This window comes from Molossus molossus, unplaced genomic scaffold (assembly GCF_014108415.1).
Source record: "Molossus molossus isolate mMolMol1 unplaced genomic scaffold, mMolMol1.p scaffold_m16_p_2, whole genome shotgun sequence".
In the NCBI taxonomy this organism is placed as follows: Eukaryota; Metazoa; Chordata; class Mammalia; order Chiroptera; family Molossidae; genus Molossus; species Molossus molossus.
Window position 1 is genome coordinate 119,146,824 of NW_023425355.1, and position 72,089 is coordinate 119,218,912.

General features: G+C 38.6%; 1 protein-coding gene and 3 pseudogenes across 1 annotated transcript in view; 3 read left to right on the forward strand and 1 right to left on the reverse strand.

Annotated features, from left to right (window-relative positions):
- LOC118635479 overlaps positions 1–1,235 on the forward strand; it is a 1,366-nt pseudogene extending 131 nt beyond the window's left edge.
- A 14,981-nt stretch (positions 1,236–16,216) lies between these two features.
- On the forward strand, positions 16,217–16,735 carry LOC118636353 (annotated as a pseudogene).
- A 24,397-nt stretch (positions 16,736–41,132) lies between these two features.
- Positions 41,133–42,213, forward strand: LOC118636579 (annotated as a pseudogene).
- A 29,459-nt stretch (positions 42,214–71,672) lies between these two features.
- LOC118635480 (zinc finger protein OZF-like) overlaps positions 71,673–72,089 on the reverse strand; it is a 1,557-nt gene continuing 1,140 nt past the window's right edge. The window contains exon 1 of the mRNA XM_036270145.1: positions 71,673–72,089. This exon is cut by the window's right edge and continues 1,140 nt beyond it. Within this exon, the coding sequence (XP_036126038.1) occupies positions 71,673–72,089 (417 nt within the window).

Here is a 72,089-nt window from a genome sequence, read left to right on the forward strand (position 1 = left end):
GGGAAGGTCTACAAGACATTTTCCCCTGTCCTGTCTGCCTCCACCACTGCCCTGACAGGAACTTCAAGAGGAACACCCAATTATGTCATATGACTGATATTGTTAAGCAAATACTGACCACAGGGAGTCAGAGGAAACTGCAGGAGGAAAAATCCCTATGTGAGAAGCATAAAGAGGATCTGATCCTGTTCTGTGAAAAGGACCTGGAGCTGTTGTGTCCCCAGTGCAAAGTCTGGTCTGACCACCCAGATCAGCCCCTGAAACCAATAGAGGAAGCTGCAGCTAGTCACAGGAGGAAGTTCAAAAACTGCATTGAGTCCCTGAGATCAATGTTGAAGATGCTGAAATGGTTATGAGAACCAAGCTGCAAAAGTTTTTAAAGCAAAGAGAAAGATGAAAAAGGAGAGAATTGCACTATGAATGTAAGAAATTAAGCATCACTTGGAAGTAGAGCACGATGAAATTAATGCCAGCCTACTTATAGAAGAGAAGGATGCTGAAGAAAAACTAACTGAAAATGGAAGACAAATTTCAAACCACATGTTCATGCTAAACAATCTGTTAAGTGTAATAGCAGAGAAGTGTTTGCAGACAGACCTGGATTTACTCACAGGTATTGAAAGTATCCACAACTGGTATGCAAACCTAGAGACCACAGCAATCTTCTTATATGAATTAAAGTAGGAAAGTTTCACTCTCCCCCACATTATTTTGGCTTACATAAAATGATCAGCACATTTCAGGTAGATTTGACACTGGATCCTGAAACTGCCCATTCAAGTTTCATTATGTCAAGAGATAGAAAAGGTGTGACATCTAGCATGGCAGATGGTCTTCATAATCCCCAGGCATTTACTCTTTACCCCGCTGTCCTGAGTTCTGAAGGATTTGATGCTGGCAGGCAGTTCTGGCAGGTGGAAATAGGAGGCTCAGGTGAGTGTTTCCTAGATTTGTGTAAAGAATCTTTCCCCCAAAATACTCTCATAGCACCATCCCCAAGCAATGGATACTTGCACCCTCAGCTTTGCACTAGTACATGCAGTCTGTGCCATACAGGGCTACTGTAGATTGTCATTTTTATGGACTATGAGTTGGGAGAAGTTTTATCTTATAATTTAAAAAACAGGTCATATTTGTGCAGATTCACTGATTGGTTTACAGAAAAAACTATGCCTAATTTCTCTTGTGCACATTCTTCAGAATCTCTGACGATCAGTATCATGAGAGAAAGCTGATTAACAACTTGGAGGAAATTTTGTTTGTGGTTAATTTTGTGGATGTAAAGGGGCCACATGCTAACCTGACAAGCTCCGGGAAGGCCTGCCTGGTGGCCTTGCAAACTCAAAGACCTAAAGTAACCACAAAGGATGGTCTGAAATTAAAACTTTTTAACTAAAAGCAGTTTATGACACGTAATCATGACCCAGGCAGTCATCTTCCCTGACAAAGGTCAATCTTTACTTTAACTGAGCCTGTCTATTGACATTTTACATCTAATATAACATATCTTTGGAATGTCTAAGTAATTTTCCTCTTCCTGGACCCCTCAAAGCACAGGCACCACTCTGCTGAAACCACAAATCCCCTCATTGTTATTGAGATCATTGTTGACTGTCATCTATTCTGTACCCACCTATGTAAAAGATGTATGTGTCTATCATTTTACTTTTCATCCAATCCCAGAGGTTTCCCCACTTTGCTTTCTCCAACCTCCCTAATCTATCACCAGTGAATCTCATGTAAACCACTTGCATCTTCTCTTTTGATTGTAGTGTATAAAATAAGGTGCAAAACTGCCATTCTCTGGAGCATTATCTCAATTCATTGACATTTTGCTTCCTGGCTATTGTCGTCAGTTTGGCTCAAATAAAATCACAAAAATTCTTCACACACAAAAAGAGAAAGCATGACTCATTCATATGTTGTTTACAATAGACCCACCTCACAACAAAAGACCCACATAAGTTGAAAGTGAAGGGATGGAAAAGATTTTTCCAAGCAAATGGAAAGGAAAAAAAGGCTGGGGTAGCAATACTCATATCTAGTAAAAAAAATTAAAAAAAAGACTTTAAAATGAGACAAAGAAGGCCACTACATAATATTGAAAGCAACTATCCAACAGGAGGATGTGACCTTGATAAACATACATGCCCCTAACATAGGAGCCACAAAATACATTAAAAAACTTCTGGAGGACCTCAAAGGAGAAATTGACAGCAATACAATCATAGCAGGAGATTTCAACACCCCTCTGATATCACTGGATAGATCCTCTAGACAAAAAATGAACAAGGAAACAGAGACTATAAAAGATGCACTAGATCACATGGATTTAGTGAATATCTACAGAGAATTACACCCTAAAACTATAGAATTCACATTCATCTCAACTGCACATAAGACATGCTCAAAGCTAGACCACACTTTAGGACACAAACTCTCTACAAGTTCAAGAAGATTGAAATCATATCAAGCATTTTCTCAGATCACAATGGCATGAAACTAGAAATCACATGCAAAAAACATTCAAACACATGGAAGTTAAATAGCATGTTCTTAAACAATGAATGGGTTACCAAGGAGATCAAGGAAGAAATTAAAAACTGCCTGGAAACCAATGAAAATGAACACACAAAATATAAAAATCTATGGTATGCATCTAAAGCAGTCCTGAGAGGGAAGTTCATAGCACTACAGGCCTACCTTAAGAAATAAGAAAAATTTCAAATTGACTTTCTAACGCTACAACTTAAAGAACTAGAAAGTAAACAAAAAGAAAAACCCAGAGCAAGTAGAAGGAAAGAAATAGTAAAGGTCAGAGCAGAAATAAACGACATAGAGATAAAAACAAACAAAAAAACCCACAAAATATCAATGAAACAAAGATCTGGTTCTTTGAAAAGATAAACAAGATTGATGGACCCTTAGCCAGACTTACCAAGAAACAAAAAGAGAGAACCCAAATAAACAAAATCAGAAATGAAACAGGAGAACTAACAATTGACACCACAAAAATACAAAGGATAATTTAAAAATACTATGAACCATTATACACCAACAAATTGGACAATCTTAGCAAAATGGACAAATTTCTAGAAACACACAGTCTCCCAATAATAAACTGGGAATAGACAGAAAACTTGAACAAACCAATAACAACTAAGGAAATTGAAGATATAATCAAGAATCTCCCAGCAAACAAAAACCAGGTTCAGATGGTTTCACTGGGGAGTTTTATGGAACATTCAAAGAAGAACTAGCTTTTTGGAAGACGGCGATGGGCGGGACCCGAAGGAGGGTGAGTGTGTGAGAGAGTGAGCGAGTGTGTGAGAGAGTGTGAGTGGACGTGAAGGTGGATGACCAAACTCGTGCAGTGCAGAGACGCAGAGCACAAGATACCTGTGCTGTGGACGGGAGCAGCTGGCTACCACAGTAAGCAGCCCTTCAGGCCCTTCTCCCTGCTCCTCGGGGAGATCCCACCATTTTGGAAGATCCCAGGTCTTCCCTGGGAGGAGGCAGTGGGAGCGGCTAGGGCCCAGCAACCTGAGCCCACCAGTGCACCTGGCACCATCAGACCAGTGGACACTCTGTGTCAACACAGACCAGTGCACAGTAGTGGAACTCCCAAGGTGCTGGTCACGGAAGCCGCACACAGCCCAGAGCCCAGCACCATCCCCCATAGTAGCAGCCCAATGAGAGTCAAGATATACCCCCAGCAACAGAGGCTGGGGAGCAGACATCCATCCACAGGCAACAGAAGCACAGACCAGCAGCTGAGACCAAACCCCAAAAACTACAGCAAAATCTGAACAGGCGCTGAGCCCCATGGGGCAGTAGCACTCCCCAGCTGCCAGCAGCAGGACTTGGGGCTCCACAGAGCCCTGTTGGGTCCAGTAGCCCACAAGAGCAGTGGGAAGCCAGAGCACCAGAGAGACTGGTGAGATCCAGTGGCCTGCCCTCGGGAACTGCAGAGTACCGGGCACCAGAGAGGTCTGTGAGACCCAACAGGGACTGCACGATTCAGTTACCCACAGGATCTACGGAGTGCTAAAGCACCAGACAGGGCTGTGCGACCCAGCAGGTACTGTGCAATCTAGTTACCCATGGGGCCTGCAGGGAGCTGAAGCACCAGAGAAGCCTGCGTAACCCAGGAGGGACAGTGCCATCCAGTTACCCGCGGGACCTGCAGGGTGCTGAAGCACCAGAGAGGCCTGTGCGACCCAGCGGCCCATAACATAGGCATAGAGCTGGGTCCCCAAAGGGACTGTGCAATCCAGTTACCCGTGGGACCTGCAGGGTGCGGGGGCACTAGAAAGGCCTGTGCCACCCAGCTGCACACAAGATAGGCATAGAGGATGTGAAAATGGAGGCAGAGTGAATAGAAGCTACCCAGAGGATCTCTCAGGACCAAATGGGAATTAAAACTAAAACAAAGACAAATCTTCAAAAGAATGCAACAGAAAAGCATCAGGACAGGACCATATAACCAGGGACACTGGTAGGATCTGCGGAGGCGTGAGAGGGTGGCAGGCTGGGAGCCCAAGGACAGCAGTACTCTTAGCTATGAGCAGCGCCCTTGAGGAATAAAGACCAAGCCGACTCCATAGTGCAGAGAGCCCAGACAAGGCACGAAAATAGCAACAGCCACTCACCTGTGGGCTACAACATAGGGAGGACAGACTGGGCTCCCTTTGGGAACACCCAGGATCTGGAGGGCATTCAGAGTTTTTGCTGAGTTGAGACCACAAAGGACGGTGGCCAGTGTGCTCCTTCCCCGAGCTGTGGAGAAAAGCAGCAGCCTCGCCCCCCCTCAGAGATTCAGCATTCACCAGGTGAGGAAAAGAAATGCAAATTGAGGCTCATTAACAACCAGCATCTATCCCACCCTCGGGAAATTCTCTTATGCAGAACACCAGGGCTACATTCCAAGGCACTGAGTAACTGAAACTACTACCCACCTGGAGAAAGCTAGAGGATAATTGAACCATTCCTGGGCTTCCAAATCTACCCAGGAAAGTAAGATTGACAGTGGTGTTTAACTAAGCCCTCAAAGGCTCATCCAAACCCAGTAGAGGGAGCCACAAACAGCAGAATACCAACACCCACAGGGAAAATTTGGCAGGCTCTAAAACCCACTGAAATAGCCAAAATGGTGAAACAAAGAAACAAATACCAAATGAAAGAACAAGAGAACTCTATCAAAGATGAGATCAATGAAATGCAGCTAAGCAAATTATCAGAGGTAGAGTTCAGAGCCATGATCTTGAGGAAGCTCAACATCATGAGTAAGGACATCAGCAACATGAGTAAAGATATAGACACATTGAAAACCAACCAAGCCCTGGCCGGTTTGGCTCAGCGGTTAGAGCGTCGGCCTGCGGTCCTGAGAGACCCGGGTTCGGTTCCCACTAAGGGCGCGTGGCTCGGTTGCAGTTTGTCCCCGGCCCTGGTCGGTTGTGCGGGTGGCAGCCACTCGATGTGTTCCTTTCACATCGATGTTTCTCTGTTCCTCTCTCTCCCTCCCACTCTACCTGAACAAAAAAAGGGAAAAAAAAAAAAAAAAGAAAACCAACCAAGTGGGCCCTGGCCAGTTATGCTCAGTGGTTAGAGCATCAGCCTGTGTTCCAGAGAGACCTGAGTTTGGTTCCCACTAAGGGCACGTACCTTGGTTGCAGTTTGTCCCTGGCCCTGATTGGTCGTGCTGGTGGCAGTCACTCGATGTGTCCCTTTCAGGTTGATGTTTCTCTCTTTCTCTTCCTCTCTCTCCCTCCCACTATATCTGAACAAAAAATGGAAAAATGTCCTTGAGTGCGGATAAAAAAAAAACAAAAACCAACCAAGTGGAAATAAAGAATGACATATTTGAAATTAAAAACACATTGGAAGGACGAACCAGCAGAGCAGAGGAAGCTGAGGAGTGGATCAGTGAATTAGAAGACAGAGTAGAAAAAATCAACCAATCAGAATTTCAAAAGGAAAAAAAAAACACAGTTAAAAAACAGGAAGACAGCTTAAGAGAACTGTGGGATAACTGGAAACGTAATAACATTCGCATCATAGAAGTCCCCAAAGAGGAAGAAAATAGGCAAGGGATAGAGAATATATTTGAAGAAATAGTGACAGAAAACTTTCCTAACTTGGTGAAGGAAGAAGGCATTCAAGTTCAAGAAGCACAGAGAGCCCCAAGGAAGAAGAACCCAAACAGACCCACACCAAGACACATAGTAATTAAAATGCCCAAAATTAAAGACAAAGAGAAAATCCTAAAGGCAGCAAGAGACAAGCAACAGGTTGCCTACAAAGGAAACCCCATAAGGCTCTCAGCTGACTTCTCAACAGAAACACTACAGGCCAGAAGGGAATGGCATGAAGTAATCAAGGTCATGAAAAACAAGGATCTGAATCCAAGACTACTCTATCCAGCAAGGCTATCATTCAAAATAGAAGGTCAAATAAAGAGCTTCCCAGACCAAAAAAAAAAAAAAATAAAAATAAAAAAGGCTAAAGGAATATATTAACCCCAAACCAGTACTGCAAGATGTGCTACAAGGACTGCCGTAATTAGTAGAAGAAAAATACAACCACACTAAATAAAAATGGCAATAAATAAGTATATGTCAATTATCACCTTAAATGTGAATGGTTTGAATGCTCTGATAAAAAGACACAGAGTAACTAACTGGATAAGAAAACATGACTCACATATATGTTGTTTACAAGAAAACCACCTCACAACAAAGGACTCACATAAGTTGAAAGTGAAGGAATGGAAAAAAATTCTTCAAGCAAATGGAAAGCAAAAAAAAAAGCTGGGGTAGCAATACTTATATCTGATAAAGTAGATTTCGAAATGAAAGCCATAACTGGAGACAAAGAAGGCCACAACATAATATTGAAAGGATCTATCCAACAGGAAGATATAACCTTGGTAAACATAAATGAACCAATTTAGGAGCACCAACATATATTAAAAATCTTCTGGAGGACTTCAATGGAGAAATCACAGCAATACAATCATAGCAGGGGACTTCCACATCCCGCTGACATCACTGGATAGATCTTCTAGACAAAAAAAAAAAAAAAATTAACAAATAAATACAGACTCTAAATGAGGCGCTAGATCAAATGAATTTAATAGATAACTACAGAGAATTATACCCCAAAACTATAAAATTCACATTCTTCTCAAGTGCACATGGGACATTCTCAAAGACAGACCACATGTTAGGGCACAAACTAAGTCTCTACAAGTTCAAGAAGACTGAAATCATATCAAGCATCTTCTCAGATCACAATGGCATGAAACTGGAAATAAGCTGCAACGAGAACATGCAAGGACATTTGAAAACATGGAGGATAAATAGCAGGTTATTGAACAATGAATGGGTTACCATGGAGATTAAGGAAGAAATTAAAACTTCCTGGAAACCAATGGAAATGAACCGACAACAACACAAAATCTATGGGATGCAGCAAAAGCAGTTCTGAAAGGGAAGTTCATAGCACTACAGGCCTACCTCAAGAAGCAAGAAAAATTTCCAATAGACTATCTAACCTCAAAACTTAAAGAACTAGAAAGCAAACAAAAAGAAAACCCCAGAGCAGGTAGAAGAAGGGAAATAGTAAAGATCAGGGCATATATAAATGACATGGAGACCAAAAAAAAACAATTCAAGGGAACAATGAAATAAAGAGCTGGTTCTTTGAAAAGATAAACCAGATTGATGGACCCTTAGCTAGAGTCACCAAGAAACAAAGAGAGAGAACCGAAATACACAAAATCAGAAATGAAAGAGGAGAAATAATAACTAACACCACAGAAATACAAAGGATTGTGAACAAACATTATGAACAAGTATATGGCAACAAATTCAACAATCTAAGCAAAATGGACAAATTTCTAGAAACACATAGTCCCCCAAAATTGGACCGGGAAGAGATATAAAACTTGAACAGACCAATAACAACAAAAGAAACTGAAGATCTACTCAAAACTCTCTCAGCAAAGAAAGGCCTAGGCCTGAGCAGCTTCACAGGGGAATTTTACCGAACATTCAAAGAAAAACTAATGCCCATTCTCCTCAAACTATTTCAAAAAATTCAAGAAGGAAAACTTCCAAACTCGTTTTATGAGGCCAGCATAATTCTAACTCCAAAACCAGAAAAAGGCACTACAAAGAAAGAAAACTACACACCACTATCCCTGATGAACATAGATGCCAAAATCCTGAACAAAATACTAGCAAATCAAATCTAGCAATACATCAAAAAAAATTATTCACCATGACCAAGTGGGATTCATCCCAGGGATGCAAGGCTGGTACAATATTTGCAAATCAATAAATGTGATACACCATATAAACAAAATGAAAGATAAAAATCATATGATCATATCAATAGACTCTGAAAAAGCATTTGACAAAATCCAGCACCCATTTCTGATAAAAACGCTCAGCAATCTGGGAACAGAGGGATCATATCTCGACATAATAAAGGACATATATGAAAGACCTACAGCCAACATCATACTCAATGGGCAGAAACTAAAAGCATTTCCCTTAAGAACAGGACTAGATAGGGATGCCCATTTTCGCCATTCTTATTTAACATAGTACTGGAAGTCTTAGCCACAGCTATCAGATTGGAAGAAAAAATAAAAGGGATCCAAATTGGAAAGGAGAAAGTAAAACTGTCATTATTTGCAAATGAAATGATACTATACGTAGAAACCCCAAAGATCCCATCAAAAATTTATTAGACTTAATAAATAAATTTGCCAAAGTAGCAGGATACAAAATTAACATCCATAAATCAATGGCATTCTTATACACCAATAATGAACTCGCAGAAAGAGAAACTAAAAAAACAATCTTATTTACCATTGTAGTAAAAAAATTGAGATACCTAGGAATAAACTTAACCACAGAAGTAAAGGACCTGTTCTCAGAAAAGTACTGAACACTGAAAAAAGAAATCAAGGAAGATATAAAAATGTGGAAGCATATACCTTGTTCATGGATTGGAAGAATTAACATCATTAAAATGTCCATACTACCCAAAGCAATCTATAGATTCAATGCAATCTTTATCAAAATACCAACAACATATTTCACATAACTAGAACAAATACATCAGAAGTTCACATGGAACCAAAAAAAGACCCCGAATAGCCAGAGCAATCTTGAAAAAGAAGAACAAAGTAGAAGAGGTCACAATACTGGATATTGGGTTATACTACAAAGCCATTGTAATTAAAACAGCCTGATACTGGCACAAGAACAGGCATATAGATCAATGGAACAGAACAGAGAACCCAGAAATTGCCACAAAACATTATGCTCAATTAATATTTGACAAAGGTGGCAAGAGCATACAGTGGACATACAGTAAAGACAGCCTCTTTAATTAATGGCGTTGGGAAAACTGGAAACCTACCTGCAAAGAAATGAAACTAGACCATCAACTTACACCATACACAAAAATAAACTCAAAATGAATAAAATACTTAAGTGTGATTCATAAGTCATAGGCAACCAAATTTCAGACATCGTACACAGCAGAATTTTCATTGATACAGGGCCTAAGGCAAGAGAAACAAAGGAAAAAAAAATACATGGGACTACATCAAACTAAAAAACTTCTGCATAGCAAAAAAACAACTATCAAAATCTAAGGGGAAGCCACTATATGGGAGAACATAATTGCCAATGATACATCAAATAAGAGGTTAATTTCCAAAATATATAGAGTATTCATACAACTCAACAAAAGGAAGACAAAGAATCCAATTTAAAAAAAAATGGGCACAGGACTCAAATAGACACCTGTCCAAATAGGACATACAAACAGCCAAGAGACATATGACAAAATGCTCAACGTCACTAATTATCAGAGAGATGCGAATTAAAATAACTATGAGGTATCACCTCACACCTGCCAGAATAGCTGACATCAAGAAATAATCAAACAACAAGTGCTGGTGAAGATGTGGAAAAAAAGCGGACTCTAGTACACTGCCGGTGGGAATGCAGACTGGTGCAGCCACTATAGGCAAGCGATAAACCACAGAACTTATATGCATGTATGTGTAGCCAATGCACACAGACAATAATGCTGGCGGGGAGGGGGCATTAGGAGGAGAGTACCAATAAAGGAAAAAGGAGAAACATCTGTACCAAAAATAAATTAATAAAAATTGAAAACAACAAAACAAGAAATGTTAAAGGAAGGTCTTCAAGGTGAAATCAAAGGACGCTAAATGGCAATACGATAACATAAAAATATATGAAATTCACTGGTAAAAGTGAATATACTGACAAAAAGAATACTATATTCCTATAATTTTAATGTACAAATTACTTTTAATTCTAGTATAAAAGTTAAAACACAGCCCTGGCCATTTTGGCTCAACGGTTAGAGCATCAGCCTGCGGTCCAGAGAGACCCGGGTTCGGTTCCCTCTAAGGGCACGTACCTCGGTTGCAGTTTGTCCCAGGCCCTGGTTGGTCTCTTCCTCTCCCTCCCTCCCACGCTATCTGACCAAAAAATGGAAAAATGTCCTCGGGTGAGGATTAAAAATAAAGTTAAAACACAAAAGTATTAAATATTAGTATAACTGAAATATGTTAAAAGATAAACCTTATAAATAGTTGTAAATTGTGACAGTGACATAAAGTGTCAATGGTAGAGAAGTTAAATGTACAATTTTTGTACATGTTTGAACTTGAGCTTAAGTTTATTTTAGCCTAATAACTAAGATATTTTATGTAAGCCCCAAGGTAACCACACACACAAAAGTACCTATAGAATTTACAAAAAATCAACACAGAATGGTATGAAAACATATCAATGCAAAAATGAACAAAATAAGAAAAGACAGTGAGATAGGAAAAGACAGACAAAAGAAATACAACACTAACAGAACACAATAAACAAGATGGCAATAGTAAATATTTTTCTATGAATAATTACTTTGTAAATTAATTATCTCACAATTCAAAAGACAGATAGGTTGAATAGATAAAAATATAAAATTCATTTGTATACTGTCAACAACAAACTCACTTTAGATTTAAGGACACACATAGCTGAAAGTGAAAGGATAGAAAAGATATTCCATGCAAATGGTAACCAAAAGAGTGTAGGGGTAGTTATAGTTATTTCAGACAATATACACTTCAAATAAAAAATTGTCACAAGAGACAAAGGTGGATAATATATAATGGTAAAATGTTCAATACACCAGCAAGACATAATATTAAGAAATATTGGTGAACAGCCCTGGCCGATTTGGCTCAGCGGTTAGAGCATTGACCTGCGGTCCAGAGAGACCCGGGTTCGGTTCCCGCTAAGGGCACGTACCTCGGTTGCAGTTAGTCCCCGGCCCTGGTTGGTTGTGTGGGTGGCAGCCACCCTATGTGTCCCTTTCACGTCGATGTTTCTCTCTCTCTCTCTTCCTCTCTCTTCCTCTCTCTCCCTCCTACTCTATCTGAACAAAAAATGGAAAAAATGTCCTCAGGTGAGGATACAAAAAAAAAAAAAAAAGAAAAGAAATATTGGTGAACACAACATCAGAGTACCTAAATATATAAAGCAAGTATTGACAGAACTAATGATAGAAATAAAGTGCAAAAACCCTGGCCAGTTTGGCTCAGCCGTTAGAGCGTCAGCCCGCAAACCAGAGAGTCCCGGGTTTGGTTTCCGCTAAGAGCACAAGAAATAAACAGCAACACAATAATAGTAGGATATTTCAAGATCTCATTTTCAATAAAAGATAGAATATGCAGACATAAGATCAATAAGGAAACACATTTGGTCTATAATATTATTCATGTCCAAGGTGATCTACAGATTCAATGCAATCACTATCAAAATTCCAGTGGCTGTTTTTACAGAAACAGAAAAAACAATTCTAAAATTCATATGAAACTGCAAAAGACTAGGGATAGCCAAATTAATCATAAGAATGAATGACAAAGCTGAAGGCATCCCAATTTCTGACTTCAAAATATATTACAGAGATACAGTAATCAAAACATGGTACTGGTATGAAGACAGACATAGAGATCAACTGGAACAGAACACAAAGCTAAGAAAAAAAAAAATCATGCATATACGGTCAACTCATTTTGGCCAAGAATGCACAATAAGGAAAGTATAGTCTCATCAATAAATGGTCTTGAGAAAACTGAATATTCATATGCAAAAGAATGAAACTGGACCCTTACATCGTACACAAAAATCAACTCAAATTGGATTATAGACTTAGACATAAAACCTGAAATAATAAAACTCCTAGAAGAAAACACAGGAGAAAAACGTCATGGCACTAGTCTTGGCAATGATTTTGTGGATATGACATCAAAAGCATCAACAAAACCAAAAATAAGTAAGTGGGACTACATCAAACTAAAACCTCTGTACAGCAAAGGAAACAACAAATGAAAAAAAAACAAAACAAAATGAGAGAAAGTAAATAATTCCTATCTGATAAGGAGTTAATCTCCATAATATATATGGAACAACTCCATCTCAACAATTAAAAAACTAATAACCAGATTTAATTTTTTTCATAATAAAAAGATGAAACAAGTTTTTTACATCATATTTGCCTTGATAAGCAGTCCATGCTTACTTATTGAAACATTTTTTGGTAATCATCAATATTTAAATACTTTCTTATGTAAACATAAATACTATGCAATGAAAGAAAAGACTAGAGTTATATAACTATAACCATAACTATATATTTTTCTTTTTATTATCTTTACCATTAATGTCAACATTCCCGCTTATTTGTTCTATCAAATAGAATAGCATCATTTCTCACAAATAGCTTTATTTTCTACTTGTTTCCTAGTACTGGAGTAGACTGCATATATTAGGTATTCAATAATGCTTGGTTAATTTATAAAAGAATGAAGAGACTAGAAAGCTACAGTTAGGAATGCTAAAACACACTCCATATTCTTAATTATCTCATGTAAGGTGTCATCTACTATATATTGCATTTGTTTTCCTCTGGAACCCAGATGACTCTTCTTTAAAAGTAATAATATAAAAGGTATGACAACATTGCCCTCTAATGATGAATTTCAGTTATAAGTAAAGTATGTCCTAAAATAATCATGCTTCATATAATTCAGGAAAATATTGTGTCTAAATACCTGCATGTAAAGTAAGTCCTCACTTAATGTTGATAGGTTCTTGGAACTATGGCAAAATGATGTATAATAAAACTAATTTTACCACAGGTAAATTGATATAACCAGGAGTTAAGTTCCTATGGCATCTCATCAACATTATAATGAAAGGATGTTGAACCAAATGATCTGCTATATGTACATTTTAATATAATTTTTATATTGTAGAAATATATACACCAATTTTAGCAATATAATGTTTAGCAATTTCTAATTTCATATATTATGGTAGTTGGGAGCTGATATCACATCATGATATTATTTGTTGGCAACCAGTCGGGTGTTGAAAAGATATAAATAAATTAGATTGTAGATTTGTTAAAATAATTAAATGAAAAATGATAAAAGTATTTAAGTACCACATCTATTTAGTAGGACTTCAAAATTTACTACAAGAATCTCGGATGAAAATAATCTAGTGCAATTATTATTTTGATGTTTACCCTACAGTATGTGGTTTTGAATATTCACTGCAAATATTTGATAACATATGCTTTGCAAGCATAGGTAGTCATGCTAAATTTTCAGAGCTTGTTTACTTATGCAGAGAAGGAGAAAAGTGACTGAGGTAGATTGACTGACTCTAGTGTCTGTCAGGGACCAAGGAATGAGAGAACAGGGCAGAGAAAAGAGGAGAGAGAGTCAAAGCTATCAGCACTATCTAGTACGGTGGAATATGGGCAGGAAATCAAGAAAGGCAAGAAAAAACTAGTCTCCTTTGACCCTGGACTTAAGATAATGACTCTTGAGTCAAAACCAAATGACTTGAAGACTATTGCAACTACTAATTACTAATATGACCAGAAATAACATATGTCCTGTTTATTTGGAACTCAGCTATGATCATGACTAGTATTTATATTTTCATGAGTTTGTATTTCATATTTTAAAGGAAAACTACGTAAGAGATACTTCAAATTATTTTTAAATTTTAGAAACTTACCAACTTGTTAATAATTCAAATGATAATACACTGAGGTGACCCAAATTCTTAAGTGATAAATATTCTAGTAGCGGCAAGTTACTTGGATTTTTTAATGTACTTACTGGTAATTCCTTATTAAAACTCAGGACAAAATTTCCAGGATTACTATTGATTTCTCATAATTCTAAGATTTCAGGTATAAAATTAACCAAGAGAATGACTTAAGTATCTAAGAGAAAAAGCAAATCTAGGTAACTTGCTCACTCAATGATAATTCTTTCAACTTGGTGACTTTTGTGAGTGTTAAAATAAAAATAATCATGTATGAACTAAAGACATTTTGCTCAATTCAGTAATCCCTGATTCTCTATTTTTGGGGCCAAATGTTATTCAAATTGGATATTGGAAAATATATCAGTTTTAAGAACAGTATTTACCCATATGTTTTATAACTGTTAAATGCAGCCTAAAAAGCTAACATAGCCTAGAAATAATAACAGAATAGTAAATATATAAAGTTTTCATCCATAACATTAACAGAACCAAATTAAAAATAAGTAAATGGTAAAAATATGTCTGGTATTTATACTCAAAGTAAAGAACAGGCAAAGGGATTCATAATTTTCAATCAGTCATAATTTCCTATGCCTTTTATATACAACAAATTGTCATCTTGCATTATCTTTCCAAAAGCTTGAACTATATAATATTATGACAACATTAATTTATCTATGTGTACTTTTGCTTCTCCCTCTCTTTACTGTCTCTTGCTCACAACCCACAGTGATCACAATTAATATACTGAGGTACCAAATCTATAATAAAAATAATCACCACCTGATTATTGTTAATTTTGCAATAGTCTGTCCTTTTGACAGAAGAAAATTAGTGTTAAATGTATAATTCAGTTTCTTTGTTTAAATTGTATAATTCAATTTAAGGTCCATTTTCTTCATTATTATACAAAATATAGGTATACAGTTATTCACCTTATAATAAAAAGAACATTGGTATCTCCATGTTGAGCTTTTGGAGTAAAATATTTAACTACTCTCAGTAAATCATAAATTTGTTTTTCACTAGGGACATATATATTTTACTAAAAATGTTAATGAAAGTAACCCAAATTTTATTAATTGTACTAAAAAGAAAACATTAAATCATGATATCTTTTTGGGGTAAGCATCTGCCTGGTATATCATACAGAAAGCCAATTTCCTAAATTTTCTCACAGGTGATACAAAAGAAAAATATTAATAAACTATCACCCAACTAGGTTTTTATGATACTGTGAGGGAAAATACTCAAACACCACTGAGAAGCAAATGTGATGCAAAATTCTGTAGGTTTTTAACTGTACTTAGTGATTTACATTTCAACTCAGCACCCCAAGATTTCAACTTTTTCTCTTGCCTAAATCAATTTCAAACATTACCATGTAATTAATTGAAATGAGAAGTCAGACATAAATGTGACAAGCTTATGTTTGTTTTAAAATATTCTGTTGCAGACACATGCCTTGGATTTGATTATGAGTAAATAACACAGAAAATACATTAATATTTAAATCCATTCCCCTATTTCTATTTAGTATGATGATGACATGTGATACACTTTATTACTATAGAATATTTTAAAGGAAGAAAAGGAAGTTGGTCATAATTTCCTAATCAATTTGAGCATTTCTCTAAATTTTTATGTATACACATTATATTTACTTCAACTATACCCAACATTTGAATTTTAGGCTGAGGCAGGTTAATTATTTCACATGGTGTGGGGCTACCTCCATTTATGTTTGCTTTTCCCTCGTAAGTTTTTCATATATCTACGATTTGGCATATTGTGTTTTTTTAAAATAAAGTTTCTCTCTCTCGTTCTTTCTTCCTTCTTCCCTCCCTCCCTTTTACTTTTGCTCTGACTCTCCATCTCTCTTTATGCTGATTAATCATCCAGACTCTCTTGTCATGTAAAAATAAAGTCAAATTAGGTTTCAAGTGACAGCAACACACAAATTGAGAAAATTAACACATTTACTTAGTAACTTAAAAACTAATTTCTATCCGGCCTCGGATGCAGCAGCCATTGCGATGTTGATGCCCAAGAAGAACCGGATCACCATTTATGAACTCCTTTTCAAGGAGGGGGTGATGGTGGCCAAGAAGGACTTGCACATGCTTAAACACCCGATCTGGCAGACAAGAACGTGCCTAATCTTCACGTCATGAAGGCCATGCAGTCTCTCAAATCCCGAGGCTACGTGAAGGAACAGTTTGCCTGGAGACACTTCTACTGGTACCTTACCAACGAGGGCATCCAGTATGTCCGAGATGACCTCCACCTGCCCCCTGAGATCGTGCCTGCCACTTTGCGCCGCAGCCGGCCTGAGACTGGCAGGCCAAGGCCCAAAGGTCTGGAGGGCTAGCGACCTGCAAGACTCACAGAAGGGGAAGCTGACAGACACCTACAGGCGGAGCGCTGTGCCCCCTGGTGCCGACAAGAAAGCCGAGGCTGGGGCTGGGTCAGCAACTGAATTCGTTTAGAGGCGGATTTGGTCGTGGACGTGGTCAACCACCTCAGTAAAATTGGAGGGATTATTTTGTGTTGAATAAACTTGTGATCAGAAATTTAAACAAACAAACAAAACCTAATTTCTAAAATTGTCCAAAATTTTGACATGCTCGCTCTTGGGTATTAAAACCCAAAGTAGTCAAAAACAGAATTTCGGGTTAACCTTCTATATAATTCTTATTGCCTTAGTGTTCTTACAATTAGTACTTTGACTTTTATCTCCACCAGGTTTCCTGGTATTGGATCTTACACAGCAATTAGAAAAAACAAAAACAAACACACAAAAACCAATCAGAACAACACTGAGCGGCAATCAGTCTATACTTATTTTCTAATACAATTGGAAGAAAACACTGAGTGTTGAGTTTTCTCCCAAAGTGGATCCATATCTAGTTATAATGAAATAATCATAGTTGCTCTTAATAATAAGAACTAAGCTCCATACCCACTAGTCTCATTTCATTGATGTGTGAGGTGGTTTTAATGTGTGAGAAAATATTTGGCTTCAAATTAGTACTAATTGGGGCTTACTAAATAGGTGGTTTTCCACCCTCTGGGCTTGGAAAGATAAATACTGCATACTATCTGTTCTAGTGGTGGCTACAATGAAGCTGAACAACTGAGTAGGGGACCGAATAGGAAAGGCATCACATAACCATGCTAAAGCACTTTTATTTTTCTTTGAGGGCAGGAAAATAGACGAGTTTTTTGTTTGTTTTTCTGTTTGTTTGTTCTTTAGTTTTTAAACAGGAGAGTGACATGCTCAGATAGATCTACGCCAGAAAATTCTTTCCGGCAGATAATTGGAAATAAACTGCACTGAGAAGGAAGTGTAGGCACAGAGACTAGTTATAATTCTTCTGGTATGATAATCCAGGTGACAGATAAGAAGAGCCTGAGCTAAGGCAGTGACGGTAGGAATGGAGAGGAAGTAAGAACTTCCAGAGGTATTGAACAGGGAGGATAGATGCAAAGTGACAAAAGTCTGCATTTGAAAGTGTAAGTGACAAGGGGAAGGAGGTGCTATATGTGGTCCGCAGGGTATGTAGGTGGCCCATTGGTGAACCTTGGCTCCTCTGAACATGTGCTTACCTCCCCTTTATTGTTCTATCCCTTCCCCCAGTGATCTTCAGAGAATGGATCGGTGGTTCCCTGGGGAGCGTGTGAAGATGTAACTCCCTGGTGAAGCAAGCAGGCTTCTGCTCCCTAGTTTATTATGCTTAATAATACCTAATTCCCTTTGCTCTCTTCCTTTATTAATAACTAGCTACGTATGCTAACACAACCACTACCTCTATCAAGTTCTAAATCATTTCTATCACCACAGCAGGAAACCCTATACCCATTATACTACAAATTGCCACTAACTTCATTTCCTGGCAATCACTAATAGTTCTGTCTCTATGGATTTACCTATTCTAGATATTTCATGTTGGAATCATACAAATGTGACCTTTTGTACCTGTCTTCTTTTTAAAAATATTTTACTGACTGCTGCTTACCAAATTAACTTGACAGTTCACCATAGACGCCTGTCAGCCTAGCCTAGGAAAAAGATCAGATTGGATAAGAGACACAACCCTGGGATATCTAGGAAGTAGATCAATTAAAGAGTGGACTCCTCAGAAGCCCACAAAAGCTTGGGAAGTCGATGGGTTAGCTTGAAAAGAGTGCCTGGTCCTTCTCAAACCCCAGGTAATAGAATCCCAGTTTAACAAAGATGTCTCTCTTTCCCAGTAACACACACTTGCCCCGCACACTCTTGTGTTTTGTAGCAGCCATGTGGATCTAGCAGCTGCCTGGGGCCCGTGGCCAACCATGTGGACCCCAAAGGACTAAGCTTTAATATAGCATAGAACCTCTGGACATTGGCCCTAATTCTGGCCCCGATGAAAACAAGATTGGACTTTCTCCATGGTGGGATGGGCAGTGATGGGACTGTCAGAAACCCAGAGGCACTCCTTTGCTTCTGCATCGAGAGCAACAAATAAATTTTACCATGCCACAATCTCCCGTACGTGAATCCCTGGAATGCTTTCATTGTGATTGCGTGAAAAAACACGATTTCCACTGGCAAGAGTTGCAAAATGTTTTGAATGTACTAAAGGTGTGTGTACACAAATAAATGGTTGATTTCATGTTATGTGAAGTTTTTCTCAAAAAATAAAATCATACAGGGAAAAATGGAATAGGATAGATAATATTGGAGGTTGCCACACATGGTTTAGGTATGTATTGTTTATGGGCACCCATTTCAAGTGTATGTGTGTGTTTTCCAGGTTACAGCATAAAATAGATTTCTTAATGTGGGCCACAGTCAGAAAAGTCTGAAAGTCATGGCTTGCATGGCAGACTGATTGGAAAGGGAGCTAAATGAAATAAAATAGAGGAAGAAATTTTGCTGAGAGATAATTGTTGTAACCCAGGAGATCGACCACACTCAGACTCAATTTTTCAGTTTTTTGGGGATGCTTTATTACCTGCGCAGGGACTGCAGCCAACCTACACAGAGGAGAACTGCAGCCCTGAGCTCAGGGGGAGGGTTGCTTATACAGGGCAGGGGTCATTCAAGAGTTTAGCAGAGCAAGCAAGCTGCTTGTACAGAAGCAGAGGCAGTTAGCGATAAGCAGGAGGGAACGGAGGTGGGAGGGAGCTGAGGCAAAAGGGAACTGGGTGAACTGGGTCAGCATACATCTATCCTGCTATTCATTCCATTATCCAAGTTTTAAAAACTAACAAATTCGAGACAGATATCAGCGGTCAGTCAGGTGCAATGCACACATGTTTAACAGTTACAGTTTTATGGGGTGAAGGGAGCTTCAGTTTCTCCCTATCAGTTTCTTTACAGAGCATGCAGGACACTCTGGCCTTGGGGCCGTTTCTGTCCTCCCTTTTCCTGAAGGATGTTGCTTTTCAAATTCCCAGTGAAGGTCAAACTCTGGTTAATTTTTATGGGGCTAAAGCCGTCTATAACATTCCCCATTGTTCATCTTGCTGTCTCTGAGGTGGTTAATTAGGGCAGCTCAAAGACAAGTTGGATTCTAAGGACAGTGAGCTACAACAATAATGAGTCAGTAGTACATTTAGTTGAATGTCTACCATGTAGATGGAGGCATGAATCTGAAGTTCAAGAGGGGTTCCAGCTTGAGCTACAGTCTCAATACAAAATAAAACACACTTGGTCCAAAATATTTACTTAAAACACTCATAGTTGTAACTCAGTTATAATCCTATTTATATTTTCATGATAAATTAAAAAAATGGCCTTGCAATATAAAAAGAAATGGCAATTTAAGTTTTTTTCAACATGTATTGAATTTGTGAAATAAAATGAACTATATTTCAGAGTTTTGGTCTAAAATTGCAACATAGGAGGCTTCTGAGATCACCTCCCCCCATGAACACGCAGAGTTTTACAGCTAGAATGGAGCAATTCCCTCTGAAAGAAATCCAGAAATTAGCTGAGCAACTCCCTCACATCTGGTAAATGAGAAAACATCCACATCACCCACATTGAAACAGGAAAGGCAGAGACTCACCATAAAATCCACTCCCAAAAGAATACCATACAATCCAGAGAAAATTCCCAACTCCAAGTTTCTCCTTGAGGAGTGAAGAAGAGTTTGGATCCCATACCCAGCACCCCAACTTTTAATATCCCATCTGAGCATCAGATTCCCAAAACACCTAGGTCTCAAAACCAACTCTTGGGAGTGCACCCGTGAAACCCACAATACTATAGCAAACAAAGTAACAGTTCTTAAAGAGCTCCAGAGCTCTTGGGGGTGCTCTCCTCCACAGGCTGGAAGCAGAGGGAGCAGGCAAAAAAATTACGTCCTGAAAGAGGCCTATTTGCATACCTTAAAAGCTGCTGCCTAAGGCTCAGATTTCTAGTTTAACTTTCATCTAGGGGCTCACTCTGATCCACTACAGAGACCCAGAAAGCCAGCAGATACCACCTCTGCCCTCCCCCTCTCCAAATCTCTAATACCTGGAAGGAGTTTGCACGCACATCTGGCACCTCTGCTTTTGTGTTTGCTGCCCAAGGGATGGACCTCTAGATTACCTAATTATGATAGCCAATGGGGTTTGCAATCACAAGTCCCACAGAACTGTAGCAAACAAAGAAACAGTTCTTAATTAATCTTAATCAACCCGCTCTCTTCCTGGGACTCAGTGTGCAGAAATGTCAGTCTCCCAGTCTTTCCCTAAAGAGGTCTACCTGCATACTTTAAAAACTGCTACCTGTGGGTCAGGCTTCTAATTCAGCACACACCTAGAGGCCGATTGTGACACTCCCCAGAGACCAGGGAAGCCTATAGACACCTCCCCTGCCCTCTCCTTCTAGCCCATTTCAAGTCACCAGCATCTCCCTGGAAGGAGTTTCTATACATGCCTTGTGCCCCAGCTTCTGTGGATATTTACTCAGAAGTGGGACTGTGAAATCATTATGCCAAGTGAAATAAGCCAGTAACAGAAAACAGCAGAGTAGACAGTCAATAAATACTGCATGATTCTATTTATATGAGGTGTCTAAAACAGGCAAATTTGTAGAAGAAGAGAATGGTGGTTGCCAGGAGAAATGAGAAGTATACAAAGCTTCAGTTTTACAAGATGAGTAAATTCTAGACATCTGCTGTACCACATTTCGCCCATAGTTAACAATATGAATCATGGATGTAACTGCAGAACCAGCTCAAAGCATCTCGATTCCTAGTATCTTGTTAAACAGGATACTAGGTCTCTTCTCCGAGACAATAAACCAAAGGCCCAAGTCATGCAGTCAGAGCTTGAACAGAGGGGAGAGCTTTGACCTCCAGCTGAACCTGGAATCAAAGTCTGGCCATCCCACCTCCCTTGGAACAAAAGGATCAAGGCATGACTGGAACTTGAACACCTGAACCCTTTTAGAAGCCAAGGGTGAATTTTCCAGGAAGATCTGGTGCTGAAGCCTATTACCGTAAATGACCAAATTCCAGCGCTTCCAAATACCTGTTCTCTCTAACCCTTTAAAAACCCTCAACCTTGTCCAGTAAGCAAGATGGATCTGAAGCATTGCTAAGTCTCCCATCTTCTCAGTTGGTGTCTTCTCCATCAATAAACCTTTCCTTACTCAAAACTCTGCTATTTTTTGAGTTTTGACTTTTTGAAATACCAGGCACAGAAACCGGAGCTCAGTAACAAGCACTTAAATTTTTGTTAAGAGGGTTGATCTTATGTCAAGTTCTCACCACACACACACACACACACACACACACACACACACAAATGAATATAAAAAGTCAGAGAAGACTGGTTGATTGTCTAATTGATTAATAAATAAAGAAAACTCTTTGATTCACATTTCTTTTTTTCCCCAATTTATATTAATTTATTTTTGTTACAGATGTTTCTCCTTTTCCCCCCTAGAACCCTCCTTCCCATTCCACCCCTCCCCCACTCCCCTAGCATTGTTGTCTATGTCCATTGGTTATACATACATGCATATAAGTTCTTTGGTTCATCTCATCCATCCCCTCCACCCCCCTACTCTGAGGTTTGTCAGTCTGAACCATACCCCTTTCTATGTCTCTGGGTCTATTTCTTTAAGAATGTGATTAAAGAAATGAAAACAACATTTTAAGCCATTTTTTTTCCTTTTTAAGGTTTTATTGATCCTAAAAGTAGCAACTAAAAGGCTGAACTTTCAACTTACTCATAGGACTGGGGGATGCATGGAAATGAATTTCAGGGTTAGTCATGGAGGATGAGTCCTGGAAAAGACCCTAGACTTTCCACAGGAACCATAAACTAATCCACTCTGAGATTAGGGCATAAACCTCAAAGCATCTCAATTCTTGACTGGATTAATATGATTTGGACTGCTGGCTCACTTCTCTTAGCTGGCTGCTCTATTGCATTTTTTTTTTTTTTCTGGCATGAAAAGAAACTATCTTTCAAGGTCACAAGTTACTTCTGGTATTGTGGTTGGTTGTGGTATTTAAAAAATCACTCTTAGTAAATATCTCAACTCCAAAACTATATCAGGCAGAAAACAAAAATTAAAGGAGAAACATGTATATTATCTTGTCATTACATTTAGTTGTCATAGTGATTTTGATATAAAAATATGCAAACTTATTAGAATTATATGGTTTGAAATTTTTTAAAAAATATGTTTCTATTCATTTTAGAGAAAGGAAGAGAGAGAAACACTGATGAGAGAGAGAAACATCAATCGGTTGCCTCCCGTATGCACCGTGGGGACCAAACCCAAAACCTGGGCAATTAATCTGGCAAGATTTGGTGCATAGTGTTGTAGCTCACTGTCCTTAGAATCCAACTTGTCTTTAAGCTGCCCTAATTAACAACCTCAGAGACAGCAAGATGAACAATGGGGAATGTTATAGACGGCTTTAGCCCCATAAAAATTAACCAGAGTTTGACCTTCACTGGGAATTTGAAAAGCAACATCCTTCAGGAAAAGGGAGGACAGAAACGGCCCCAAGGCCAGAGTGTCCTGCATGCTCTGTAAAGAAACTGATAGGGAGAAACTGAAGCTCCCTTTACCCTATAAAACTGTAACTGTTAAACATGTGTGCATTGCACCTGACTGACCGCTGATATCTGTCTCGAATTTGTTAGTTTTTAAAACTTGGATAATGGAATGAATAGCAGGATAGATGTATGCTGACCCAGTTCACCCAGTTCCCTTTTGCCTCAGCTCCCTCCCACCTCCGTTCCCTCCTGCTTATCGCTAACTGCCTCTGCTTCTGTACAAGCAGCTTGCTTGCTCTGCTAAACTCTTGAATGACCCCTGCCCTGTATAAGCAACCCTCCCCCTGAGCTCAGGGCTGCAGTTCTCCTCTGTGTAGGTTGGCTGCAGTCCCTGCACAGGTAATAAAGCATCCCCAAAAAACTGAAAAATTGAGTCTGAGTGTGGTCGATCTCCTGGGTTACAACACATAGGAGGATGATGCTCAACCAACTGAGCCACACCAGCCAGGACAAGAATTATGTGGTTTAAAGTACACTGTTTTGTTTTTTTTGTTTTTGTTTTTTTGGTATGTGCCTCTAGTAGGAACCGAACCCGGCACTCGCTGGTCCACAGGCCGATGCTCCAACTGCTGAGCCAAACCAACCAGGGCTCACTGTGGTGAATTTTAAAACCTTTTTTTGTTTGTTTATGGTGAGATTACTGTATTGTTTCTTATTTTAGGAAAATAGTGGACATAGATAGCATTAACATGTTAAACCTAAGGAATTTCAATGTAGTGTCTGAACTGACACAGAAAATAGAATTAAATTATATTTGGTTTGTTAAATTAAAGGCATGTATATTTTCTTATTTATTTACTTACAAAGGAAAACTGTTGTATTTAAATAGCTCTAAAAATGGTTTTTTAAAACCCAATATATGATACTATAATATACATGCTTTTAAACATTAATATATTAAATAACAAATCCAGTAGCAGGTCTCATAACTGTTTTAATTTTGAACAGTGAAGAGTTTAAACAATATTTCAAGAAATCTGCAATTGCTATAATGAGTTCTGGAAATATCTCTGATTTTTTTGTGTGACATGGTTATTAGGGCTGTACTACATGGCTATAAAAATAAAAAAAGACAGCATGGATGGACCTGGAGAGGATTATGCTAAGTGAAATAAGCCAGTCATATACCATATGATTTCACTTACATGTGGAAACTAATGAACAAAATAAGCTAAAAGACAAAACAGAAACAAACTCATAGATAGAGAACAGATTGACAGTTGTTAGAGGAGGGGGCCTGTGGGGCTATATGAAAAAGGTTATAGGGATTAAGCAAAACAAACAAACAAATAAACAAACTCATAGATTCAGAGAACAGTATGGTGATTATCAGAGGGAAAGAGGTGTGTGGGGGACATAGAAGAGGGTAGGGGGGGTATAAATGATGACCGAAAGAGACTTGACTTTGGGTGGTAATCACACAATATAATATGCAAATGATGTATTATAGAATTGTATACCTGAAACCTATATACTTTTATTAACCAATATCACCCCAATAAATTCAATATATTTTTTTAAATAAATAAAAGTATTGATATAGTTAAAAGAAAAAAAATCTGGGAAGGACATAAACTTGGGTGGGGTCAAAAAATATTTTCTCTAACTTCTAATTAAAATTTAGTATTTCATTCAATTATGAATATATGCATGCATATTTTCATGGGAATGTTATCAAGTGACATGCATCTCTGGAAGGCTCCATTTATAGTCAACATGTGGTTAGGTCCAGTGGAGAGTTTGGCACTTGAAAAGCATAACTGAGCTGGTATCCCAGCTTTGTCACCTTTTATTTGTGCAAATTTGAACAAATAAATTAAAATTTAGAAGCCTCAGTTCCATCATCTATACAATGGGAAGGTACATGCCTACCTCTTAGGTGCTGTGGGACTTTTATGTGTATATATGTGTAAAATACCTGTTACAATAAAGTTAACAGAGTAGACAATCAGTAATTACTGTATTAGCCAAGATTATGCATTTTAATGTATGCTGATAAAGAAAATACAATATTTTATGTGCGTACAAAGTTCACAGAATCACACTGGGAAGATGCCGTGGGACTAAAGGTGGCCACCCAAATGATATGTCCATGACAAATTCCTGGAACCTATAATTTTACCTTATTTGGAAAAAGAAAATGTGTAGATATAATTAATTTAAGTTCTTGAGATAAGGAAACCATCCTGACTTATCTCTGTGGGAACGAGTGAAGAAATAAAATGGAATCACTTATAGTCAAGCTGCTAAATTACTAAAATCAAGTACAAGACTGAGGCATGAGGAAATGATTCTGTTCTTGCTTTAACCAGCCTAGGAAATTAAACTTTTGAACTTTCCAGTTATTCCTGGAGATATATATCCTATAGCTAATCCTCTGATTACCCCCTGAAGGACTTATGAAAGATTGCTCCTGTGTCCACACCACCTGACACTCATTTGTCAGACCACAAGACATCTGGAAGATTATTATCTCAGACCAATCCAGAAGCTAAGATGCAAGGCTGATTCTTCTCAAAAATATACTTCTTGCCCTGGTCTGTGTGGCTCAGCTGGTTAGAGAGTCATCCTGTACACCAAAAGGTGCTGGGTTCAATTCCAGGTCAGGGCACATACCTAGGTTGGGGGTTCGGTCCCGTGTTCAGGAGGCAACGATCGATGTTGATGTTTCTCTCTCTCTCTTTCTAAACACACACACACACACACACACACACACACACGCACACCCCAAGAAACAAAAAGGAGAATGTACTTGTTTACTACAAGAACTCGTTGGAACATTCTGGGTATTGCCTAGTTGTGTTTTCAGTTTGCAAACCCTTGAATCAATTTTTATCCTTTATTTCTAACGAAAGCCTCCTGAGTAATTTGTGCTCGGTCAACAACCTTTAATATTACAATAAGACTCCTTATAAGAGAAAGACAGAGGGATATCTGAGATAGAAGATAAAACACAGACGAAGTAGAGACAACATCACCATGAGACAAAGATTGGTGTGACAGAGACAAGAAATGCCTGCAGCCCTGCCGGTTTTGCTCAGGAGTTGGAGTGTCGGACCATGGACCAAAGAGTCGTGGGTTCAATTCCTCCCTCATATCTGTGTTTCTCTCTCTCCTTTCCCCTCCCACTCTATCTGAAGATAAATGAAAAAATATCCTCGGGTGAGGATTAAAAAAAATAAATAAATGCCTGCAGCCAACAGAAGCTGAAAATGGGAAGGAACAAATTCTGCCATAGAGTCTTTGGAGGGAGTCTTTGACCCTCTTGATGCCTTCATTTCAGATGACTGGCCTCCAGAACTGTGAGGCAATAAATTTCAGTTTTGAGCCACCCACTTTGTGGTAATTTATTATGGCAGCTCTAGGAAACTACTACAGGAGATGAGATAAGGCTACATTTCTAGTGGCAATTTATCAAACAGTGCCTATTATAATAAGTTATATCCATATTTTTTTTGCTTCAAATTGCAAAATAGTTTTATCCTTTAAAATTTCACAAATTAAGTTATTTATTCATGCATTTAGATGGTAATTACTTGGTTCTGATTATATGGCAGATCAGTGATGGGAGAACAGATATGAATTATTATCACCCTGAAAGAGCTTATAAACTAGCAAAAAACAAAAATTTTTTTTTTCAGATTACTGGTGCTACTTTTCCATCATCTTTCCATGTACCACTTTTATTATTTTGGTTTTTACATTTAGGAAAAGAATTTTCATGGAATAAAATTAAATGCAATGTATAAATCATACGCAAGCTATCTGTGGACTTTGAAATAGCTATAAATAATTTGGAAATTAATTTTGAAACACAGAAAGTTGATCATTTTACTGAAGCAATTGAATTATGCATGTGCATATACTCATATACACATACATATATCTGTGTCTTTTCACAAATAAATTGAATGCTAAATAGAGCACCTATCAGCATTTTTAATTTCAATTATTTCTTATTCTCCAAATGAGTGCTATGAGTGCTATGTCATTACCAAAGGATTTAAGTAGAAATTATTATTCATTAAAGATATTGAAAAGTTCAGTCCTCCTGATATAATTATTTTCATTTGCTTCTAATTTTTGTTCTCAGCAAGTAAAATGAAAAAAAAAAAAAAAAGTGGGGGATCAAAAAAGGAATTTAGGAATTATTTAATTCAACATTCAATAAGGCTACTTTCAGGCAGCAATCATTTTAATTTTATCAAGGAGCAGTTCTACATAACATCTTAACTTAAGAAATGAAGGAGTAGCCATTTGGGTATAAATAAGAAGTGGTAACAGAATGTAATTTAGAAGAAGGAGATATTTTAACATTTATCAAATCACATTAAGGAGGCCACAAAACAACTTTGATAATAAGGTGGTGAAATGAAAGATATTCATAAAACGTATCTTCAAAATGGCCACAGCAGCTTGGTTCATGGCAGGTTCTGAGGGCCTAGACCCCAGAAAATATGCTTGATTATCCCTGCACATAAATAAGTGGGAAAATGGTATATTTTAGGAGAATAGAGACAACACTTAGGGCAATGAATGACATCTGATGAGGAAAGATGGAAATCAAGGGTATACACATTTACAATTCAGCTTCAGCAGACATAATTTATTACAAATAAATTTAACTTGTAAAATGATGAAAAATGGCTATCTACAACAGCTACAGAAGATATAAGAAGCATGGATTCATGTGATAAATGGACATTTAAAAAGCTACAGTAAAATATTCAATGCTTCTAATTATAAAGAAGGAAACATAAAAATGTAAAACACTGAACAATGATCAGTTTATTAGTCAACCTAGCATATATTATAAACCTGGTATAGGACTCAGCCTCCAAGGCAGTTTCTAATGGTCAAAGTAATCAACAACTAAAGCAAAGGAATATGCCAGGAGAAGAATCATCATCAACCATATATTGCCCTATAAACTTGGCCTAGGGTTTAAGACAGAAAATTAAAATGATATATTTGGGCCAAGACATTTGTTCTGGTTTAGTACTCAGATATTTATATAGATGATCACTGTCAGTTCAGGTGAAAGCTACAGCTTTACCACAGAAGTAAAAATGCCAATAATTTCACAATGTTGTCACCACAAATCAGAGTAATTTATTGTACATCATGATTCAGTCCATACACACACACCATTGAAAAAGGTATAAAAAAAAATGTTATCCTTACCACATGATTGAAAGGGTTCAGAACAGGCCTCCCCAAGATGTACTACTTTGGCATGTGAATTATTTTGAGCTGAAAGCAACTGAGATCTTGCAGGTTTATGAGAAACTTTGACCGCTCTCTTAAAGAATTTAAACCAGGGGCCTTGCCCATAATGACTTAATCATCACCAGACCAACCGAAAGAACCCTGAGACTAGAGGAAAATTTCTTCCTCCCCATGAGGTGCTCTAATATTTTTATTCTCTTTGATTCCAGTTTATTTTTTTTAAATAATGCTAATTTTGATCCACTCATGGGTTGACACACACATATCTGAAAATCCTGGTCTCAAGAGAAACAATACTAGAATATAGAGTTCATCTAGGTATTATCATCATTTGTAAGCTTCAAACACAAAGTAAAACAAAACCCCTTTAAACCTACTGTTTTCTCTGTGAACTACAACCTATCTAACAGAAGCATGCCCTCATGTTATAAAGGTATTATAACATTCCACAGTTGGCTTGATCTTAAGAGTAGGAAAAGGGAATAGTAGCTTTGGGGCACTTATGACACAGGTCCTTCTTAGATTCTTGCCACATTCATGGCAAATATCACTAACTGATCACTTCACTCTTATCATTAGGACTGGACACCCCTTCAAAGTCCTTCACAGAGAAGCCCTTTACACAGCCAATATTAATTGATTAGAGCTGCCAGCAATGCAGTCTCTCGGAAATCCCTGAAATATAATTCTCTGGAGTCTCTAAATAAATAAGAGACTCACTAGAAAGGAATTTTTCATTATAGTTAAAATTTTAAGCTTCCGATCAGAGTAATCAGTGAGATGGTTAAATAGGAAGCCCCAAACCTGCCATTATTCACAGAAACAACTTAACAACACTAATTGCCTACTCACAGAAACAACGACTTAACAACAATACTAACTGCCTTTATGAACAACCCAGAAACCAGTTAAGAGTTTCCTGCACCTCAGGTGAGACACAGACAAGAAGAACCATATTGAGCCCAGTAGAAAAATCTGTGGCATTTATTCTCCAGAGTCACTCTTCACAGGACAGCACTGCATGATTGGGGAAAAAATTCCAATGCCCACCTTCTCACTGGGGAGGGAAAGAAAGAGTGGAACATATATCCAACATTCAACATTTTGACTTTTCAGGGGCTGTGTAAAAGACTACATTCAATCTTGCCTGAATCTAAATGCTCATAGAAACATGGAACAGGTTGGTGGTCTCTGAAAAAGGAGATCAGCATAACTTAGACTAGTATGAGAGAGTCTGCAGTACTATAGACAGACACTAGCCAAAATCTTGAAAAAGCAGAAGATAGTTGGAGACCTCATACTCCCTATTTTCAAAACACACTATAAAATCATAGTAATCACCTGGCTGGTGTGGCTCAGTGGATTGAGCATCGTCCCATGGACTGAGAGGTCCTGGTTCAATTCCCCGGTCAGAACACATGCCTGAATTGTGGGCTCGATCCCCAGTAGGGGTTGTGCAGGAGGCAGCTGATCGATGTTTCTCTCTCACATCGATGTTTCTGTCTCTCTCTCTCCCTTTCTTTCTCTCTAAAAAAATCAATAAAAACACATTTTAAAAATAATAATAACAGTAATCAAGATGATGTACTAGTGGCATAAAACAGACATATAGCAATGGAACAGAATAGAAAAATCAGAAATAAACTCTTGCATATATGATAAAATGATCAACAAGGGTCTCAAGACTACACAGTGGGGCAGGACAAATGGTGTTGGGAAAACTGGACAGACACATGCAAAAGAATGAAGACAGACCCTAACCTTACACCACATACAAAAATTAACTCAAAATAAATTTAAAACCTACAGATATAAGACTCAAAACTGTTAAGTTTGAAGAAATTTATAACTTCTTGGATATAACACAAAAGCATAGGCAACAAAAGTAAAAATAGACAAATGAGACTACATCAAACTTAAAAACTTCTGTATAGCAAAAAAAAAAAAATCGACAAAATGAAAAGGCATCCTATGGAATGGGAGAAAATATTTGCAAGTTATTGATATGCTTTAAAAAGCATCTACTTTTTTAGCATTACAATTTTTGTTAGTCAGAAACCTAACATTTCCTAAATTGGTTTTGAAGTGACAATATTTTGACACTACTGAGTGGTACTCTTGAAAATGGTGAAGATGGTTGTTATGAATTTGTCAAGTTAACACTGATTATGTGGAGCACAGAGTGCCGGATGGTGAGCCATGGTTCTAAAACAGACCACAGGAGAAACTGTAATGGAGAAGTTTATCATCCACAGGTCCTGGAGGAAGTTGGCATGTGTTGAGAGGTCACATGGGGAGATCAAGGCAGAGAGCAGGACAAAAAGAGAGAGAGACAGACAGAAAGACCTGGTGCACATGCCTTTAATAGAGCTCATTAGAGTGCTTTGAGGTTTCCATGTTATGGCTGAACTAGTCAATTCAGACCAAAAGAGTGGGTTTTGGTAAGCTCCACTGGGGATTTATCCAATGGGCACATAAAGGAAGGCACTAGAAGACAGGAGAGACTATTGATCACAAGGTCTTTGGAGAAAGTTATACCAGAAATTTACATTTACTTGTGACTCTGCCAGCTAAGGCTTGCTCTAGCATGAGGAAGTAGTATCAGTTTAGTGTCCCTGCAGGCTGCATGGCCAAACAAAACAGAAGCTGAAGCAGCAATACCATGGAATAGGTTAGCTAAATCCTCAACAATGATAATTATTATGTGTTTTCTACCAAAATAAAAATAAAGCTTTGAACTTTTAATCAACCATAATGAATCTCTATCAAGTTTTAAAATATCAAACTTACCTATAATATAAAAATCATTTATAAATTTAGTAATAGTTTGAATACTATTTTCTTCCAAGTTTAAATATGTAAAAACATCTATATCACACCTTTAAACTGTTATTACATAAATAACTTTTTAAATAAGTATCCATCTGCCAAAATATTATAACTTCAAAATTAATTTAGGGCCCTGGCTGGTTTTCTCAGTGGTTAGAGCGTCGGCCTGCGAACCAGAGAGTCGCCTGTTTGATTCTAGTCAAGGGCAAGTACCTTGGATGTGGTTCGTCCTTGGCCCTGGTCGGGGTTATGTGGGAGGCAACCAGTAGGCGTGTCTCTCTCATATTCCTGTTTCTCTCTCCCTCCCTCCCACTCTATCTGAAGATAAATGGAAAAATGTCCTCAGGTGAGAATTAAAAACAAAACAAAAACTAATTTAGGAAATACTAGTTTTCTAACTAACAAAAATTTTAATGCTAAAAAAGTAGATCCTTTTTAGTGCACGGGTCGATGCTCAACCACTGCATCACACCGGCCGGACAGTAGATCCTTTATAAATCATGTATTATACTCAGTAAGTAAATGAGAACACTATTTTGTTATTCATCATTTTATGATAGCCAAAAACATGTAAGTACACTCTTGAAACATCTCCTTTATGATCATTTTATAATTCCAGAAATGCATAAAGATATTCAGCAAACCACATGCAAAACAAAATTTACCCCAAAAAAATCCTATATGCAAAAACAGTTTATCTTGTTGTCTAAGGTATCCTACTCCCATTTCACTTTATGATAAATGATTCTTACATAGGAAGTACAGCAAGTACAAAGCTTTTTGAATTTCTAGAAATACTTTATATTTAACATGCTTGAATATTTGGCTAGTATCTGGCTGACCAGTGGCATAGTCCTCCACTTTGATCGGTGAGATTTTATTGTTAATTTATGTTTATAAATGTTTGACCAGTTTTTTTTGAAACACAAGTAAAATAATGACTGTACATGATGACTTCAAACAGTGTCTTTTCATCTTTTCCTGGAGTCTTTTAGGTTCGATGATAGAGAACGTGTCTTTATAATGTGTCCAACACTTTTCTCTTGCTTGTACTTAAAGAACAGCTTAACCAACATATTGTCTTAACATTCTTTAGAAGGATTTCTGCCTGTTGAGAAAAAAAGTGCTTCCATTTCTCACAATCTTTTTTTTTTTTTTATCCTTACCTGAGGACACTCTTTTCCAATTTTTGTTCAGATAGAGTGGGAGGGAGAGCAAGGAAGAGAGAGAGAGAAAAACATCGACGTGAAAGGGACACGTCGAGTGGTTGCCACCCGCACACCCCAACTAGGGCCAGGGACAAACTGCAGCTGAGGTACACGCCCTTAGCGGGAACCGAACCTGGGTCTCTCTGGACCGCAGGTCAAAGCTCCAACTGCTGAGCCAAACTGGCCAGGGCTCTCACAATCTTTTGTAAAATGACAATAGCATGTCTATTTAACCTGTGGAATATAAGTACAGATTTTAAAATAAGAAGTACATTTAAAAGATGCTGAAATTTAGAAAACTGAAAATTTGAAGTAATCAGAAAAAATAGGACACTATTTTAAAATATGAAGGGATCTATTGAATTTTGAAAATTTTGGAACTTTTCAAAAGAAATTCGTGGTCCATCTGGATATAAAACCTAGCTGGTGAACTTCAGATGATAGGAAATAATGGGAACAATTTTGAGGAAACAGGTAAAGGCTTATAGAATAATGACTATTTTAAAAGCAAGTGAAAGAGACAAATTAAAGATATAACTGATTTCCCTTTATTCTTACTGCTATGAAAATTCTGATCAAGAAGCATATTGTAATATGCTTAATTAACTATAACTATGCTGGATAAACTATATTCCAGAATAGTTTTATTTCTAAAAGGAGAATCTTCTTTTAAATATTTCTGCTTGCTTAATATTCACTTCAACTAATTAAACTGAGAGAAGGGATTTTCCCCCCCTAAAAGGAAACCTAATCATTTTTACACTAAAAATATTATGTCTATTATTGTTATGAAATTAAACAAAGCTATAATAAAACCCTATTAACCACCGATAATTTAACAATGACTTTAGAGGTCACTGGAAAAGTCATTTCTAATAAAATATGACAGGTTTAAAAAAATACAGCATGGGAACCAAAGAAAAGTTAAAGTAACTTTTTGAAATGTTTTGATTGAAAAAATGAATGTCCCAATATTATCACATAGTTCCATGAAGAGTTTTTCTTTCCCTTTTTAAACATTTATTTTCCTTACAAATTCTAGTGTATATTCAGATAAATTTATGTTATCCCTAAAGTAGCCTATAAATATTTGATAAACAAATAATGAAGTCAAATGTGGTTTGATACTATTTTTTCCTTCTAATAAAACAAATAAACAAACAACCCCCCCCACACACCAGAATTCGTAGTCAGAAAGCTTGAATAGCAGTAGTTGTACAGTCTGAGTAAACCACAGTTTCCTTATTTGAACATAATACCTATCTTTCAGGGGTATTAAACTGTACAGATATTTATAAAATATTAAATTTTATTATTCTCCCTCCAGATGATTGATAGAAGTTATACTCACTTTTACTGGCATTAGAACTAAACTCTCAAAGAACCATTATTCCCACTCTAAATGATTTTCCAGCAACTTTTGTAGCCTTCAAGAAAAGTAGTTGCAGATTCAAGTTGGGGCAACAGGAGGTAAATTACTTTGATTTTTGCATGTGGGCATCAATAAAGAAAGTAGAGCCAATAAGCTGTGACTCCTTAAAATAAACAAACAGAAACACACATTCAGGAATTGTTCTTTAATTACAGTTTCTGTCCTTTCAGAAATAGAATCTTATACCAATCAATCAGAAATCAACTGATCAGCACTGGTTAAGTAATCCGCCTGATAGACCCCTGCTATCCCCTGAAGGAAAGAATGTTACTTTGTAATAACTAACCTGCTTTTTTGCTTAGCATAGTTTTTTTTTGTTTGTTTTGTTTTTTAATCCTGCTCCCTTCTGCCTATAAAAGTCTTTCACTTTGGCACTGGCTGGTTTGGAGGGTTCGATTCCTGGTTAAGGGTACGTACCTGGGTTGCAGGTTCGATCCCCGGCCCTGGGCAGGGTCATGCAGGAGGCAAAGGATAGATGCGTCTCTCTCACCGATGTTTCTCGCTCTCTCTCTCCTGCCCTCCCTCCCTTCTACTCTCTGTAAATATCAATGGAAAAATATCCTCAGGTGAGGATTGACAACAACAACAAAAAAGTCTTTCACTTTGTATAGCTCCTCAGAGCTCCTGTGTGCTAGATTGGATGCTGCCTGATTCAAATTTGTTTTTGCTTAAAAAAACTCTTAAATTTTGTAATATGCCTGTTTGTCTTATAATAGTTCTTAGCACTTGAAATATGGCCAGTCTAAATTGAGATATGCTGTAAATCCAAATACACACTTAATTTCAAAGACCTAATATGAAATAGGGATGTAAAACATTTCATGAATAATTTTAAAAATTGATTACATATTGAAATGATAATATTTCACTTATGTTGGGTTAAATAAATATGTTCTTGAAATTATTTTTTTACTTTCAAATGCAGCTACTAGCCCTGGCCAGTGTGGCTCAGTTGGTTGAGCATTGCATGCACCAAGGGGTCACCAGTTCAATTCCTGGTAGGGGCACATGCCCAGGTTGCAGGCTGGATCCTCAGTAGGGGATATGCAGGAGGCAGCCGATTGATGTTCCTCTCTCATTGATGTTTCTCTCTCTCTAAAATAAATGAAAACCTATTTAGAAAAAAATTAAAAATTCAGCTACTGGGAAATTTAAAATTACAGATGTGGCTACCATTTTATTTTTTATTGGGTAACATTGTTCTAGAAGGGCCCAAAAGAAAAATGAGGCCCATACTTTTCTTCAGGATGTGTCTTATACAACATCATGCCTCTAGATGTTTGCACTAACACTCTTAAAGGGTTCACATTCATATATGAAGAGTAATAAATGCATCTACATGAATTATGTTAATACCTAGAGATAGTTTTCAAGAAAATTGCCTATTCATATATATATTAGTTGTGATAATAATAATCCCAAGAGTTCACCATTTATCTTTAAAAAGTCTTGACTGAAGGTGGGAAGAAATGTCAAGCCAGATTTCTAATTACATGTCAAAGAAAGTTTTACCTATGAACAATTCAAAGAAACTAGAAAAAAAAATAGGACAAAGAAAGAATTTTAGAATATGGAAAAATAAACTCAGAAAAAATGCATATTCTAGTTAATAAATTGTTTGCACACATATTCTAATTAGGAGCCTTTCTTATAACTTTTCCAACGCTGAAGACTTCATGTACTTTTTTTTTTTTTTTTGGTTCAGATAGAGTGGGAGGGAGAGAGAGGAAGAGAGAGAGAGAGAGAAACATCGATGTGAAAGGGACACATCGAGTGGCTGCCACCCGCACGACCAACCAGGGCTGGGGACAAACTGCAACCGAGGTACATGCCCTTAGCGGGAACCGAACCCGGGTCTCTCCGGGCCGCAGGCCGACGCTCTAACCGCTGAGCCAAACCGGCCAGGGCCTTCATGTACTTTTATTTCTGATTGTTGTGTAAATACTTTAGCAAGAAATGTGATAGTAGAAACCCATCTAAAATCTTACTTGTATTTGTGTTTATAGTAGAAATTTGTATTAAAAAAAGATAAAGATGCATATTGGTTTTGTTAACTGAAATATCCATAGGGATGAACACAGTGTTTATTGACTAATTACATGTATTTTTCTCCTACTGAGCAGCTCTCTAAAGCAATGGTGTGTGTTACTGAAGGATATGAGGGAGGGGTAGATTCCTCTCAACTGCATTTCCTCCAAAAATCATTGTTCCTTTAATTTCCCATGACTTAACAAATGTCTTTCAGTAGAAGTTACTGGTGATCATTTTCTCCATTTAGATCTTGAGACTCCTCTTCATTGCCAGTCTAAACCACTATCACCTCTCATCCTGATGACTGTAAGGGTCCCTAACAGGTCTCCATTTCTCCACTCATGCACCCTACAATTTATTCTTCACACAAGAGCTAATAGCATGTTTTAAAAACATAAGTTAGAACCGGTCATTGCCCTCTTTACACCCTCTACTGGCTTCTAATTGCACATGGACTAAAATCTCTCATCTTGCCCTTAAGGTCCTACAAGATGTGGCACTGCTAACACCTCTGATTGCAAATCACACTCTTTCCTACCTTTTCTGTCCAAACTCCAGCCTCACCAACCTCTGTGCTGTTTGTTCCTGGAATGCCTTGGCCCCTCCCACTAGGTCTCTTCCCACCAAACTCATTTTGTCCCCAGGCCTTGTGCCTTTGTTAGTCACTCTACCTGAATGCACTGCTTCAGTCTTCATGCCACCTTCAATGAAAATCTGAATTAATTTTGTTGGTATAGTCATTGCTGAATTTATCTCGGTTATTTATTGTCATGGTAATGGGTAAACTGGGTGGACTGAATTTAGTGGAGTGTAATCTGAAAAGTTTCTCCCACTACTGCTCTCCAGACCAGGCATCTCCTCTGTTATCTCAGGATAATTGCCAATGCTAGGAAAGTCCCATTTTCAGATATTTAAAGAAGTAAAATATCAATCTACACTTTCATCTCATATCCTGATCTTCACTCCCTGGCACCCTATCCCCATTCCCAGGGCTATCTAGCAATTTCTTAGATGGCTTTAAAATTTTTTTTATCCTCACCCGAGGACATTTTTTTTGCATTTTATCTTCAGATAGAGCAAGAGGGAGAGAGGGAGAAAGAGAGAAAGAGAAACATTGACATGAGAGAGACACATCGAGTGGTTGCAACCCACGTGACCCCCAACAGGGCCGGGACAAAATGCGACCGAAGTACGTGCCCCTAGTGGGAACCAAGCCCAGAACTCTCTGGGCCACAGGCTGACGCTCCAACCTCTGAGCCAAACTGGCCAGGACCCTTAGATGCCTTTTGAAAAAAAAGGTAGACAGAGTTTGCTCTTTTCAATCCCCTGCTCTAACTTCTTCTCTTGCAATCACTGTGCTAATATGGCTCCTTTAGGTTACAGGATGTAGATGGGATGAAAGGTAAAAAAAAAAAAAAAAGACATTTACATAATTGGCGCTGGCTGATCTTTAGCTGACCTTCTAGTTTCCTTCTTCATTCTTCTTTCTTGAATCATTCCACATAGACTCCTTCTCCTAGGATCTTTCACCATAGCAGAATGTATCTTAGGTCAGGTCTTTTCAAGACAGCACAGGCCCAGTCTCCTTTCATGGAGTAGAATCCACTTGACCCATGAAGTCTTGTCTCATACAAGTCTAAGTACAGCTCACTCCTACTCTAACCATTTTTCTGCCTTCTATGGTCCAATCTATTGGCAGGAACTCAGTCAATGGCAATTCAATATGCACTAATTGAATTAAGAAATATTTTCCACCATATCATCTCTCAGAAGACAATCCTGAGTTCACTATAAAAGGATTGTTTCGGAGGTCCCAAACACACAACACAACACTATTAATTTAAGTAAGATGCATAATTATGGAAATCTCCAATTTTAATTTTATTCAACTTAAAAACATTACCAAGTCAATACAAAAAACTATACCAAGGATACTTTAAAAAGTATCATGTAATTCAGAGGAAGTAATAACCATAATGCTTCAATGATTTCTTCAAGTTGAAAATTCAGTGTGAACAGTCCAGTACTCAGAGGAACCAGGTCATTCATTCCTCCGCTATTGCCACCTGCATGTCATCGTACCTACTAAAGTCAGGTCTCCCACCCCATCTCCAGCCCTCCGCCATTCAACTTGAGACACAAAGATCGCAGAGATGGGTTGCTAATGCCAGATTGGGGGGTGATGTGGGGGTGAGGACGTATTCATAGGCACAAGGAGCTGTGAAAACCCAGGAACTCCTGTAGTGTCTATAGGTTTGTACACATGTATTCTGACATTTCCCACAACCTGTGTGTATCAGGGCCTATGAAAGGCACTGACAAATAGAAAGATCCCTAGGAAGTACCCTCCTGCTTAGCTGTTTGAGACATGGAGATATCTCAAAACAGTCATAACATCCCCTTTCACAATCCCCAAAGAGGAGTTTTAAAAAGTCTTTGCTATTCACTGTGTAAATAGTGAGGTCTAGGTTTCCCTCATTAAGTGCAGTAGGATAATAATGTCTCATTTATTTTTATTTATTTATTTTTTTATCCTCACCCGAGGACATTTTTCCATTTTTTGTTCAGGTAGAGTGGGAGGGAGAGAGAGGAAGAGAGAGAGAGAGAGAAACATCGACGTGAAAGTGACACATCGAGTGGCTGCCACCCGCACGACTGACCAGAGCCGGGGACAAACTGCAACTGAGGCACATGCCCTTTGCGGGAACCGAACCCGGGTCTCTCAGGACTGCAGGCCGATGCTCCAACCGCTGAGCAAAACCGGCCAGGGCTAATGTCTCATATTAACCAGGGTCTCCCCGCTCCTATTGCCCAGTACTCTCAGCTCCCATCCAAACCCCCCCCCCCACACACACACACACACTACCACTTATTTCAAATTGCAGCCAATGTTTTCTTGGCTCATTGTCCTGGCGCAGGGTTGCTACAACCTGAGTGTAAAGGAAAGTACATTACATCTTCTGTCTTCCAATATAAGCTTTTGTTTATATCTATTTGTTGTTGTTTTTTTTTGGTATTGATTCTAATATTCTGAGATAAACAATGGGCTTAAAAGGACGTTGCCTTGCCACTGTTTATAATAAATAAAGAATAAATTAAGTTTTTCTCAGCTGGGGATGGAGAGAGAGAGAGGGAGAGAGAGAGAGAGAGAGAGAGAGAGAGAGAGAGAGAGAGAGAGAGAGAGAAAAGATATTCTTTTTCAGAGACTTCAACTTTCCCCTGAAGGCAAGACTCAGCTACTTCAATGACTTTTTTCAGTGCATTTAAGAAGCTTTGGGGATGCTCTCCTGAGCCTCTCTAGGACTGTGGGAAAATTGATGGGGAGCTCTCCTGATGTTCTCTAATAGAAGGGGTTGAATAACTACACCAAGAGAAGTAGTGTGCCATTTGGACCTCAGGAACACCCGAGATCAGAGAACCAAAGGCCAATAGGATATTGTCTCACACATTTATGCATATATATCTATTCTCTCTCTCTCTCTTTCCTCTCCTTCTTTCCGTAATCCGCCTTCAGTTTTACACTTTCTAAAATCAGCTCAGCTTCCATCATAAGTTAGAGAGCATGGTGGTCAACAGACACAACATCTTACGTCCATGACCAAAGAAAAGCCAATTTCCTTTCTTAGTATTCGGTATTACAAATACTGGAAAAGGATGCTTGTTAACTTAGCTTTGGTTCCATGCCCACCACTAAAACAATCAATAGTAGGGACACAGATGAGGACATGTAAGAAAACAAAAAAGAATAGGAAAGACAAGTTGTATTGACAAAGCAAAAGTTATCTGCAACACAAAGAGAATTACACATATTTTAGAAATTTTGGGACTGACTATGGTAATGTAAACCAGATTTGCATCTAATCTACTAACCAAAGGCTATTAGGAACTGACAGCATCAAAGATTCAGGTACTTTCCTATTATCTGTCCTGCCATCCTTAGCATGGTGGCTACTCCCTTGTGGTCTCAAGAGGGTATAGCAGCTCCAGGCATCAAGGTCTCATACATCATCCACCAGCCAGAAGGGAAGGTGACTTTTCACTGTTACACCACAAGCCCATTCCTAAAATAATCATTTGCTAGGGGAATAAAATTGCTGTTTGGGATTACAATCATCGAAATTAATCCCAGCCTGCCTGGAGCACACATCCAATAATACCAGAAGTAAATCAAGTCTCTGTTAGCAAGAAGGGATGGCTAAGATTGGCTGTGGAGTTGGGAACCAGACAGGAGTGGAAGGGTAGAGTCATGGTGATTAGGAGATTGGTGACCAGAGGACATGTGTATGCCTCACAGTAACCTGAGGAAGTTTTGTGAACTTGAGAACCAAATGTTTTTTGTGGTAATCTTAGTGAGTGGCTCTACTGTGAAAAACAATAGAAAAACAATGAAAGCTGTGGGGATGGGGGTCATCTGGACAATCTTCAGACAATGGTGCCCACAGACTGAGAGGATTCTCATTAGCACACGTATCTTACTCCTTTTCTCCAAGAATATTTCTTCCAGTAATGTTATGCCATCTTGACATTTCTCAATCTAGTAACATTAGCTGTGAATCATTTAAAGAAACCCTATTTTCCCCACTGGGATCTCCAGCCTTGAGGTCAACTCTGGGAACTTCTAGATAGTCCTCCAATAAATCTTTGTTGCCTCAACTTAAACGAAGTTTGTTTCTATTATTCTCAACCAAGAATCCTGACTGGAATGCCTGTCCTTTGTAAAAAATAAATAAATAAATAAATAAATAAATAAATAAATAAATGCCTATCTATTCCATTAATTCAGAGTTGCAACTATATTCAGATATCAGATCTGCTGAAAGGAAGCAATAGAAACTAATTTTTAGTAAGGCTAAGAAATAGTTATCTATTTTATCTTCTTTTTGTACATATACAAATCAATTTCAGAAAAGATATGTTTATTCCTCAAACAAATGGATTTGTATCCCAATTCTATGTCTAGAAAAATGCATTTATATTTGTAAGGGACAAGGTCGAATTCTTCATAAAATACACATTCTATTAGATCATTGTGAAAACCTTGACCATTGAGGATATAAAGATAGTCACAAAATATTCAAGAAATAAAAATGAAAGGAGGGGCCTCCAGAATTCCCTGGGGCCAGCAGCTGCCTGAGCTGGGGCCTGGGGCTGCAGCTTTAGCACACTGCCATGGGCTGCTTGTCAAACCAGCAGTTTGCAGGTGGCTGCCCCAAGGTGCCAGAGGAGGTGCTGAATGACTCAGCCAGGGAAGCAGTGGAGCTACAGCTGCTGCACCATTCCCTACTTCTCTAAGTGGTTCAAGGCGCGCATGGGGTTCAGCTTCCTGTCCATGACCGCCTGCACTGGGGTGCGCTCGACACACTGGTGGGTGTCTTTGTGCACCAGAGTAAGCTGTATATGGAGGGCTTCTGGAGCCTGAAGGATGGTGAGGCAGTGGAGTTCACTTTTAAGAAGTCCACCAAGGCCCTGGCCAGTTTGGCTCAGCGGTTAGAGCGTCGGCCTGCGGTCCGGAGAGACCCGGGTTCGGTTCTCGCTAAGGGCATGTACTTCGGTTGCAGTTTGTCCCCGGCCCTGGTTGGTCGTGCGGGTGGCAGCCACTCGATGTGTCCCTTTCACGTCGATGTTTCTCTCTCTCTCTCTCTTCCTCTCTGTCCCTCCCACTCTATCTGTACAAAAGATGAAAAAATGTCCTCGGGTGAAGATTAAAAAAAAAAAGAAGTCCACCAAGGGCCTGGAATCTATTGGAGTCACCGGTCCTCGTGGGGTGTTCTGTATTGGGACTGAGAGGCTGCCAAAAGGGAGAACATGCAGAAGCGCAGATCAAAGGGAGATGCTACAGCTGTGGAGGGCTAGACCAGCGGTTCTCAACCTGTGGGTCACGACCCCTTTGGGAGTCGAACGACCCTTTCACAGGGGTAGCCTAAGACATAACAGAAGCAAAATTACAGTTATGAAGCAGCAACGAAAATAATTTTATGGTTGTGGGTCACCACAACATGAGGAACTGTATTAAAGGATTGCGGCAGGAGGAAGATTGAGAACCACTGCTAGACTATCATGCCAAGGAATGCAAGCTGCCCCCCACCCCCAGCCCAAGAAGTGCCACTTCTGCCAGAACATCAGCCACTTGGTGGCCTCATGTCCACTGAAGGCCCAACAAGCCCCCAGCTCACAGGGAAAGCCAGGCTACTTTTGGGATGAAGAAGAAGAGGCTCATAGCCTTGTGCTGCTCCCAGATGCCCAGAACTGAACCACAGTGGGTAGGGGTAGGGTGGGGGACTATCCTTTTGTGATTAGAAAGTTTCAAGGAGCAGGAATCAATTGGCAGAATGGAGAAAGTGAGGACAGGGTGGGTAGGGGGCAGCTGGCACTGCCATGTGTCTCTGGCCAGGTTCCACAGCATCACCCCTTCTTCCCCCATGGCAGGGGGGAAGGGTGAGGCAAAGAACTCTGACCACACTCTATCCAAATGCATGCCAGGGTTTTGGGGAAATCCCTCCACCCCCAGGATCTCCAGCTTTTGAAAGTGGGCTGGATAGGGAAGTTGTTTTCCTTTTAAAGAAGGCTACATAATAGCAATATTTTTCCTGCCAGAGTGAAAAGATTAGCATGAGACCAGGTTGATGAACCCAGCCCATAAACGACTACATTCTGTGGGAGGGAATCTCTCAGGGGTGTGGCAGGGTTTTTCCACATCTCATCTCCTCATAACCCACTCTTGGGATAGGGTGCTGAGAATTGTCCCAAGCAACGGGTTATGACAATAGGCAAAAGGGATGCTTGGGAAACAGCTGCAGACCTGCTGCTCCTAAGCTCACTCCTACCCCATTTCTGGGCCAATACAATTTTATTTATTTGGTCCCTTGGATAACTGCATCTTGGGTCCCATTTTCTCCAGGATGCTAGCTGCACTAGATGTGGGCAAATGATATATCTTGTGCATTTTAACTTTTTGTGTAACATAAATATTTTGGTTTTGTATTTTTGTATGTTTTAATCTAAGGCCCTCACTCCTGCACCATACTCTCAGGTATATGAGCAATCTCAGGGATGAGTGGGCAGCAGCTCCGGGTCTGCATAGCAAGAAGACTTTTTGTTGTTGTAGCATCAGGGAGAACAACTATCTGGAGTGTATAGCCTATTGAACTACCTCATTTTTACCAATTAGAGCTGGCTTTTCTACCATAGTGCCCTTTTAAAACCCTTCCACCTTCAATGTTTTGTGGAAGGCTAAATTTTAACTGGGTGGTCCCATTACTCGATTTCCTTCTACTAGAAGATTGGAAATTAGTCTGAACAGGAATAGGTGGTTGATGCAGAGGTTAGGAGAGGCTGGGCTAGGTGAAAGGCACAGAGGGGAAGCCAAGATTAGGTGCAGGCTGGATAGATATGTATAACCAAGGATTCCTGTTCCAGACCTGTAATCTCAGGGTTTGAGACTCACATTACATATCAGATCCACCCCTCACTGGACTTGGCTAGGCTTACCATGTACAACAAGGTGTATGTGTGTGTGTTTGAAAGAAAAAATATGAGTTGGTAAAGATAGGTTTTAAGAACAATACCTCTCGCTCTGGCCAGTTTGGCTCAGTGGTTAAAGCATCAGCCCCCGGACCAGAGAGTCCGGAGTTTGGTCCCGCTAAGGGCATGTACCTCGGTTGCAGTTTGTCCCTGGCCCCAATTGGGGTTGTGTGGGTAGCGGCCACTCAATATGTCTCTCTCACATTGATGTTTCTCTCTCTTCCTCCCGCTCTATCTGAAGAAAATGCAAAAGTGTCCTTGGGTGAGGATTAAAAAAAAAAAAAAAGAATAAACCTCTCTACCCATCTTGAGCTGCCCAGGGATGGATATATGAAATAATGACTAAATTCCTTAACCTTTAAAAATTCTTTGCTTTTCCTCCTTGGCTTCCAGAGAGACCATAAGTGATGGCTTCTTTGTGGTGCCCAGAGCCAGTGTCCTGCCTGCTGCAGCAGTGATTAGTGTCATAGTAGCTAAAGGAGAAAAGTGGGTTTCGTTTACATGTTGTAAGATCACTGAAAACCTACCTTGCTGTGTTGAAATGGGGCAAATGCAATAAAATGCACTGGGTGATGTGTGTCTGGTCCTGGGTTCTTGTCTCCCCCAATTGCTGCCCCCTCTAGTTATTGTATTTGTCTGGGCTTTGCAGAACTTCACAGTAGCTGATTGGCTGATTGCTAGGTGGCCTAGTTTGTGTAAATGTGTTGGTCTTTCTCTATGTTCTTTTGGGGGTTTATTGTTTACAAACTTCATTTTGTATTCAGAAAAATAGCCAAAGTATCTTTGACAAAAGGTTCTGCACCAGGCAAAAAAGATCTGAAACATAAGCTTGGGGACCCCTCTTCTTGAAGTGGGGGTTTTGAACCATCATTTCTTTTGCTTCCTCTTCCCTGATTTCCTATTTTGGACCATATCTTCTGTCCTAAAATCTTGACTCCTACGCTATTTCTTCTATCCACCAAAAACCCGTATACCCTATCTACCCACACACATATAAACATTTAATGGATGGGGTGTACAGAAATTCTGAAGAAGCCAAGAATACTCCATCCCTTCTTAATATCCTGAGTTAAGATCGTTCCTTGATATATGATACATGCCAAACACTTAGATTGCTATACTTTAATCTCTAATCCTAGTGTAAAGAGAAGCAATGAGGGGGCCTTTCATTTTGAAAGTGGTGTTGGGAGACCAAGAAAGGGAAGATGAATGTATATCAAAGTCACTCAGGGACTTTTATGTAGGTGCAAAAAAATTATGTCAAAATAGACACTAGGTTGTTTAATAGGACACAGACGAATGTAACTATGTGTTTACTGCTAAAAACCAGAGCTTTGTGTGGAATCTTGAATTTATAGGGTGGTAGGGAGGGAGGATAGAAAAACATATACCTGTCTGTTCTTTCCCTGATTTCTTCTCGTATCTGAACTGATGGAGACTGAGCTGCCTTGGGCTTTGTGGACCTCCATCATTGGGACTGTTTATTTGATGGTTGATTTTGCTGTGCCGAATACTTCCAATTGCTATCTATCATTTTGTAAAACACATGCTGACTTTTTTCCTGGGAAAATAAAATAAATGAATAAAGAAAACAAAAATGATGTCCAGCCGGTGTGGTTCAGTTGTTGAGTGTCGACCCATGCACCAAGAGGCTGCCGGTTTGATTCCCCATCAGGACATACGCCCAGGTTGTGGGCCCAATCCCCAGTGGTGGGCATGCAGGAGGCAGCCAATTGATGTCCTCTCTCATCGATGTTTCTATCTCTCTCTCTCTAAAATCAAGTAAAAAAAAAAGAAAACAAAAATGAAAGGAGGAATAGTAACATGCATGAACTAAATCAATATTATTCTCATTGCTACCTAGTGAACATGTTCTAGCTGAATATTTAACAATTAAAATAACAAATTACTTTGATTATTATCAATTAATATATTTAAATAGTATCAATAAGAAACCCAGTACTAAATAATGAAGAACTATAAGATTTGAAAAGAGCGCCCTGGCTGGTTTTGCTCAGTGGTTAGAGCGTTGGCCTGCGGTCCAGAGAGACCCGGGTTCGGTTCCAGCATATACCTCGGTTGCAGTTTGTCCCGGCCCTGGCTGGGTTGTGCGGGTGGCAACCATTCGATGTGTCCCTTTCAGGTCAATGTTTCTCTCTCTCTCTCTCTCTCTCTCTCTCTCTCTCTCTCTCTCTCTCCCCCTCTCACTCTATCTGAACAAAAATATCGAAAAATGTCCTCGGGTGAGGATAAAATAAATAAATAAATAAAATAAAAATAAAATTTGAAAAGAGCAATAATTAGTAACAAAGAAGAGTTCAGGACCAGATGGTTTCATTGGTGAATTTTACCAAACATTTAAAGACTTAATACTGATCCTTCTCAAACTCTTCCAAAGAACTGAAGAGTGGGAACACTTATAAACTCATGTTACAAGGTCAGAATTACCCTGATACCAAAACCAGACAAGAACACTACAAGAAAAGAAAATTACAGGCCAATCTACCTGATAAACGTAGATGCAAAAATCTTCAACAATATACTAGCAAACAGAATTCAACAATACATTAAAAGTATCATACATTATGGTCAAGTGGTATTTTTCTCTGAGACGCAATGATATTTCAATATATGCGAATCAAGAAATGTGATATATCACATTAGCAAAATTAAGGTTAAAAATCATATGATTCGTGACTCATTGGTTGAGCATCGACCCATGCACCAAGAGGTCGCCAGTTCGATTCCCAGTCAGGACACATGCCCAGGTTGTGGGCCAAATCCCCAGTGGGGGGCATGCAGGAGGCGGCCAATCAATGTCCTCTCTAATTGATGTTTCTATCTCTCTCTCCCTCTCACTTCCTCTCTCTCTAAAATCAATAAAGAAAAAAACTTTAAAAAATCATATAATCATTTCAAATGATGCAGAAGGAGCACTTGACAAAATTCAACATCCTTTAATGATAAAAACTTGGTATGGAAGGAACATGCTTCAAGATAATAAAAGCCATATATGATAAGCCCATACCTAATACCATATTCAACAGTGAAAAGACAAAATATTTTCCTGTAAGATCAGGAACAAGACAAGGGTGTCCATTCTCACCATTTTTATTTAACATAATACTAGAATTTTTAGCCAGGGTAATTAGGGAAAAAAAGTAATAAAAGGCATCCAAACCAAAAACTAAATAGAATTGTCTCTGGTTGCAGATGACATGATCGTATATATAGGAATCTCAAAAGGCTAAGAAAACCTTTTAAAAGTAATAAATGAATTCCATAAAGTTGCAAGATAGAAATCAGCAAACAGAAAAATCATTTGTCTTTCTAGATACTAACAGTAAATATAAAAAAAAAATTAAGAAAGTTATCCCATTTTGAATATCAAAAAACAAAACAATACAAAACAAAAAAACATATTTATTCAACCAAGTTGGTGAAATATCTGTACACTGAAAACTATAAAATATTGATAGAAAAAACATAAATAAGTGGAAAGATATATGGTATTCCTGGGTTGGAAGAATTTATATTGTTAAAATGTCCACTCTATCCAAAGAGATCTACAGATTTAATACAATCTCTGTAAAAATTTCAATGACATTTAAAAAAAAATTATTTATTTTTTTCACAGATGTTTCTCCTTTTTTACCCCATTGGCACCCCCCTCCCCAGCCCACCCCCCACCCCGTCCCAGGCTTTGTTGTCCATGTCTATTGGTTATGTATACATGCATATAAGTTCTGTGGTTTATCTCTACCTCCCCACCCCCTCTTCTGAGGGATGTCAGTCTGTGCCCTACTTCCATGTTTCTGGGTCTACCGTATTCCTCAGACTGTTATGTTCATTATATTCCGTATATAAGTGAGATCATGTGGTATTTGTCTTTTTCTGCTTGGTTTATTTCACTTAGGATAATGCTTTCCAGGTCCCTCCATGTCGTCTCAAAGGATAAGAGATCTTTCTTTCTTACAGATGCATAGTACTCCATTGTGTATATGTACCACAGCTTTGTTATCCATTCGTCTACTGATGGACACTTGGGCTGTTTCCAGATCTTAGCTATTGTAAATAGTGCTGCTATGAACATGGGGGTACATATATTCTTGCTGATTGGTGTTTCAGGCTTCTTAGGGTATATTCCTATAAGCGGGATCACTGGGTCAAATGGAAGTTCAATTTTTAATTTTTTGAGGTAACACCATATTGTTTTCCATAGTGGCTGCACCAGTCTGCATTCCCACCAGCGGTGTACTAGAGTCCCCTTTTCTCCAAAGCCTCGCCAACACTTGTTGTTTAATGATTTATTGATGGCGGCCATTCTGACAGGTGTGAAGTGATACCTCATTGTTGTTTTAATTTGCATCTCTCTGATGATTAGTGATGATGAGCATTTCTTCATATGTCTCTTGGCCATTTGTATGTCCTGTTCGGAGAGGTGTCTATTCAGCTCCTCTGCCCATTTTTTAATTGGGTTCTTTGTCTTCCTTTTGTGGAGTTGTATGAGCACTCTACATATATTGGAAATTAACCCCTTGTCTGATATAACATTGGCAATGATGTTCTCCCATACAGTGGGTTCCCTTTCCATTTTGATGCTTGTTTCTTTTGCTGTGCAGAAGCTTTTTAGTTTGATGTAGTCCCATGTATTCATTTTTTCCTTTGTTTCTGTTGCCTTAGGTGATGTATCAGTGAAAATTCTGCTCCGTATGATGTCCGAAATTTTGTTGCCTATATTTTCTTCTAGAATTTTTATGGATTCACGAGTCACATTTAAGTCTTTTATCCATTTTGAGTTTATTTTTGTGTATGGTGTAAGTTGATGGTCTAGTTTCATTTTTTTGCATGTAGCTGTCCAATTTTCCCAACACCATTTATTAAAGAGGCTGTCTTGACTCCACTGTATGCTCTTGCCACCTTTGTCAAATATTAATTGAGCATATTTCCTTGAGTCCATTTCGGGGTTCTCTACTATGTTCCAAGGGTCTACATGCCTGCTCTTGTGCCAGTACCAGGCTGTTTTGATTACAGTGGCTTTGTAGTATAACCTGATATCTGGTATTGTGATCCCACCTACTTTGTCCTTCTTTTTCAGAATTGCTGTGGCTATTCGGGGACTTTTTTGGTTCCATATGAACTTTTGAAATATTTGTTCTAGTTCTGTGAAATATGTCGTTGGTATTTTGATGGGGATTGCATTGAATCTATAGATTGCTTTGGGTAGTATGGACATTTTAATGATGTTAATTCTTCCAATCCATGAACAAGGTATGTGCTTCCACTTTTTTATATCTTCCTCTATTTCTTTTTTCAATGTCCTGTTGTTTTCTGCAAATAGGTCCTTTACTTCTTTGGTTAAGTTTATTCCTAGGTATCTTAATTTTTTTCCATGATGGTAAATGGGATTGTTTTTTTAGTTTCTCTTTCTGTGAGTTCGTCATTGGTGTATAAGAATGCCGTCGATTTTTTGACGTTAATTTTGTATCCAGCTACTTTGGCAAGTTCATTTATTAAGTCTAGTGAATATTTGATGGAGTCTTCAGGGTTTTCTATGTATAATATCATGTCATCTTCAAATAATGACATTTTCACTTCCTCCTTTCCAATTTGGATCCCTTTTATTTTTTCCTCTTGTCTGATTGCTGTGGCTAAGACTTCCAGTACTATGTTAAATAAGAGTGGAGAAAGTGGACATCCCTGTCTTGTTCCTGTTCTTAATGGAAATGCTTTTAGTTTCTGCCCATTGAGTATGATGTTGGCTGTAGGTCTTTCATATATGACCTTTATTATGTCAAGATATGATCCCTCTATTCCCACATTGCTGAGCGTTTTTATCAGAAATGGATGCTGGATTTTGTCGAATGCTTTTTCAGCATCTATTGATATGATCATGTGGTTTTTATTCTTCATTTTGTTTATGTGGTGTATCACATTTATTGATTTGTGAATATTGTACCAGCCTTGCATCCCTGGAATGAATCCCACTTGGTCATGGTGAATAATTTTTTTCATGTATTGCTGGATCCGATTTGCTAGTATTTTGTTCAGGATTTTGGCATCTATGTTCATCAGGGATATTGGCCTGTAGATTTTTTTCTTTGTAGTATCTTTTTCTGGTTTTGGATTTAGAATTATGCTGGCCTCATAGAAAGGCTTTGGAAGTCTTCTTTCTTCTTGAATTTTTTGAAATAGTTTGAGGAGAATGGGTGTTAGTTCTTTTTTGAATGTTCGGTAAAATTCCCCCGTGAAGCCATCTGGGCCTGGGCTTTTGTTTGATGGGAGAGTCTTGATTACCTCTTCAATTTCCTTAGTTGTTATTGGTCTGTTCAAGTTTTCTATCTCTTCCCGGACCAGTTTTGGGAGACTGTGTGTTTCTAGAAATTTGTCCATTTCGCTTAGATTGTTGAATTTATTGCCATATAGTTGTTCATAGTAGCTATTAACGATCTTTTGTATTTCGGTGGTGTCGGTTGTTACCTCTCCTCTTTCATTTCTGATTTTGTGTATTTGGGTTCTCTCTCTTTGTTTCTTGGTGAGTCAAGCTAAGGGTCCAACAATCTTGTTTATCTTTTCAAAAAACCAGCTCTTTGTTTCATTGATCCTTTGAATTGTTTTTTTGTCTCTATGTCATTGATTTCTGCTCTGATCTTTACTATTTTCTTCCTTCTACTTGCTCTGGGGTTTTCTTTTTGTTTGCTTTCTAATTCTTTAAGTTGTGAGGTTAGACAGCCTATTAGAAATTTTTCATGTTTCTTGAGGTAGGCCTGTAGTGCTATGAACTTCCCTCTCAGAACTGCTTTCACTGCATCCCATAGATTTTATGTTGTTTTGTGTTCATTTTCATTGCTTTCCAGGAAGTTTTTGATTTCTTCCTTGATCTCCTCGGTAACCCATTCATTGTTTAATAACATGCTGTTTAGCCTCCATGTGTTGAAATGTCTTTGCATGTTCTTGTTGCAATTGATTTCTAGTTTCATGCCATTGTGATCTGAGAAGATGCTTGATATGATTTCAATCTTCTTGACCTTGTAGAGACTTAGTTTGTGTCCTAATATGTGGTCTATCTTTGAGAATGTCCCATGTGCTCTTGAGAAGAAAGTGAATTCTGCAGTTTTGGGGTGTAATTCTGTGTAGATTACTATTAAATCCATTTGGTCTAGTGCTTCATTTAGAGTCTCTGTTTCCTTGTTAATTTTTTGTCTAGAGGATCTATCCAGTGGTGTCAACGGGGTGTTGAAGTCCCCTGCTATGATCGTATTGCTGTCGATTTCTCCTTGGAAGTCCTCCAGAAGATTTTTAATATATTTTGGTGCTCCTATATTGGGTGCATATATATTTATCAAGGTTATATTTTCTTGTTGGATAGATCTTTTCAATATTATGTAGTGGCCTTCTTTGTCTCTAGTTATGGCCTTCATTTTGAAATCTATTTTATCAGATATGAGTATTGCTACCCCAGCTTTTTTTTGCTTTCCATTTGCTTGGAAAATTTTTTTTCCATTCCTTCACTTTCAACCTATGTGAGTTTTTTGTTGTGAGGTAGGTCTCTTGTAAACAACATATAGATGAGTCATGCTTTCTTATCCAATCAGCTACTCTGTGTCTTTTTATGGGAGCATTCAATCCATTTACATTTAAGTTGATTATTGATATGTACTTATTTATTGCCATTTTTGTTTAGTGTGGTTCTATTTTTCTTCCTATTTCTCCTGCTAATAACAGTATTCCTTTTAACATATCTTTCAGTGCTGGTTTGGTGCTAATGTATTCCCTTAGCCTTTTTTTTTGTCTGGGAAGCTCTTTATTTGACCTTCTATTTTGAGTGATAGCCTTGCTAGGTAGAGTAGTCTTGCATTCAGATCCTTGTTTTTCATGACCTTGATTACTTCATGTCATTCCCTTCTGGCCTGTAGTGTTTCTTGTGAGAAGTCAGCTGAGAGCCTTATGGGGTTTCTTTTGTAGGAAACCTGTTGCTTATCTCTTGTTGATTCTCTCTTTGTCTTTAATTTTTAGCATTTTAATTACTATGTGTCTTGGTGTGGGCCTGTTTGGGTTCTTCTTACTTGGACTCTCTCTGCTTTTTGAACTTGAATGCCTTTTTCCTTCGCCAAATTAGGGAAGTTTTCTGTCACTATTTTTTTGAATATATTCTCTATCCCTTGCTTATTTTCTTCTTCTTCGGGGACTCCTATGATGCGAATATTATTACATTTCCAGTTGTCCCACAGTTCTCTTAAGCTGTCTTCCTGTTTTTTAATAGTTTTTTCCTTTTGGTTTTCTGATTGGTTGATTTTTTCTATCCTGTCTTCTAATTCACTGATCCGGTCCTCAGCTTCCTCTACTCTGCTTTTTAAACCTTCCAATGTGTTTTTCATTTCTGATATGTCATTTTTTGTCTCTTCTTGATGGTTTTTAATTTCCAGTTGGCTTATTTTCAGCGTCTCTATGTCCTTACTCATGCTGTTGAGCTTCCTCAACATCATGGCTCTGAATTCTAGCTCTGTTAATATGCTTAACTGCTCCACATTGATCTCATCTTCGGTGGAGGTGTCTTGCTCTTTCATTTGGCTTCTGTTTCTGTGTTTCACCATTTTGGCTATCACAGTGGGCTTTGGAGCCTATCAAGTTGTCCCTGTGGGTGTTGGTGTTCTGCTGTTTGTCACTCCCTCTCTTGGGTTTAGATGAGTGAATGAGGGCCCATGTTAAACACCACTGTCAAGTTTTACTTTCCTGGTTAACGTTGCTATCCCAGGAGAGGCACTGTTATACTGTAGCTTTTTGGCTGGAGGCTAGCAGTCGAGGTTACTTGATGAGTTTTGGGTTGTCAGTTGATTGAAAAACTCCCTCAGGTGCTCAGCATAAGTGGATTTCCCAAGGGAGGGGCAGATGCTGGTTGTTAGTGAGCCTCAATTAGCACTTCAGTGGCCCACAGGGTGGGGTTGGATCTCTGAGGGAGGGGCTGCTGCCTCTCCCCAGAGTCCTGGGAAGGAGCAATATGGCCACTGTGCTACGTGGCAGCAACTCAGCAAAAGCTCTGAGTGCCCTCCAAATCCGAGTGTCCCCACACAGTTCCAGTCCAGTCTGCTTTCCCTCTGCCGGAGGCCAAGGTGAGTGGCTGTGGCTTTTTTAGCCTCTGTCCCGGCTCTGCGCTGTGGAACCGCTTGGGAGTGTAACCCGATGGTGCCACTCCCAGCTAAGGCCGCTGCCGACCTGGGCTCCCAGCCCCCGTCTCCAACCTTTGCAAGCCTACCAGGTTCGAGTCAGTGTCCCTGGTTATATGGTCCTCACAAGATGCCTTTCTGTTGGTTTTTCTCGTCGATTTGTCTGTGTTATAGTTGTAATTCCAGTTTGGTTCTGGGAGACGGTCTGTGTAGCTTTCGTTCACTTTGCCGCCATTTTGGAATTCCCAATGACATTTTTCATAAAAAAGAAAAACAATTTTAGAATTCATATTGAATCAGAAACTAACCTGTATAGAAAAAGCAATACTGAGCAAAAAGAACAAAGCTGGAGGCATCATACTTCCTCACTTCAAACTATACAGCAAAGCTATAATTATCAAGAAAACCATGGTACTGGCATAATACAGACACAAAGACCACTGAAACAGAATAGAGAGCCCAGAAAGAAACTCATATATATACTGTCAGCTAATTTTCAACACAGTCATAAAGAAAACACAATGGGGACAAGGATAGTCTCTTCAATGTATGGTGCTAGGAAACTGGCAATCTACGGGTAAAAGAATGAAATTAAATCCTTATCTTACACCATACACAAAAATCAACCTGAAATGGATTAAAGGCTTAAATGTAAGATCTGAAACTATAAGATTTCTAGAAGAAAACATAAAGGCAAAGCTCCTTTACATTGGTCTTGGCAATGATTTTTTGTAATTCATACTAAAAGCACAGACAATTAAAGCAAAAATAAATAAGTTGGACTATATAAAACTGAAAGGTTTTTGCACAGAAAAGGAAACAATCAACAATATGAATAGGCAATCTACAAAATGAGAGAAAATATTCACAAACCATATATATATATGTATATTATATAATATACATATATATATATAATATACATATATATATATATAATGAGTTAATAGCCAAAATATATAAGGAACTCATGCAACTCAACAGCAAAAAAATCAAATAACTTAATTAAAAATGGACAAAGGGCCCTGGCCAGTTTGGCTCAGCGGTTGGAGCGTAGGCCTGTGGTCCAGAGAGAACCGGGTTCAGTTCCCGCTAGAGACACATACCTCGGTTGCAGTTTGTCCCCAGCCCTGGTTGGTCGTGCAGGTGGCAGCCACTCGATGTGTCCCTTTCACGCTGATGTTTCTTTCTCTCTCTCTCTTCCTTTCCCTCCCACTCTATCTGAACAAAAAATGGAAAAATGTCCTCGTGTAAGAATTAAAAAAAAAAAAAATGGGCAAAGGGCCCAGCCAGTGTGGCTCAGTGGATTGAGCATCATCCCATGGACTGAGAAGTCCTGGTTTGATTACTGGTCAGGGCACATGTCCAGGTTACGGGCTCAATCCCCAGTAGGGGGTGTGCAAGAGGAGCTGATTGATGTTTCTCTTCCACATTGATGTTTCTCTCTCTCTCACTCTCTCTCTCTCTCTCTCTCCCCCCTCCTCTCTCTAAAAAAATCAATAAAGCCCTGGCCAGTTTTGCTCAGCAGTTAGAGCATTGGCCTGTGGTCCAGAGAGACCCGGGTTCAGTTCCCACTAAGGGCACATACCTTGGTTGCAGTTTGTCCCTGGCCCTGGTTGGATTCTGTGGGTGGCAGCCACTCGATGTATCCCTTTCACATTGATATTTTTCTCTCTCTCTCTTCCCCTCTCTCTCCCTCCTAGTCTACCTGAACAAAAAATGGAACAATGTCCTTGGGTGAGAAATAAATAAATAAACAAACAAACAAATAAATATTTTTTAAAAATGGACAGCCCTGGCCGGTTTGGCTCAGCGATTAGAGCATTGGCCTGCAGACTGGAGAGTCCTGGGTTTGGTTCCTGCTAAGGGCACGTACCTCGGTTGCAGTTTGTCCCCGGCCCCGGTTGAGGTTGTGTGGGTGACAACCAGTCGATGTATCTCTCTCACATCCATGTTTCTCTCTTCCTCCCTCTCTCCCTCCTGCTCTAAAGATAAATGCAAAAAAAAAAAAAAATGGACAAAGAACTTGAATAGACATTTTCAAAAGAAGACATAGAAATGGCCAACAGGTATATAAAAAGATGATCAACACCACTAATCATCAGAAAAATGGAAATCTAAAGCACAATGAAATATTTCCTCACACCTTGATAGAATAGCTATTATCAAAACGTCAAAACATTACTAAGCTGTGCAGAAAAGGAGACCCTTGTGCACTGTCCTAAATTGGTATGGCCATTATAAAAAACAGTATAGATTTCCTCAAAAAATTAAAAATGGAGCTAGGGGCAGGGTTTGTACTGACATCAGACCCTTTAACCATGCCTTGTCCCAAAATAAAACACTTGGGCTGTTTCTAGTCTTTTAACTCACATTCAATTCATAGGGGAAATAATTCTGGAGACACTAAGTAGATTGTTTCATGATTTTTGGTTAGTGCAAAGAGCAGTAGAATGACTTGGGGTCAGAAGACCAGGGTTCAAACTTGAACACTGTTACCTTGTGACCTTTGGCAAAATAATCCAACCCTCTGCTTATCCATAGAATTTGGACAATAACACCTACTATTTTCTGTGACTAGCATGAGACAATTTGTGCTGTACTAAATAAGGTATTTTAAATATGAATTTACTGGGTTAGGGGTAGGATTAGTTGATGATTAACTCAGAACAAAAAAAAATCATAAAATTATAACTATATAACTTTATTACTTAACTATAAGCCTTAAAAATCATATAATGTTTTCCTATTGCAATTCAATTACATTATGGCAATTTGAGAAATTCCTGACAAATATAAAAAAGGTAAAAATTATCCATATTGTCATGACCCAAGGAAAGCCAGTTAGTGTTTCATATAAAGATCTAAGCTTATTATATCAACATAGATATAGATAAGATATACTTTCATAACTAAAATATATAATGCATCTGTATACATATATAGCATTAATCAGAATTTATTTGCTATTTCTCTTCTATTTAAAATTTTAGTTCCAATTTTCAACCTAAAGCTATTTTATTCATTAGTGAGGAACTACTTTATATAACAATCTTTGTGAATCTTTTTTGATTACTTTTTTCTACCAAATTACATACAATAAAATAACTGGTTCAAAGGGGTTGAGGAATTTGAAGATTTTGAAACACTTTTTTTGAAGAAAATAAATTTTTTAAAATTTTAATTTAATTTTTCATCAGAATATAACTAAAATTGTAAATAAAAGAAATAGCAAATAAATTCTGATTAGTACTATGTATGTATGCATATAAATCATATATGTATAAATCACATGTTTATATTCATGTGTACATATTCCAGTTATAGAAGTATATCTTATAACACAGCTATATCTATGTTGCTGTGATGGTTAGAGAAGAGAGTCTGACCCTGGAGTCAGAATACCTTTTACAGAGCTATGATCCTAACATATATTAATACTGTGATCTTGATCAATTTATTTGCCCCATCTGACAAATGTTGATATATTAAGCTTGGTTACTTTCTTTACCTTTGATCGTATGTGGCCCACTCCCATGCAGAAATCAACGATCTTTTCATGCAGGTAAAAATATTATCTAGAGATCTCAATTTTTATAATGGAATGTAAACTCTACACCTGGTGTAAAATCCTTTTATAAGGAGACAGAAGCCCAAATCAAGAAGTACAATCTCAAATTCTGTGCTATTAAGCTCCCATAAAAATTTGATACAAAGGAGTGAAACTTTATCTCAACTGCATATGTTTTATGAAAAAACTGGATTATCATTCATTGATAATAGCATGCATTGATACTGTTGATAATATGTATTGCTAGAGTTCTTAAACATAAAATAATGTTGTTACCAGGGAAGTGTTTAACAAAATCCAAAGCCTGTAGTTCTGTTTTACTCATATCTACTACCCGAGGTTTTTGCTAATATGCCAAAATGTACCAAGGTAGGAAAGATTAGTAGGGGAACTAGAATATTGTTTTCTTTCTACAAATGATAAACTTTCCATTAATAATAAGAAATTTGGTTGCCTATTATTTCTAATGACTATATAATTGATTATATTTTTATTTTCTTCTTTGACTGTTAAAAATTTCAAGACAAATTTGAAATTTATAAGAATTAAGTCTACTCTAACGTTTGATGTATGTTTCAGGTATCTATTGCTGCAGAACAAACCACATAAAAACTTAGTGGCTTAAACATTATTTTTCAATATTCTGTGGGTTAGTTTAGGATATCTCATGCAGTTGCAGTCAGAAGGAGGCTGGGCTGGGGCATCTAAATGTTCAATTGGGCAATATATCCAAGATGGCTTCTTGCTGACATATCCGGCAACTTAGCTGAAGTGGCTAGCCCAACGTAGGGCAGGACAAGTCTCAGTCTCACTCTGTCTCTCTTCCCCTACACTTGTTCCCCCACCTCCACTGTGCCCCTTTCAGCCTCTCCACATGGCTTCCTCACTACATGGTGGTCAGAGGGTAGTGGAACTTTTTACATGACTGCTAGCTGTACCAAGAGCAAATATCCTAAGGAGGAAACTGGGGGCAGCCACAAAGGTTTTTTCTGACTCAGTGTCACAACTTAGGCAGCATCACTTCTATTGTATTTTATTGGTACAAAGCAATTCACTGCTTCAGTGCCAATTCAAGGAAAGGGAACTGCAAAAGCATGTGAATACCCGGAGATATGATTTATTGTGGATCATCTTTAGAGACTATGTACCACAATATAATTACTTTTTCCTTTGTTTTATAGTGGATCTTTACTTTAGTACTTTCTTATATATATTTATTATGCTTTTCAGTTTTATAGAGAAGTTGAAATAATAAATGATAAATATTTGTATAAATGGAATACTGATCCTACATAATACAAGGTATGTTATGAGAATTGCTTGAGTTAATAAATATATGAATAATTTGTAAATAATATCATACTATAGTAATGATAAGTTTAAAAATAATTTGTCATGGGTATTTTTATTTTTGTTGGAATTGTAAGGATTTTTGCTTCAGACCAATGCTCTTAATGTCAGTCAAGTGATCTCTGAGTACATGATGAGATAAGAGAGAGGGACTTGGTTACCTGGGCTAAACAGAAGGAAATGGAATTATGTCCCAATAAAATTTCTGGAAACCTTTACATGGTTCTATTAAAATATAATCAGCTGAACCAAATATTAACATTTTATTTTATTTTATTTTTTTATCCTCACCTGAGGACATTTTTTGTTCAGGTAGAGTGGGAGGGAGAGAGAGAGAGAGAGAAACATCGATGTGAAAGGGACACATCGAGTGGCTGCCACCCGCACGACCGACCAGGGCCGGAGACAAACTGCAACCAAGGTACATGCCCTTAGCAGGAACCAAACCTGGGTCTCTCGGGACCACAGGCTGATCCTCTAACTGCTGAGCCAAACCAGCTAGGGCAAATATTAACATTTTATATTTGTTTCTACCTATTTCATAGAAGTATCTCCAAATTATTATAACAATACATAAATATGTATTTCATTTCCACAGTTAAAATTTGATGAAGAGCAAGAGTGAACTGAATAATGTCCAAGATTTCTTTTATGACTGATTCTAACAGTCTTCCCTGAAGATTCCATTCTCCATTCCCACTACTGCCCAATGCATAAAGTGTCACCAAAGAATTCTTACTGATATCTCTTCCTCTATAGTTCTCCTTCCCCTTCTATAGTATAATTTTTGATACATAGTGTAAGGATTTTACCTTGATGTGATTTTTATCTTTGCCCTTAAAATTACTCCAAGTGTTCCTGTTGCCAGAAGCTCTTTTAACCAAAGAGCCTCTAATTCTACTTGAGTTTGGACTATTCAGCTCTTGGCTATATTTGGCAGTCCTGCAGGCCAACCCCCACATAAATTGTGTTCTCTTTGGCCTCTATATCACTAAATATGCCACTTAATCTGCCCAGAATGTCATTACCACTTTGCAGTGTCAAAATCATATGCCTCACTCATTAAACACCTTCTCCAAACCAGTAATTCAACTGTACAATGAAACCTCTTCATTTAGCCTTTTTACCATTCTAAACACTTAAGCACTTAATGGGAACATCTATAATTGGCTCTATAAATGTTTAAGACATATGCATGATTTTCTTTGGTTCTTTTTTCTCTCTCATTAAATCAAACAACTGACTAGGAACTTTGTTTTTTTTTTTTTATTTCCCTTGAAACTCTTCACTGTCTCCAGCAAAGGGGTCATCATTTAGTAGATATCCAACAAAATTGCTGGCTAAGAAAATCAACACTAGATCTTGGTAAATTATTGCTCTCTGTGCTCCAGTACTTTGCAGTTTACAGAAACGAATATTGTGAAGGTGATTAACCATTAGAAAAGTGTTTTTGAAATCCTTGAACGGAGAATACTCTTCAACAATTGCATGAAATACTGCTGTAACAGCAATGGTTTCTGGATGTCATTCTGATACAAATCTGCCACCTAGGAACAAAAGATAATGCCACTTGAAGAAAACTGGTTAACAAAGTGATGTGCAAGGCCAAAGTGTCACCTACTCTACCCTACATAAAACAGTGGGCTTAGCTTAAATCTCCTGATAATAGGAAAAATAATTTTAAGAAAATTTCAGGAAAGGAAAAGCTCTTCGGAAAAAAAAAGAATTCTCTACTAAGAACAGCTTGGTTCCAGTCTGGAATGCCTATTTTCTTTTTTCTAGTTTACCTGATAGAATTAGAAGGTTCTACCAGATGGACTCTCTAGTGAAAATCAGTTTAAATGAGTGGTTATTTAACAACATAAAAGTCTGTAAAATTTTCTGAACTAGTAGCTAGGAAAACATTCTACTAATCTAATGACAAGGACATAAATAAAAGAGAAAATTTCAATATTAAATGCTCATAACTCAGAGCTGGAGAAATGATACAATCAATACATTATATTAAAAAGTCTCTGAATCTTGGAAGATTTTAGGAATAATACTTTAGAAAGTTAGTATGATGATGGTGATGGAAATAGGCTTGACTTGGGTGGTGAACACACAATGCAGAGTACAGATGATGTGTTGTAGAACTGTGCACCTGAAACCTGTATAATTCTGTTAACCATTGTCATCCCAATAAATTCAATAAAAGGGGAAAATAAGAATGTTTGATAATCAAATGAAAGTTGGACAATTCTTAGAAAAACTACTGACTTCCATTATTTAAACCAATTTTAATGCCCTATATGTTTTGATAATCTCTGAATCGCTCTTATCAAATTGCTATTTTGCCTTTTTGGAATGATCCATATCTTTTACACTTCCCTAGAGTAACCCCTTTTCATTTTTCAGATTCCAGTATAATTGTCATTTTCTCAAAACAGCATCTTCTTAGCTCCCAAATATTACTATTTTCTCCCTGATATCCTCTCCCATTGCATCTTTGTATATTCTTGCAAAATATTTATCACAATTTGTAATTGCAGATTTTGTGTTTATTTACTTAATGACTATCTCCTCACTAAACCTTAACTTCCATGAAGGTAAGGCATTTGTCTCTATTCTTTGACATTCTATAACTACCATCCAGCACACTGCTCAGTTTTTAGTGTGTGCACAATAAATACTTGTTATATGAACAAAAGAAAAAAAGTGATAATGCTTCATCATGTTATTCAATATTAACAGAACAATGATTCATTGTGATAAATAAAAATGTATAATTAGATCTTAGAAAAAATTATTAGATTCCTAAGGTACTCTTTAGTGAGTGGTACCAATTAGATGGGCAGGCTATTTTACTTTCCCTTCTTATCCTTTTCAAGACCATCATAAAAGAACAATTTTCACTATGGATTATTAATGGTTAATTTTTTCCCCTCACCCCAGGATATGCTTTTTGTTGATTTTAGAGAGAGGAATGGGGGGAGGGGAAGGGAGGGGAGAGAGAGAAACATCGATCAGTTGCCTCCCGTACAACCCCCAACCAGGGATCAAACCCAGCAACCCTTCATAATATGACACTCCAAATGAGCCATACCATCCAAGGCTACTATGGATTATTTATATAAACCTTTAGGAGCTAGAACTTATAAAAAAACACCCTCTGAGACCAGATAATGCAAATATGCTTATAATTTCCCACCTTCCCCCAGGCACTCCAGCAAAAACAGAAAATATGAATATCAAGTTTGGATGAAGCTACTGCTATACTATCTAGGCAATGCACCTAGTGGTTTGCACAGTTGTCAGTGGCCCATACAGCCATTATGTTAACTCCAGAGTTAAGTAATAATCAAAGATACCCCTGAAAGCTTCAATATCACACAACGCAGTCTTCTCAATCTAGTACCACGAGTCCAGTCCAACCTTTTAGCTCAGCCTGTTTATTTACTTCTTTTCTTCTCTCCTCTAATAGCTAATATCTCCTCTAATAGTCTCATCTTGCTGGGAGGAAATATATGAGTAGACAAAACAAACACATATTTTCTAGTTTCCTACCCTGTGTCTCACTTTCCCTATTTATTTGTATAACATTTATTTAGAAGCCTGTGGAAGTAAGACATTTGCAGAAAATGGGTAGGATTTGCAATATATAAATACACACACTGACATTTAACATATAGAAGATAGAAGATAGTTCTTTAAAATCACCAGGATTAGGTCAGAGGTTCTGAAGCTGTCATGGCAGTGTTGTGTTGGACCTGTGCAGTGACTGCCAGGTGTAATTTCCTGCTTGTGTTCTTCTTTCTCGGCCCTCTTAAGGTGTGAGCACTGAGAGTAGCCCTGGGAGTGAGAGTTCCAAGTCCACCGAGTTTAGTACACAGCCAGGCAGTTTAATACATATGCTGCTAAAGTAAACACAACACATAACCTCTAGTTTGCAACAATCTTCACCATTCCCTACTATTAATGTTTCTATACACAGTGTTTATGTATCTGAAAGGTGTATTCTACTCATTTTACTTTTTAAAGATTTTTTCTCTTAATAAGATATAATAATATATACTAGGATATAATCAAAACTATTTTAAGATTTGTAAGTAAAACAGTATTTACCAGTGTAAGTCTTACTAAGTGTTAAGGCTTAAATTTTTAGAAGGTAGAGAAAAAAAATTTTATCTCTCTTAATAAATGTGAACATCAGGAAGGATGACAACATTTTATGCATTAGAACAAGAAATACATCAAGTACATTTCCCACTTGGCCCCTGTAGATCCTATTAATGGGAACCCAAGTTTGGCTGCCCACCACTATAAAAACCAAACTCAGAAGACAGATGTTGGTGAAAAACAAAACAAGTTTACTCAAGTACTGGTAACTTGAGAAGATGGGGCACTCTTGTTACAAAGCCCATCTCCCCATCTCAGTGCAGGCAGAGGTTTTCATAAGGAGGGAGAGGGAAAGCAGAACAAAGAAGTCAAGGGGGGGGGGTTGAAAAGTTCTCTAGGTGCAGTTTAGCACAGTCCATTACGATAAGGATCTTGAAACTTGTGAAGTGATGGTCTGGCGTGTGTCATCCTGGTCTGCATCATCCTGGTTCTGTGGCTGAAGGCCAGCAAATCTCCTGGAACTGGGATGACTGAAGGTCCGAGTCTGCATCTTCTGAAGTTAGTTTCTAGGATTCTTATACAAACATGCTGTTTATCTACAAGATACGTATTAGTCAGAGTTGGCACTTACAGAAACAATGTCAAAAGAATGGTGGGGTGTGTTATAGTTCCCATTGTTAATTTTTCTTCAATTTCCATGGAAGTTAGGGGATTATAGACAAAACATTTCAGAAAACTAGAAATATCCCATCTAGTTCATAGGTGAAAATAAAATTTCACAATGAATTGAACTAGAATCTAATATCCACAACTGTGTGTTATATATTCTATTGAAACTCAATTTTCCCCCTAAAATAACCCTCATTTTTTTTTATCAAAGAGCAAAATCAAGACAAATTTAATTACTGTATTAAGTCCAATTTCAATTTGGTCTGATTATTTGCAAAAAAACAACAGGAATAGCAACTGATCATATAGGCTTTCTTAAATCTGCTTTGCTGGACTCTCACAAGACATTTTCAGATTAAACTTATTTAGCCTCTCAGGGCAAAGAAGCCAAGCTACACAGTTGCATCAGGTTTTGCCTACAATATCTATAAGTTTGGGTAAATTCTCAAAGTTTCTGAGGTCCCCAAAATGTCTTGAGGTTCCTTCCTTGCCATATCCTAGGAAAGCAACCTTCATCCCTTACCTGAAAAGACTGCTGTGAACCACGTAAATAAGCGAGGTACCAGACCATTTTTCCAAAGGGCTTCTATTGGCTTCAAAATCAATCCTTATTCCTTAAAGCTTTTTGCAGACATCCTGAGTCTAGGCATGTCTTTCTCAAACATGACGTTCCAGTCAAAGTATTGGTTAATAAAACAACAACTGGAAACTGGCTTTATGTGTCCTGTCGTGAAGAAATCAGATTCCTATTAAATTTATGCAAATAAGCACATTATCATGAAAATACTAATACTCATTAAGAGTTTTTAAATTCTGGAGGAATCAAGTAGGGAGAAACATATAAATGCTTTAATATTGCTTATCAAAGTACAGTTTACCAAATTGCTCCAAGAAAACAAACTTTTTAAAAATTACCAATATTTTGAACAAATATGAATAATAATTATCTTCATAATTCTTATTTATCCTTATTATTTGACAGTATTTCTATGAATTTAGTTATTTCTTAGAGTTTTATACATTTTTATCTATTTTAAAGATACATTCTGAAAACAGAGCCCTTTCCATGGATGTTTCTGAAGATATAACATTTTTGCAACTGCATCAGAGTAAAACAATGACTGTCTCTAAATGACAAAAAACAAAACAAAACAAAAACAAAAACAAAAACTTTAAATGACATGGTTACAGATCTGATTATAATGCAATTGACAAAGGACTTTGCTTTCTTTAGGGTAACATTTTAAGATAACACTCAGAATTACAAATGAAAGTATATCAGACTAAGAAATCAAGTAATTTGTTCCCCACTGTAATTGTAACTGGGGTTCCTGTGGGAAAATTCCAATTGGTTTGGAAAAATCAGAGGTAGCTTCCTGACCTTTTCATTTGTCATTAAAATTACCACTCTGGCCCTGGCCCATTTGGCTCAGCTGTTGGAGCATCAGCCTGTGGTCCCAAGAGACCTGGGTTTGGTTCCCGCTAAGGGCATGTACCTCAGTTGCAGTTTGTCAGCCCTAGTTGGGTCCTATGGGTGGCAGCCACTCCATGTGTCCATTTCACATCGATGTTTCTCTCTCTCTCACTCTCTTCCTCTCTATCTGAACAACAACAACAAAAAAAAAATGGGAAAAAGTCCTCAGGTGAGGATAAAAAAAAATTACCACTCTGCTTTGCTATCTATTTATGTACCTTTCTTTTTCTTTCTTATCTTTTTCCCATTTACATCCCTTCTTGAGTATTCCTCCTCCAATGTCCTGTCTTCCTGTAATACGTAAGTCCCTTTTTTTATCCTTTTTACCTTTCCACTTCCTCCATTCTTTCTCTTTTTGCTTCTTCCCTCCACACAATCCTCCCACACCTTGCACTGACCCTCTGCGACTTACACAATCCTTCTGTGACTTTCCTAGACCCTCTTAGTTTCCTTTTTAACTCATTCAGAAATAATCCACTTTAGAACAACCTACTTTCAATTCTGTATCACCAAAACCACATATTTTCCCCAAATTTAATTAGAATCCTACATTCTTAGAAATCTTTATTTTTAGTGACAACTAACAGTAAGCAATTAGTATTCTTTAAATTGGCAAATTTATGAATACAAAGCATAACTTCCAGAAACAAGTTTTTCCATTGGCGAATACACTTCTATTTTTAAGGAGCATAACAGAGATAACATAAATCCTTTTTGTAAACCTAGGCAAGAACAAACGTTTTAAATAACTTTAAAAGACACCAATTAAACTTAAATTAGGCATTTGGATTCTTGGTAATTACTGTAATCCTTTAGTGTGCTCAACAGTGAACTGTTTAAGGCCTGCCTGGTTTGGCTCAGCGGTTGGAGCGTCAGCCCGCGGACCAGAGAGACCCAGGTTCGGTTCCCGCTTAGGGCACACATACCTTGGTTGCAGTTTGTCCCTGGCCCTGGACAGGGTCTTGTGAGTGGCAACCACTCGATGTGTCTCTCTCACATTGATGCTTCTCTCTCTCTCTTCCTTCTCTCTCCCTCACACTCTTTCTGAAGGTAAATGCAAAAATGTCCTCCGGTGAGGATAAAAAAAAAAAAAAAAAGTGAACTATTTAATCATCCAGTGTCCTTGGCTGCTTTTAGGAGGCTGGAGAAGTGGCGGGAAGATATCAGGCCCTATAGATTGACTGTAAAGGTACCTTTCCTCCCCTTCACATTGAGGTGGGGCAATAGCCCCTGCAGCTTCCACAGCCTGCACAGGGTTTTGGGGTGGTACTAATCTCCCCATTGTTCCTAGGACTGCACTGGTTCCTGGGCCTCCAGTAGAAGAGTTTAGAATATTTAAAGACTTATTTCCTCACATTTTCCTTTTTGAGTTTTAATGTCTGGGAGGTGAGTGAGACATTTTCCCCCTCTTTGAACCATCAATTTAGAGCTTTCTGAGTTGAACTTTTATGACGTAACAACATGAAAGCTTATACATACCAGTCAGTAAAAATGCAACGTAATGGACTCTCTGAGGGAACTGAGACAAAGCCACCTATTTCAAAACAGAAACAAGAACAACATCAGGCCCCGGCCGATTTGGCTCAGCGGTTAGTGTCAGCCTGCGGTCCAGAGAGACCCGTGTTTGGTTCCCGCTAAGGGCACGTACCTCGGTTGCAGTTTGTCCCCGGCCCTGGTTGGTCATGTGTGTGGCGGCCACTCGATGTGTCCATTTCACGTCGATGTTTCTCTCTCTCTCTCTCTCTTCCTCTCTATCTAAACAAGAAATTGGGAAAAAGTCCTCAGGTGAGGATAAAAAAAAAAAAAATTATCACTCTACTTTGCTATCTATTTATGTACCTTTCTTTTTCTTATCTTTTTCCCATTTCCATGCCTTCTTGAGTACTCCTCCTCCAATGTCCTGTCTTCCTGTATTACGTAATTCCCTTTTTTTTATCCTTTTTACCTTTCCACTTCCTCCATTCTTTCTCTTTTTGTTTCTTCCCTCTACACAATCCTCCCACAACTTGCACTGACCCTCTACGACTTACACAATCCTTCTGTGACTTTCCTAGACCCTCTTAGTTTGCTTTTTAACTCATTCAGAAATAATCCCCTTTAGAACAACCTACTTTCAATTCTGTATCATCAAAACCACATACTTTCCCCAAATTTAATTAGAATCCTACATTCTTAGAAATCCTTATTTTTAGTGACAACTAACAGTAAGCAATCAGTATTCTTTAGATTGGCAAATTTATGAATACAAAGCATACCTTCCAGAAACAAGTTTTTCCATTGGCAAATACGCTTCTATTTTTAAGGGGTATAACAGAGATAACATAAATCCTTTTTGTAAACCTAGGCAAGAACAAACGTTTTAAATAACTTTAAAAGACACCAATTAAACTTAAATTAGGCATTTGGATTCTTGGTAATTACTGTAATCCTTTAGTGTGCTCAACAGTGAACTGTTTAAGGCCTGCCTGGTTTGGCTCAGCGGTTGGAGCGTCAGCCCGCGGACCAGAGAGACCCAGGTTCGGTTCCCGCTTAGGGCACACATACCTTGGTTGCAGTTTGTCCCTGGCCCTGGACAGGGTCTTGTGAGTGGCAACCACTCGATGTGTCTCTCTCACATTGATGCTTCTCTCTCTCTCTTCCTTCTCTCTCCCTCACACTCTTTCTGAAGGTAAATGCAAAAATGTCCTCCGGTGAGGATAAAAAAAAAAAAAAAAAAGTGAACTATTTAATCATCCAGTGTCCTTGGCTGCTTTTAGGAGGCTGGAGAAGTGGCGGGAAGATATCAGACCCTATAGATTGACTGTAAAGGTACCTTTCCTCCCCTTCACATTGAGGTGGGGCAATAGCCCCTGCAGCTTCCACAGCCTGCACAGGGTTTTGGGATGGTACTAATTGCCCCATTGTTCCTGGGACTGCACTGGTTCCTGGGCCTCCAGTAGAAGAGTTTAGAATATTTAAAGACTTATTTCCTCACATTTTCCTTTTTGAGTTTTAATGTCTGGGAGGTGAGTGAGACATTTTCCCCCTCTTTGGACCATCAATTTGATCTTTCTGAGTTGAACTTTTATGATGTAACAACATGAAAACTTATACATACCAGTCAGTTAAAATGCAACGTAATGGACTCTCTGAGGGAACTGAGACAAAGCCACCTATTTCAAAACAGAAACAAGAACAACATCAGGCCCCGGCCGATTTGGCTCAGCGGTTAGTGTCAGCCTGCGGTCCAGAGAGACCCGTGTTTGGTTCCCGCTAAGGGCACGTACCTCGGTTGCAGTTTGTCCCCGGCCCTGGTTGGTCATGTGTGTGGCGGCCACTCGATGTGTCCATTTCACGTCGATGTTTCTCTCTCTCTCTCTCTTCCTCTCTATCTAAACAAGAAATTGGGAAAAAGTCCTCAGGTGAGGATAAAAAAAAAAAAATTATCACTCTACTTTGCTATCTGTTTATGTACCTTTCTTATCTTTTTCCCATTTCCATGCCTTCTTGAGTATTCCTCCTCCAATGTCCTGTCTTCCTGTAATACGTAAGTCCCTTTTTTTATCCTTTTTACCTTTCCTCTTCCTCCATTCTTTCTCTTTTTGCTTCTTTCCTCTACACAATCCTCCCACACCTTGCACTGATCCTCTACGACTTACACAATCCTTCTGTGACTTTCCTAGACCCTCTTAGTTTGCTTTTTAACTCATTCAGAAATAATCCCCTTTAGAACAACCTACTTTCAATTCTGTATCATCAAAACCACATACTTTCCCCAAATTTAATTAGAATCCTACATTCTTAGAAATCCTTATTTTTAGTGACAACTAACAGTAAGCAATCAGTATTCTTTAGATTGGCAAATTTATGAATACAAAGCATACCTTCCAGAAACAAGTTTTTCCATTGGCAAATACGCTTCTATTTTTAAGGGGTATAACAGAGATAACATAAATCCTTTTTGTAAACCTAGGCAAGAACAAACGTTTTAAATAACTTTAAAAGACACCAATTAAACTTAAATTAGGCATTTGGATTCTTGGTAATTACTGTAATCCTTTAGTGTGCTCAACAGTGAACTGTTTAAGGCCTGCCTGGTTTGGCTCAGCGGTTGGAGCGTCAGCCCGCGGACCAGAGAGACCCAGGTTCGGTTCCCGCTTAGGGCACACATACCTTGGTTGCAGTTTGTCCCTGGCCCTGGACAGGGTCTTGTGAGTGGCAACCACTCAATGTGTCTCTCTCTGGACCGCTGTGCCAAACCGGCCAGGACTTGATGTGTCTCTCTCACATTCATGTTTGTCTCTCTCTCTCTTCCTCCTCTCTCCCTCACACTGTATCTGAAGGTAAATGCAAAAATGTTCTCTGGTGAGGATTAAAAAAAAAAAAAAGTGAATTGTTTATTCATCCAGTGTCCTTGGCTTTGAAGCAGGCTGGAGAAGTGGCGGGAAGATATCAGGCCCTATAGATTGACTGTAAAGGTACCTTTCCTCCCCTTCACACTGAGGTGGGGCAATAGCCCCTGCAGCTTCCACAACCTGCACAGGGTTTTGGGGTGGTACTAATTTCCCCATTGTTCCTGGGACTGCACTGGTTCCTGGGCCTCCAGTAGAAGAGTTTAGAATATTTAAAGACTTATTTCCTCACATTTTCCTTTTTGAGTTTTAATGTCTGGGAGGTGAGTGAGACATTTTCCCCCTCTTTGAACCATCAATTTAGAGCTTTCTGAGTTGAACTTTTATGATGTAACAACATGAAAGCTTATACATACCAGTCAGTTAAATTGCAACGTAATGGACTCTCTGAGGGAACTGAGACAAAGCCACCTATTTCAAAACAGAAACAAAAACAACATCAGGCCCCGGCCAATTTGGATCAGCAGTTAGAGCGTCAGCATGCGGTCCAGAGAGACCGAGGTTTGGTTCCCTTAAGGGCACATACCTCGGTTGCACTTTGTCCCCGGTCCTGGTTGGTCGTGCGTGTAGCGGCCACTCGATGTGTCCATTTCACGTCGATATTTCTCTCCCTCTCTCTTTCTTCCTCTCTCTCCCTCCCACTCTATCTGAACAAAAAATGGGAAAATATCCTCGGGTAAGGATAAAAATAAAATCGAAAGAAAAGAAAAAAGTTCAAACACACAAGTAGTCTCAAACGAAATCCCAGCAAAAATATTCCAAATTTCAAACACAGCTATTAAGATGCCCCACAAAATGTAGGCAACAAGAAAAGCAAGCAGCACCCCAAAATTCACATACCAAAATCAGAAGAGAACTCCAACCAAATCCCACATTAGGGAACTGGGATTTTTCTTAGTCACTGAATCGTGCCTACTGCCCTGTGGCACCTATTAATTCCTATGAAATCCCAAATACTTCAAAGAAGCCCAGTGGAAGGACAGGAGTTCCTGGTCATGCACACCAGAGGCATTACCCAGCTTGGGCTGTCAGCTCACCAACCAACAACCTGATTCCCCCCTCTAGCTGGGTATAGCAGGTGACCAGTGCCAAGAAAGAGTGTTGGACCGTCCTGGAGTAAAATCATTCCATAACTGCTAGGTACTCCAAAATTCTCCCATCAGGGTCAGTCAGCCACAAGCAGCCTGGAGAACCCACTCCACAGTCCAGGGACTTACCGAGGGGGGCTCCCACGACCTCTTGGCTGGCTCATCAGAACTGTAACTGGAATAGAAGTTCGGCTGCCAGCCACCACAAATTCCAAACTTGTGAGACAGATGCTAGTGAAAAAGAAAATAGATGTCCAGCCAGTGTGGCTCAGTGGTTGAGCATCGACCCATGCATTAAGAGGTCACCGGTTCGATTCCCAGCCAGGGCACATGCCCAGATTGTGGGCCTGACCCCCAATGGGGGGCATGTGGAAGGCGGCCATTCTATGTTCTCTCTCATCGATGTTTCTCTCTCTCTCTCCCTTTCACTTCCCCTCTCTCTAAATCAATAAAGAAAATAAATTAAAAAAGAAAAGAAAAAGAAAAGAGTTTTTCTCAAGTGCCGGGCACTTTTTCACGATGCGCATCTCCCCATCTCAGTGCAGGCAGAGGTTTTTATAAGGCGGGAGAGAGAAAGCAGAACAAAGAAATCAAGGGGAGGGGGTTGAAAAGTTCTCTCTCTGCAGTCCAGCACAGTCCATTCCGATAAGGATCTTGAAACTCATCAAGTGATGGTCTGGTGTGTGTCATCCTGGTTCATCATCCTGGTTCCACAGTTGAAGGTCAGCATGTTTTCCAGAACTGGGACGACTGAAGGTTGGAGTTTGCATCTTCTGAAGTTATTTCCTTGGATTCTTACACAAACTTGTTGTTTATATACAAACTACGTATTAGTCAGAGTTGGCATTTACGGAACAGTGTGAAAAAAAATGGTGAGGTAGGTTACAATTTCCTACTGTTACATTATCTGCCTACCAGATTTAGACATCACAAGGGTCATGACTTCTGGTAGGTCTTGGGAGACAGCTACACTTCAACAGTGTTAGGGAATGTGAGATATCCCCTGGGAAAAAGAGACTTAACTCATGCTGTTTGCAGAAGCACTGGTGGCTGTCATATCAATTACCCCCTTAACAGGGTGAGCATAGGTCTCAAAGGAGAACCTGACATATCAGCTGTAAGATCAGTCCCACAAGGCCGGAAAGTTTTTCCTAAGAGTGCTTAGCCAGCACTACCAATTAGGCCAAATTAGATGGAGAGCTGTTCTCAGCCATCCTAATAATTTTTTCTGAGGCACACAAGTTTGGGGCCTCCACAAAAGGGTTACTACCTTCTGCTGGCAAAGCCCATTTATTTTATTTTTACCTTTAACAACATTTTATTTAACCTAATATATACAAAATCTTATCATTCTAACATACAGTCAATATAAAGATTATAAGGAGATGTTTAAATCTCCTTTAAAAAAATAATGTCCTGGGAATCCAGTATGCATTTTATACTTATAGCATATTTCAGCCCAGACTAGCTACATTTCAAGTGCTCAATATTCATATGTGGCTAGTGCTGACCCTATTGGACAGCACACTTCTTCTAGATATTTAACTTTGCCCACAGTCCTAATTTCCTTCCTAACTGTGGAAAGCAATCAACACCCTTGTAGGTGTGAAGGGAAGAAATGAACTCAGTGAGTGATGGCCTGTTTCCCAAAAGCCCATTTCTTTTCTCAATCAACCCCACACAGGGAACAGATCACAATGAAAGCTTTAACAGTAAGTCTTTTTCACTGCACAAATCAGATCAGTGTGAGGTAAGCAGTTCCAAGGTTGGGTGATTTGGAGACTATCTCATGCACAGTCAATAATACTATCTACAGAAAACAGAAACCTCTGGAAAAGTGTGGCAAATCCCAGCTCTTCTTTTTGGCAGGAGCTGGGTTATGTCCATACTGAAACCATCAGGGGGAGGGAATGAGGAACCCCAGTGGGTTCAGATCACTCATGATTCTCTCCAGGTAACAGGAGGGATAGTAGAGGTCTTTTGAGTACACTGGAGTGACTGACACACAGTGTGGGGTCCTGACTGCTGGTAGAAGGAGGATGGTTTCAGCAACAAACACTGGCAATAACATAACTCAGGCCAAGGAAAGGTCCCAGGAAGGTTAGAAAACGCAAAGCAGCTCCTGAAAGCTTCCCACACATTTGGCACTTGTAGTTATCTCTGCAGTGTTAATACCTGGATGTACAAAGTTCAACTTCTAGTTAACTTCATCTCAAAAGCTACTGTTCAGAGTCATGCTATATTGAGCAAGGAGAAAGCACGCTCCCAGCTCTTAGGGCCTCTCTCGAGTGTGAAGGTTCCGGTACTGAATGAACTTAAAAGGTGGAGCTGAAGGATCACCGAAACAATTACACTCATGAGGCCTTTCTTTGATTTGAACTCTTCATGCACGCAAGGTGGGAGCGTCTTCTGTAGACTCTCCCACACTTGCTGAACACATAAGACCTTGATCCAGTGTTTTGTCTGTGGTGGATAATGAGGCTGAAGTTGCCACCAAAGAATTTCCAACATTCTCTTCACCCCCAGGCCTTGCTTTGGTGTGAACTTTCTTGTGGTGAATAAGGTGGGCTCTAGTGATGTAGGTTTTCCCACATTCATTGCACTCATAAGGCCTGATTCCACTGTGAAGTTTCTTATGTGTTTTAAGGGAGGTTCTGTACCTTAAGCATTTCCCACATTCATCACACTCATAAATCTTTTCTCCAGTGTGGATTCTCTGGTGTTCTTGAAGTACAGATTTACGGGAAAAGGCTTTCCCACATCTGTCACAAGAATAAGGCTTTATTTCATTGTGAATTTT